This window comes from Mustela putorius, unplaced genomic scaffold (assembly GCF_011764305.1).
Source record: "Mustela putorius furo isolate JIRA1106 unplaced genomic scaffold, ASM1176430v1.1 tig00003853_pilon_pilon_pilon, whole genome shotgun sequence".
NCBI classification, from domain to species: Eukaryota; Metazoa; Chordata; class Mammalia; order Carnivora; family Mustelidae; genus Mustela; species Mustela putorius.
The window spans coordinates 72,424,655-72,496,743 of record NW_025422005.1 but is presented as its reverse complement, the minus strand read 5'-3'; the positions used below and the strand labels follow the sequence as shown (position 1 = coordinate 72,496,743).

Here is a 72,089-nt window from a genome sequence, read left to right as displayed (position 1 = left end):
AGAAAATTGAAACTTAATACCTTGTTCAAAGTCCACAGCTAATAGGTGTCAGAATGAAGCAGAAACCCTGTTCTGCTTCCCAAACAATATTTACAAGCCCTATGCTGTACTTTTGAGGACACATAATTTTCCCTGGTAAGGAGGCCAACTCATCATCTGTCAAGCCCTCTATCTGTGGAAGACTGTTAGAAATAAATGGTGAAAATTCCGGTGCAAAAACCAGAGTCTCACATATTTCTCATTAAAATATTCTTTTCCAATCCAGAAGACTAGATTTTTATAACTGGGGAGAATAAGCAGTCTCATCTGGGGAAACATATTACAGCCATTCCTTGGAGATATTTCAGGTTCAGTTCCAGATCACTGCAATAAAGTGAATATCCCAATAAATTCAAATGAATTTTTGGATTTCCCAAGGCATATGAAAGTTATGTGTATACTATATTACAGTCTGTTAAGTGTGCAATATAATGATGTCTGAAAAACCATGTACATACTTTAATTCAAAATATTGCTAAAAAATGCTAACCATCATCTGAGCTTTCAGTGAGTCATAATCTTTTTTGAGGTGGAAGGCCTTGCCTTGATGTCAATGGCTATTGATTGATCAGGGTGGTGGTTGCTGAAGGTTTGGGGTGATTGTGATAATTTCTTAAAATAAAACAACAAGGAATTTTGACACCTTGATCCATTCTTCCTTTCACGAATGATTTCTCTCTGGTATGCAATGCTGTTGGATAGCATTTTACCCACAATAAAGCATCTTTCAAAATTGGAGTCAGTTCTCTCAAAACCCCTCCTCTATTTTACCAACTAAGTTTATGTAATATTCTAAATCCTTTTTTGTCATTTCAACATTTTTACAATATGTTGACCAGTAGTTTCCATCTCAAGAAATCACTTTCTGTGCTTATCCATAAGAAGCAATGCTTAATCCACAAGACTGCAACAGTTCAGTCACATCTTCAGGCCCCACTTCTACTTCTGGTTCTCTTGCTGTTTCTACCACATCTGTAGTTACTTCCTCCACTTTGAGTCCCTCAAAGTCATCCATGAGAGTTGGAATCCACTTCTTCCAAATTCCTGTGAATGTTGATATTTTGACCACTTTTCATGAGTCGCAAATTTTTTTGTTTCTTTGTGTTTTTCATTTGTTTGTTTGTTTATTTTTTACTAAACTCTACATCCAAAATGGGGCTCGAACTCACAATCCTGAGATTATGTTCTATGTACTGAGCCAGCCAGGCATTCCACCAATGTTCTTAATGGCATCTAAAATGGTGAATCCATTCCAGAGGTTTTTAATTTACTTTGCCCAGATTCATCAGATGCTGGTATAGCCTTAAGATATATATTTCTTAAATAGTAATACTTGAAAGTCAAAATGATTTCTCAGTCCATGGGCTGCAGATATTGTGTTGGAAGGTATGAAAACAACATTAATTTCATTGTACATCTCCATCAGAGCTCTTGGGTAATCAAGTGCATTGTCAGTGAGCAGGAATATTTTGAAAGGAATGTTTTCTTCTGAGTAGTAGGTCCCAACAGTGGGCTTAAAACATTCAGTATATCATGCTGGAAACAGATGTGCCATCATTGGGCTATTGTTCCATTTATAGAGCACAGGAAAAGTAGATTTAGCATAATCCATAAGTGTCTTAGGATGTATAGAATGGTAAATGAGCGTAAACTCAAGTTAAAGTCACCAGCTGCATTAGTCCCCAACAAGAGAAGCAGCTGTCCTTTGAAGCTTTGAAGCCAGGCATTAACTTTACCTCTCTAGAGATGAAAAGCCCTAGGTGGCATATTCTAATAGAAGGCTGTTTTATCTACATTGAAAATCTGTTGTTTACTCTAGCTGCCTTCATTAATTATCTTACCTAGATCTTCCGGATAATTTGCTGCAGCTTTACATCCACACTTGCTGCTTCTTACAGTATAGAAAGAGCTTCTTACCTTAAACCTCATGAACCAACATTTACTAGTTTCCAGCTTTTCTTCTGCAGCTTCCTCACCTCTCTCCACCTTTACAGAATTGAAGAGAGTTAGGGCCTTGCTTTGTCTGGCTTAGGCTCTGGCTTAAGGGAGTGTTGTGGCTGGTTTGACCTTCTATCCAGACCACTAAAACTTTCTCCATATCAGCAATAAGGCTATTTTACTTTTTAACATTTGTGTGTCCTCTGGAGTAGCACTTTTAATTTCTTTCAAAAACTTTGCTTTTGCGTTCACAACTTTGCTAACTCTTAAGCACAGAGCCCGAGCTTTTGGGGTGCCTGGGTGGCTCAGTGGGTTATCTGCCTTTGGCTCAGATCATGATCCCAGGGTCCTGAGATTAAGCCTTGCATGGGTGGGGGGAGTCTCTCTGCTCAGCAGGGAGCCTGCTTCTTCCTCTCTCTCTGTCTGCCTCTCTGCCTACTTGTGATCTCTGTCAAATAAATAAATAAATACATCTTTAAAAAAAAAAAAAAGCCGTAGCTTTCAACCTATCTTGGGTTTTGACATGCCTTCTTCACTAAGTTTGATAATTTCTAGCTTTTGATTTAAAGTTAGAGACACGTGACTCTTCTTTTCACTTGAACACCCAGAGGCCCTTATAGGGTTCTTAACTAGACTAACCCAACTTTGGTTGTGTCTCAGGGAACAGGGAGGCCTGAGGAGGTGGAGAGAGATGGAGGAATGGTTAGGACAGTCAGTCTTTGGGGAGCCAGAACATGCAAAATATTTATTATGTTTACTGTCTTATATGAGCACAGTTCATGTTGCACCCCCCCATTACAATATTAACATCACAGTTCACTGATCACAGATGATAGTAACAAATACAATAGTAAGAACAAATTTTAAAGATTACAAGAATTACCAAAATGTGACAACAGAGACATGAAGTCAGCAAATGCTGTCAGGAAAATGGTGACAATAGACTTGCTCAATGCAGGGTTGCCATAAACCTTCAATCTGTAGAAAACACAATTATCTGGTAGTGCAATAAAACAAAGCATGATAAATAAGTTATGACTATATATACATGTCATACAGCCTTTAGACTTGTTCCCAGAATTTTTGCAGGGGATTTGCTTTGCGATAAGCTAGAAGATAAAAAAAAAAGTGCTTGCCCTTAAGAAATCTATAGTTCAGTGAAGGAGGTAGACCTATGAAGTTCTAGAATACAAGGTGATAAATGCGGCAATAAAAATCTGTGATAGCTGGCAGACAGAAGGAGCAAGTATTAGGTCCCCCAATAATGGGTCCGTGATTAAAGGAGCGAGAATGATACAAAGTGAAGGTCAAGCAAAGCTTTTTTTTTTTTTTTAATTTATTTTTTATTTATTTTCGGCATAACAGTATTCATTATTTTTTCACCACACCCAGTGCTCCATGCAATCCGTGCCCTCTATAATACCCACCACCTGGTACCCCAACCTCCCACCCACCCGCCAATTCAAACCCCTCAGATTGTTTTTTAGAGTCCATAGTCTCTCATGGTTCACCTCACCTTCCAATTTCCCCCAACTCCCTTCTCCTCTCTAACTCCCCATGACCTCCATGCTATTTGTTATACTCCACAAATAAGTGAAACCATATGATAATTGACTCTCTCTGCTTGACTGATTTCACTCAGCATAATCTCTTCCAGTCCCGTCCATGTTGCTACAAAAGTTGGGTATTCATCCTTTCTGATGGAGGCATAATACTCCATAGTGTATATGGACCACATCTTCCTTATCCATTCGTCCGTTGAAGGGCATCTTGGTTCTTTCCACAGTTTGGCGACTGTGGCCATTGTGCTACAAACATTGGGGTACATATGGCCCTTCTTTTCACTACATCTGTATCTTTGGGGTAAATACCCAGGAGTGCAATTGCAGGGTCATCAGGGAATTTCTATTTTTAATTTCTTGAGGAATCTCCACACTGTTCTCCAAAGAGGCTGCACCAACTTGCATTCCCACCAACAGTGTAAGAGGGTTCCCCTTTCTCCACATCCTCTCCAACACATGTTGTTCCCTGTCTTGTTAATTTTGGCCATTCTAACTGGTGTAAGGTGATATTTCACGCCAAGCATCAAGAATCAAACTGAACGTTCGGGGCCATGCCTCTTACAGGGAGGGTGACCGCTCTCTGCTTCACAGACGAGCTTTTAAGGGCAAAGGCCATGTGGTTGGGCCCGGCCACGCACAGGCGGCCAATGAAATTTTAACACACAGAAAAAACTGTATAGTCATGTTAGGTCACACATAAGTGACCAATTGAATTATAATTTACCCTAGTAGATATTTGCCTATCACCTTGGTCTGAATTGGCACCCAAAAGGTTCCCCAAGGGGTGGGGTCCATACTCCTTGGTAACTAGGGAGACAGTATGCGCCCCCCTACTGATCGGATGTCTCCACCTCATCTGACCCATCCTTGTACTTGGGCTTTGTTACCTGGGACTGGTTTCCGGGGACTTGTTTTTAAGTAAGTCCCCTGGGGGAAGAAGGGTAGGGACAGTTTAAGGGTTAAACAACAAGGTTATTGTTTAACCTGGGTAGAAGTGCTCTGGCTAAAATAGGTCCTTACACAAGGAATTCTGAGTCAGGGCTAAAGATGGATTTAGGGAGTCAATCTGAGTCTTAAAGAATGGATAGGATTTTAATGTTTTATTTTATCTTACTTTAATTTTACTAGTCTAATTTTTTTTGTTTTATTTTTAAATTTTATTTATTCTTTTTTTTTTTTTTTGACAAAGGAAGAACATGTACCAGAATTTTGTTTGCTCTTGTAGTCTGAATAACAATGCTTCTTTCTCTAATTGACTGATAGAGTAGTCTGGGTCATGACTGTCTTTAAGTGACCCCAAATTATTTTATAATTAGAATTTTTGTGCCCAAACAGGGATTGGTTATATTCATAGCTCTATTAAATGTCTGATTCTAAAATTGAAGTTTTAAAGTTTCAAATGTTTCTTATCTGGAGAAGATAAACTAGAGATGTTAATGGCAGAACCAGATCAGGAGAGTAATTTCCTACCTGTGGACTAAGCCCCTCGGGGACTGAAGTTTATTGAGATGGGTGTTCAACTCCATATACACATATGCATTCCTTTTTCAAGCCACAGATACCAGAGGTCTTTTCTTGTGTGGCTGGAATAAGACAAAGTAGTTGAGAACTCAAGGTTTTGGAGTTGTGTTGCCTGAATTCAAATCCCAGCTTTATCATTGAATGAGTGAACTTGGTTAAGCTACTTAATATTTCCGTGCCTCAATTTCCTCATTAGTAGTGAGGAGAATATTAAACTTGCCTCAAAGAATAGTTTTAATACTTAAATGAATTACAAACATATATGGGATGCTTAGAACACTGGCGGACACTGTAAGGACCTATTTAGAAACTGTCCCTGCTCCTCTTTCCCCAGGGGATTTACAGGTAACAAAGTCCAGATACAAAGGTGGGTCAGGCCAGGTGGAGACATCCGATCAGTGGGGGGATGCATACTGTCTCCCTGGTTACCAAGGAGTATGGGCCCTGCCCTTTGGGAGCCTTTTGGGCACCAATCCCAATCAAGGTGTAGTAGGCTGGTTCAAATGTCTACTAGGGTAAATTGTAACTCAATTGGTCATCTAGCATCACTGTGGAGTTTCCTGTGTGTGTTACAATCTCATTGGCCACCTGTGCGTGGCCAGGCCTGACCGCATTGCCTTTGCCCTTAAAAGCTAGTCTGTGAAACAGAGAAGGGTCGCCCTCTCTTGTAAGAGGTGTGGCCCCGAATGTTTGGTTAGATTCTTGATGCTTGGCGCGAAATAAAGCTTTGCTTGACCTTCGCTGTGTATCACTCTCGCTCCTTTAATCACGGACCCATTATTGGGGCATAACAGACACATGGTAACTACTCAGTAAATATCAGTTATTATATATGTGAGTTGGGAAGGCAGATTACTGACATTATTTTGACATTACAAGGAATTCTTTTTGGATTATTTCTGAAAAAGCCAGAGCTCACTTGTCTACAGTAGATGCTTGCTTATTCAAAGAAGCCTATCTCAGTGGATTCCCCATGTCCTTTGCTTCTCTTCCTACGCCCTTCCTTTCCTACTTGTTTTGTTTTCTTTGTCGGTTTGTTTTTTGGTCCATAGTTTACACATTGGTACCTCTAACCAGTATGTATTAACTAGGAGTGTTTTCACCTAATTAATAGTGGTGTCAGGGAGGAAGACCTGATTGCCCTTCTGGGTCCTTTTAGCTAGACTTAGACTCAAATTGATACAAGACGGGAGAAAATCAAATTTAATAGATGTACGTAGAGGGAATACACACAAACATGAAATTCCAAAGATGAAGCAATACGCAGCTTATATGAGCTAAGGAGAGGGGTATAGCTTAGGCAACGAGGATACGAAGGGGAGGAAGGCCATAGCAGGAAGGTGAAGGGAGATGGTTTGAGAAACTGAGGTCTCTCTATATACAGATGAAGCTCTTAGGTAAATGGGATTCTCTTGTTAATAGCTCTCCTCTCCAAAGTAAATTTAGGTAGTTGAGGGGGAGATGGAGAGCTTTTTCTGCATCTGCAGGGTTTTGATGACTTTTAACTCCAAATAATATTCATGCTAAAGTGCCCTATCTTGGTGCATCCTACCTTTGACCTCTACAGTTGCTTAACCAAATATGGATTTATTTTCTTTACAAGGCATTCCAAGCATGGTACAGTGGCTTAAAGATGACATCAAAGCCAAAGGCAATTTCTACATTTCTTTTCTACCAACCTTAGGTTGGTGGCTTTTTACTCATGATTGCAAGTGGCTACTACAGAAACAGGTCCTGTATCTGTGCTGTAATCAGAGGAATATGGTGGCCTCAACAATGTCTACTTTACTATCAAAAAAGCAAATACTTTACCAAAAGCCCTCAAGAGTTCAATTTCCACCCAATTTTTCTGTACTTCTAATTGTATACGCTATGGATCACCTAGATTAGCATCACCTAGGAATCTGTGCAGAATCACAGGCACTATCCTAGACCCACTGACTCAGAATCTGCATTTTAACAATGATTTTACAATTACATTTTACAAGATTTCCAGGTGATAAATATGCACATTAAATTTAAGGACTGGTGTTCATTATATTGACCATAGTTGGTGCATTTTTACTTTGTGGGTCTGACTTTGATGCAAATGCATTTTTATTAATCACCTCTCTGATAAGGTAAAATAGACTATGGTGGCATTCCTGGCACCCACATAATCCTTCATGCTTAATTTAGTTCCTTTACTAGAATTTACACTTTGCATTTCTTTGGTAGGCATGGCCTTGTTCTTGGTACGGAGTCAACTTGTACCACTGATGCCTTTGTAGGACTTTCTAAATATTCTTGTAAAACCTCCTTTGATGCTTCTCTTCTTTCTGGTTGATCCTTGCCACCCAAGGTAGGGATGATTAGAAGAGGAGGAATAGACCTCTTTCACTGAACCATTTGTGCAATTAATTATTTGTTGAGCTGCTTGTTTGTTTTCTTTCTGCATTTATGTGCTTCAAAGTAATCAAGTTCAAAGTTACTGAGCTCCTTATTCAGTGAAATATATTGTTCTGTGCACTGGGTTTTTCCTCTATTTAGCCTATTGCTATATACTTTGAGATATTTTATTAGGAAAGTTGTCAAAAAAAGGTTTGATTTTAATTTTCTTTTAGGCAAAGTGCCTTTCACACATGAAATCAATAAACTCTGTTCCCTTTCTTTTTAAAAGTAAATTTTCTTGGAACAGTGATTAAAGCAAATATACCTATAACTTCATAAAGTTATGACAACAGTATAATACAAAATGTTTTAAAATTTGCTCTTAGATTTAAAAAAATGCAGTTGATAAGTAATATGTTTTTTTATTAACATGCCAGTGACTCTTGGATATAGTTGCCTGGAGAACTGGATGAACAGAAACAGAATAGGATCAAAATTAACTATATCATTAAAGAGAAGACAAAGGCTAATTTAGGACTGACACAGTAGGAAAAAGCTGTGTATTAACCACAAAATATCAGGTATTTCAGCACCTCCGTATCACATTGCAGAAATGAAGAAAATATTATTCTATGGGAAATGTCCCTCATTCATATGATTTCAAAGAAGTTTTTTTTCAGTTTAGAACTCAAGAGTAGTATGAGATTTATAGGGGACTTAGAGTGACCAGAAAAATAAACATCGGTCCAAAAACCCAAGGAACTTCACAATGAGGTATCACTTCACACCTGTTGGTATAGGTATTATACAAACATAGACACACATGCACACACAGAAAATAACTGTTGGTAGGATGGAGAAATTGGAACCCTTCCTTGTGGATTGCTGTTGGAACAGTAAAATAATGCAGCTGCTATGGAAAACACTATGGTGACTCCTCAAAAATTAAGCTTAGAATTAGCATATCATCCAGCAATTTCATTACTGGGTATATACCCCAGAAAGTTAAAAGTAGGGTCTTGAACAGATAGAGGTACACTCATATTCATAGCAGTATTATTCATAATATCCAAAAGTAGAAGTAACCCAAGTGTCCATCAATGGATGATGAATGGATAAACAAAATGTAGAGTATGCATACAATAGAATAATATTATTCAATTTTAATGCTACAACATGGATGAACCTTGAACAAATTATGCCAAATGAAATAAGCCAGTAATCAAAGGAAAAATACTATATGAGCCCACTTATAAGAGGTACCTAGAATAGCCAAATTCAGAGACAGGAAATAGAATGGTGGTCTGGGGGCTAGGAGGAGCGGGGAAGAAGGAATTGTTGTTTAATGGTTATGGCGTTTTAGTTTTAGAATATGAAAAAGTGCTGAATGTGGATGGTAGTGATAGTTGCACAATATGTACAACTTAATGTGACAGTACAGTATACCTAGAAGTGGTTAAAATCATAACTTTTTATGTTGTGCATATTTTGGCACAATAAAAAATTAGGAACTTAAGAGGATGAAGGTTTAACATTTTTTCTTTTATCTCACATATTTAAGTTCATAAGCTTAGCACTTACCACAGTGTTCTTTCCTTTATTCAGCAATTTGACTGCAACTGGGGTTGCCAATAGTTCAACAAACATTAGCTGAGTCCCTATTGACTAGAAACCAGGCATGGTAGGCCTTAGCAATACATAAGAAATTAAATATAGTCCTTGGTTTTAATGAAGGCACAGATTATCATGTTAGATGTGGAGATCAATGATTACAATTTATATTGCAGTGCAATATGTTACAGAAATACATATGAGATTGTGGTTGAGAGTGCAGATTCTAGAATAAAACTGCCTGAATTTGAATGCTAGATTAGTCACTTGTTGCCAGTTGGAAATCTTAAACAAGTTGCTAAAACCATGCCTCACTTTCCTCATCTGTAAAATGAGTGTAATAACACTTTCTACCTCACGGGGTTATTGTGAGGCTTAAATGAGTTTATATTGTAAAGTGCTTAGAATAGTGCCTGGAACACGAATTCTTTTTAACTCTAACCAGCATCAGCATCATGGATAGGACGGAAGTAACAGTAGAATGTAAGACAGAAATTTTTTCTTTTTTCTTCACTGCTGGATCTCCAATGCCTAGGCGATTACCTGACACATAAACAGTGCTGAAGAAATGTTATTTTATGATGAGAAAAGTGAGGCTCAGAACAAATACAGAGAAGAGAGTTTGAGGCCTGTGGGGTAGGTGGCTTGAGAAAAAATCAAGAAGAAGTAGCACTTCAAAAAATTTGATGGTTGACTCTGTTTTCCTTGTAACAGTGGGGAGCAAACCTTCCTCATAGAAGGAACAAAACTGCAGTCATGTGGCTGAAACAGCATCGACCATCTGGGGAATAATGATAAGTTTGGTATTGTCAGATTGTAAAGGATTAGGTGGGGAATAGCCTGAGAGGAGGCTGGAAAAATAGAGCATTTTTTATTTAAATAATTATTTAGTCATTACTATTTGCCTGACGATGTGCAAGGTGTCAGGATTGAAATGGTGACCATGGCACTATGGTACCCCTCAAGAGCTCATGTGAGAGATCTAAATGCCATGCAACAAGAGTTAGACTTCATGGGGTTAACTATGGAGTCAATGAAGAACCCCAAAAAGATTTTAAGAAAAAATATGACTTGCTTAGAATGTAGTTATAGGTAGAACTCTAGGATCAGGTAGAGGATGGGCCAGGCAGGGGCTGGGGTGTCCTGCTCCTGGTGCTGCTTACATGGCCACTCATGATGAGGTTTTGCTCTGACCCAGATAAAAGAGTGTAATGCCCAAACTAAGGTGGTATCAGCAGGGAGAGAGAGGAGAGATACGGATTCTCTATGATTTGGTGACTGAGAGTGAAGAGACAGAAAACCAGATGACTCCCAGTTTTCTGGCTTGGCTATCTAGGTGGATAGTTGGGACTCCTGACTCCTGCTCATTTAAGGAAGAAGATAAAAAAGAATTTAGATTAGAGAGAGAGAGGCAGAGACAAAGTCAGTAATTCAATTTTGGACAAATTATGTTTGAGGTATCAAAGGCTTATCTAGATGGAAAAGACCTGTACAGCATATGTGCGCACACACACACACACACACACATTAATCTGTTGTGTGTATTTATGTGAGTTGGTACTTGGCAGGGTTATTGCTAGAAACAGAGATATGGAAGTAATATAGCACACATTTACTTACCCAGCAAATCTATTTATTAATGTCGTTCAATAAACCAAGCTCTGTGTTCAAAGCTTGCCAATGGATATGTGTAGCATCTGGGCTTGGGTTGAAAAATCTGAATATTAGGGTTAAATATAATGAGAATGGAGACCTATCTCTTAAAATCAAATCACTCCTATCCTACTGTATTAGTTTCCTCTTTCTGTTGTAACAAATTACCACAAATTTAGTGACTTAAAACCACACAGATTCATTGTCTTATGATTCTGGAGTTCCTAAATCCAAAATGGGTTTCACTGGGCTAAGCTGTCAGTAGAGCAGATTTCTTCTGGAAGCACTAGAGGAAAATCTGTTTCATGGCCTTTTCCAGCTTCTAGAGATGACCTGCATTCCTTGGCTCATGCATGGCCTCTTTCTCCATCTTCAAGGCCCAAAGTACAGCATCTTTAAGTTCCTCTTTCTATATGTCTCTGTTTCCATCATCACATCTTCTCTGCCTCTCCCACTGCCATATTTCCTTGATAAGGACTCCTGTGATTATACTGGGCCCATCTGGAAATCCAGGATAATCTCCCCATTTTAAGATTCTTAATTTAGTTACAACCGCAAAGTCCCTGTGCTGTGTTAGATAACACATTCACAGTTGTGGGGACATGGACATCTTTGGGAGGCCATTATTCTGTCTTCCACATTTTCTTTTATTTGTAGGGTTCAAGTTCATTTTGAGTTTATTCACCTTTAACCCACTGAGCCACCCAGGCGCCCCGTGAGTTTATTCACCTTTAGTATTTAGATGCCTCTCCCATTTGTTATGATGGCTGCTTATGTAGCTCTGCAGTCTATAACTAGTCCTTGTTCCCTTGACCTTGAGTAAGGTCATTAAATCTTTCTTCACCTCCCAGGCCAAAGAAATCTCTCTCCTCTGAACTCCTATAATGTTTCTATCTGTCTTGTTCATTTGCACTAATAATTTACTAGTATAAACTTTCCATTCCAACAAACAGAAATTTACCTCAAATTGGCTTAAAGAATTAAGTGGAAGTTATTGAGTCAGAGAATCCAAAAAAGGATTGAACATGTAATTATGGGAGGGCGAAGATGCAGTTAGGAGCAGCCAAAACCAGGGACTTAAAAATTATCTCTCCTTTCTTTGTTGCTACTTCTCTCAGAGTCACTTCCTTTCTCTCCTATGAAGGCTGACTTTGTCCATATGACAAGAACAGAGCCGAGAACAGGGAGTAAGTTGTATACTTTAAAGCTTCTCTTACCAGAATCACAAATCAAAATGGACCTACAGGAAGAAATGTTGCTTCATTTTCCTTTAAGAGTTGTGAAAAAGAAGAGAAAAGCAAGAAACAACTGATGGCTACCGGGGGGATGTGGATGGGGATATGGATTAAACAGGTGATGGGCATTAAAGAATACACTTGTTGTGAGCACCAGGTAATGTATGGAAGTGTTGAATCCCTGTATCAGGGGCGCCTGGGTGGCTCAGTGGATTAAGCCTCTGCCTTCAGCTCCGGTCATGGTCTCAGAGTCCTGGGATGGAGCCCCGCATCGGGCTCTCTGCTCTGCAGGGAGCCTGCTTCCTCCTCTCTCAGCCTGCCTCTCTGCCTACTTGTGATCTCTATCTGTCAAATAAATACATAAAATCTTTAAAAAAAAAAATGAATCCCTGCATCACATACCTGAAACTAATATAACACTGTATGTTAACTAACTGGAATTAAAATAACAACTTAAAAAATTAAATAAAAGAAAGAGTTGTGGAAAAGAAATACAATGCTTCAATTGCATGTTTAAGAACATCTTGTTTGTTCTAGAAGATGTTTTTGTTCTTTGTTCTAGTCTAAAGGGATATCCAAAATATTGGTCTTAACTCACTTAGTTCCTTAACTATCAACAAAAGTCCTTAACTCTAATTTCACAAGGAAGATAGAAGCTACTAGCATATACTCCCCCAAATGCTTTCTTTCCGTTACATCTACAAATATACCTTTATCTGGACTGTCCCTTTCCTCATAGCCCAGAAAACACTGATAATCACTGTTTGATCTCCATGTACCTGTGCTCTTTGTCTTCCAGTCTCCTCTAGAACCTCAACAAACCATCATTTCCCCTCTCTCTTCCTCTTTCTTCCTCTCTTTTGGTTTCCTTCTGATCTCTGCTCCCTCTCAGCAGCATTTGAAAGTGATACAAACCTTTCTTACCTTAAAAAAGAAAACTCAATAATTTGGACATACTGTTTTATGCAGTGAGCATTGAGTATTTAATCTTACTCCACCTCTCTATAATATTGGATGTTGTTGACCATTCAGTCTTTTTTGAAACTGCCTCTTTTCTTGGTCTACATGATGCATTCCTGAATATATGGACAAATCTCTGGCTGTTCCTTCTCAGTCTAGTTCACAATGCCTCTTTCGTTATCCCCTCTTCTCACTGAAATGTTGGCTTTTTTCAAGAGTTCTTTCTTGGCTCTCTTTTATTCCTCATCTCTAGGTTCCAGTGGGTGATCTCACTCACACACATGGCTTCAGTTATCCTTTGTACTCTGATGATGACCAACTACAGATCTAGCTCAGATTTCTCAACAGAAGTCCTAAATGCAAGAAACAATGGAATACTATTTTCAAAATATTGAAAGAAAAAAAATTAAACCTAATATCTTAAATTATTACTTAAATATTAGAGTGAAGTAAAAATAATGTCAGAAATACTAGGCCTTACATTACCTAGTAACACTCTAAAAACTCTCTTGAAGGAAATTTTCCAACAAGAAGCAAAACAAATAAAAAAGAATCAATAAAATACGGGTGATAAGGATTAAGGAGGGTGATTTTAATGAGCATTGGGTGTTGTATGTAAGTGATGAATCAAAAATTCTAGTCCTGAAACCAATATTATACTGTATGTTAACTAACTAGAATTTAAATAAAAACTTAAGGCATTAAAAAAAATAAGATATGGGAACGAAGGCTAATATATAATTCAGTTAAATTTCTTGCCTAAATAAACAAAGAATAACAACAACAAAACCCTGTCTATTTATAATTTAAACTCTAGAAAATATCAAGAGGCAGGTTGCTGTTGGAGTGCAGAGAAAGATGAAGACCTGCTAAGGCATTTCTGTTAAAAGTGAGAGGGATAAGGGGACTAAAGATATTGATAAGCTTTTGAATTCTATTACTATAGGAAACAAATAGATGAATAATAATTATGAATTGATCTTATTAAGTAGAGATAACCACCAGAAGGCTAAATGTATAATGTCTAATTTTCAAACCAGCTGAGCAAAATTCAGTCTATCTAATGGAAGTTAGGAAAGAAGGGAAACAAAAGAAAGAAAAAGGAAACTCATGAAATAGAAAATATAAAAGAAGATGGCAGAAATAATTTTTAACAGATAAACCTTGTGTGAATTCATTAAATTCACTCTTAGTAAGACAGGGACTCTCAACTTAGGTTTTGAAAAGATGCAGTAATATGCTGTCCACAGAGACACATTTTAAATGATAATGTTATAACAATTCCCAAACTACCTGTGTGTAAAAGAAAATGTAATAAAGGTGAGTATTTGCAACAGGTAATGAAAAAGACAAAAGCAGTTGACCCTGCAAGATTTTATTTTGCCTCTTTATAATTTTGCATACTAGCTCACTAGCTCAGATTGTGATCTCTGTCCTCACAGAATTCCTCCTGTCTCTCTCCAGTTTCCTCTCAATATATTCTACAACACAATCTCTTTTTTTTTTTCAAAGATTTTATTTATTTATTTTGGCAGAGAGAGAGAGATCACAAGTAGGCAGAGAGGCAGGCAGAGAGAGGGGGAAGCAGGTCCCCCACTGAATAAGAAGCCCAATGCAGGGCTGAATCCCAGGAACCCGAGACCATGACCCAAGCTGAAAGCAGAGGTTCAACCCACTGAGCCACCCAGGGGCTCCAGCACAGTCTCTTTAAATAAAACATGATCTTGTCTTGCCACAGCTATTTTACTATCATTCCCTGATTGCATACAGGAAAAGCACTAGATCTTTGTCATTTTATTTAAGGCCTTCCTTGATTTGTAGCTTAGTTACTTCCTCATTGTCTCCTTATTTCTCAGCCTCTTGCCCTCTCTTCTTTCTGCTTTGGGTATACAGAAACCTTTACATTTACCTAAAGGGAACAGTCTCTCATTTTTATGCCTTTGCCTATTTGGCTCTTTCTGACTGAAATTTCCTTCTTCTCTATTTGTCCTTTAAGACTTAGATGGGTGCCACCTCTTCTGTAATGCTTTCTCCTTTAGCTCCTGTATTTATTTTACTTCATATCACATCACATGAAAAATTACTTTGTCTCTCTCTCTGAGTAAACTGTAAGCCACTGGAAGAGCAGGGACCATGCAATCCCAGCCTCTAGCATGGTACTTGTTATACAGTATAAATTGTGCTCAATGAATAAATGAATCCAAGTCAGCAAATATATTCCAGGTGCTGGATGGTACTAGACTCAGACCAGTAGGTAAGGATAAAAAATTAGGAAATAGGTTCTGTGTATCAAGGTTACAATGAATGGTTTATTCAACTCAAAAAAGAGGATTGAGATAAATTACGTTCTGAAATATTAATTGTATGAATGTTCTAGGCATACTCTTTGGTTGCATGTGACAGAAAGCCAACTCAAATAAGTTAGTTATATATATTTATATATAAAAGAATATTAGGCACATTTCACATAGTGTTGCAAAGGTGAGGTTGCCCCTAAGAGCTCAGATTCATGGGGAAACTAGGAATATGAATGTAGCCAGGCTTTTGCCCATCTCTTGTTCTACTGGCATCATCACCCCAGAGAAACTTCCCCTTTCAGCAGGAAAAAATGGACAGAGACTAGTCCTGAGCCTCAGAATACATAGCTTTGGGTCAGAGAGACAATGATCTTCCCTAGTTCCAGTTCAAAGAAATGCTGGAGAAGGGCTCTGATAAGCTTGTTCTGAGTCAAGTGCTTATACTGGGTGAATCAACAACAGCAAGGATGGCAGGGGCAGACAGTAAAGATATGAGCAGTCTGGGGCAGTCTCAATCCTTGCCACTCAAACTCAGGTCCTGAAGTATCATCTGAAGGGTGTTAGAAATGAAGAATCTTGGGCCCTCAATCCACTGAACCATAATCTGCATTTTAGCTACGTCCCTAACTGATTAGTCAAATTTGAGAATCACAGGACCCATTAACTAGCAACAATTATTCTCTGTTTCTTCTGAGGCTGGGAAAATTAGTACCGGTTTTAAATTGTTGGAGGTATTTCAAGGAGATGTCTGTGAGATGATCCCACGTATTTGCACATAACATACAGTATTTTGAAAAGTTTTGGACTTTTCTTTTATGGGGCCAAATTTTATAGAGAAATATTATTCACTATTTTTCTCTGGGATAGTTTACCACATATGTGAAGAAATAGACATTTCAGCCTCCTTTGCTGTTCCATCATTTTAATAGCAAGCTTACCAACTGTTATCTTACATCCCATAGACTAATGACTGTCTCCTGAAAATAGTGATTTCTATACCAGTGACCTGTTTTCTCCTTGGGCCCCACTCCTGCTGTTTTCCCCAGATGGTCCTGGGGAAAGGTCCAGACTTTTGAGGGGATTCATTTGTATACAAATGAATGTAAACAAATGATGGTCCAGATGATTAAACATTATGGGCATTGACTATGGTGACTCCTAGAATGGTCCTATGGTGGTATGAACATTCTTCTGGACTTGTTTAACAGTGACCTATGTCAACCAGTCAACCTGTGTGAGACTCTGGGTCCTCAGTACTCAGGGCTTTGTCTAGTGATATAGAGGCTCCTTTTGGGAGGAATAAAAAGGAAGAATTCATTTGTACATCAAGCTAATAACAGTTCATTGAATTTACCAATCTTCTAGTGCATTCCAGATGAGGTCTAAAAAATGCTTTTTGAACAAAGAATTTTTTCTTTGATTGGGTAGAGCAAGAAACATTTCTAGGAATTGACCATTTTCTTTATCATTTCTGCATATCAGGATTGCGTCTTGGGTACTAGTCAAAATAAGCATCAATTAAAAGTTCCCAAATGATTAAAGACAATTCCTGAGGAACACTGACTTTTTACAGAGAGTTATTTATATCACTTATTGTCAGTGAATTTAATCAAAATATGATAGATTTTTTCCATTAGACCTATTTTTTTAGTTGATGATTTAAATAATTTTAGATGGCTTTTTTTTTCTTTTTCAAGCAGAGAACTGTTAAAACTGTAAAGTATCTAAAACCATTTTCAGGATTCTGATTCAAAGACTCATTAGGCTTTCTTACCAGCTAGCCCGTGGTGATAAGGATTTAGCACAATGCTAGGTCTCCCGATTTAAGAATTCTATCTAATTTTTTTTGAGAGAGAGAGAAAAAGAAGGTGCATAAGTTGGTGAGGAGTGGCAGAGGAAGAGGGAGAGAGAGTATTTTAAGCAAAGCTGCATCCCTAGCATGGAGTCCCACATGGGGCTTGATCTCTCAATCCTGAGATCATGAGCTGAGCAGAAACCAAGAATCTGATGCTTAACTGACTAAGGCACCTAGGTTCCCCAAAAAATATATCTATTAAGATAACTCTATTTAATAACTGTTTATGGAGTGGCAGGAGGGCTAATCAGGCTAGTTTTAAATGCAGACTTTTGAGGGGATTCATTTGTATACAAAGATAAATGGGATATTGAGAGTTTTTCTAGGTAACAAAATAAGCTTCTGAACTGTAGTAAATGAGCAATTTTGTATCTGCCTTCTCCAGTTTTCATGCCTTGTGCAATTGGCTATAAAGCCACCAAATGCTCTGTGCCACTTTAGGAAGACATTGTTCAAACCTGTGGAGGGGAAGCCAGTTCTGTAGGATGCATCCCAAATGATACTATTTTTATTATTTGTGTGCCATTGAATCTATGATTTATAGGACACTTCATGGAGAGTAAGAAGTGGAAGATAAAGGAACCATATTGCAACAGACAGACTGAAGAAATAGATACCATTGAGCTTGGTTGAATTATATATGTGACCTGAAATCACACTGACCTGGATTATGCCACCGGTACAGTAATTTTAAGTCATATGGTTTGTCTTATATTGAATCATTTCTCTTTCATTTTCTGAAGGCATGGTTGTATGATTTCCAAAGCAACATCTCTCCATTTGATTTATAATGAAACTAGAGTAGCCAAGAACCCTCTCCATTTGATCCAAATATTTACTGAAAGGCAACTGAATCATTTCTTGCTCAGGAAGTTAAGTCCCTGAGAGAACTTGGAACCAGTCTGACTTCAGATGAAGGATAATGCAGGAATAATAACTCATAAAGTGCAAAATTCAATACAGATTAAGGAACCAATGCATAATTAGTTTTGCTGGGAACTTTTTCAATCCAAATCAGATTCTGAAACTATCTGGGGAATGATTTCCTAAGGTCTGGAATGGAAAACACCCTGGTTGTCAGATGCTTTAGGTTGTGGTATAGGCAGTGCCAGCCAATCTGATATTCCTTGCTTTTATTTGTAGGGTATATTATAACCTTAATGATCTGTAATCGATCAGGAATAATGTCATTGAAACTTCCAGATAACTAAAGCCTAATTCATATAGCTCGAAAACTTAGTTTTAGCTATTTTCATGCCTGTCTTTCTAAAAGAGAATACATTGAGTAGGATGTGTTGAAGATAGTTTAGGTAATATAATTGGACCTGAGTGAGTGCATATGGCAAGAGTCTTTATGAATGTCCTCCAGTAGGCGCTAGGATAAGTCTTTATCAAAAGGGACAGATTTTATTGAGGTACACACATATTTTTACAGAGGGAAGTGACATATTTTCAGTTATTTTTAGTAAGCAATATCAAATAAATTCATATGGTAATCAGTAATGGGGCAAAGGAGTGGAGAAAACTCATTTCCTTGACATCTTCTCTGAATGGTTGGGCTTGCCTCTGTATGGCATCTTCTAGTTAATGTTAGAATTTGTTTAGCTGAAAACTTGAGATCATCATTCTCTAAATCAACCTTTGAAGTCTCCTCTGGAGACCAATACAATATTCTTGGAAGTTTGCTTATCTTCGTAGAGGTGTGTGGTGACCCAGGTATCTTTAACATGGCACGGTAGCCCCTGAAGGCGCTACTGAGATGTCCTTATGCGGCAGAGTTTTAAATTCTCCATTTTTCTCATTTCTGGTTCTGTTCTGTCTTCCTAGTGCTTATTCTTTGTTGTCATTTTGAATTTCTAAGATCACTCTTCTGGTTTTTTTTCCCTCAATGTTTTGGCTTTTGTACTGTGTAGATTTTTTTTATGTCTAAAATCTTTGCTCAGATTGTAAGTAATATTTATTATTAAAAATTGGAAAAAAATTATAAGGTTTAAAGAAGGAAATTTTAATCACCTTCTATTTTACAAATACATATACCCTTTTTTGTTAAACTATTAAGACTATACTATACTTTCAATTTTGTAAACATTTAAAAACTGGACATACTATAAGCATTCTACAAAAGATTATTTTGGGTTTTCTATTCTGTTTCATTGATCTATGTGTCTGTTTTTGTGACAGTACCATACTGTCTTGATGGCTACAGCTTTATATTAGAGCTTGAAGTCTAGGGTCATGATACTTCCAGCTTTGCTTTTCTTTTTCAGGATTGCTTTGGCTATTCAGGTTCCACACAAATTTTAGGATTATTTGTTCTAGCTCTGTGAAAGTTGCTGGTGGTATTTGGAATAAGGATGAAGATGAAGGAAGTAATGAGGTAACTAATATTGCCTTAGTGATTCCTCTGTGCCAGGTCCTGCTCTAACCACTCTATTTGCGTTTGTTCAATTAATCTTCTATCACCAATCCTGTGATAGGACTTATTATCTCCATTACAGATAAAGAAGCTATAGTAGGGAGGAGGAGTCAAGATGGCGGAGAAGTAGCAGGCTGAGACTACATCAGCTAGCAGGAGATCAGCTAGATAGCTTATCTAAAGATTGCAAACACCTGCAAATCCATCGGCAGATCGAAGAGAAGAAGAAGAGCAATTCTGGAAACAGAAAAACAACCACTTTCTGAAAGGTAGGACTGGCAGAGAAGTGAATCCAAAGCGACGGGAAGATAGACCCCGGGGGGAGGGGCCGGCTCCCAGCAAGCGACGGAGCAACAGAGCACAAAATCAGGACTTTTAAAAGTCTGTTCCACTGAGGGACATAGCTCCAGAGGCTAAATCGGGGCAAAGCCCATGCGGGGTCAGCGTGGCCTCAGGTCCCGCAGGGTCACAGAAGGATCGGGGGTATCTGAGTGTCGCAGAGCTTGCGGTATTGGAACGGGAAAGCTGGCTACAGAGACAGAGCTGACAGTAAGCTCGCAGCTCGGGGTTACCTTGAACCGGTCGCAGGCTCGGTGAGCTCAGCACGGCCGGAGGTCAGGCAGATGGGAGTAACTGGGCGCAGTTCTCTGAGGGCGCACTGAGGAGTGGGGCCCCGGGCTCTTGGCTCCTCCGGGCCGGAGACCAGGAGGCCGCCATTTGTATTCCCATCCTCCAGAACTCTATGGAAAGCGCTCAGGGAACAAAAGCTCCTGAAAGCAAACCCGATTGGATTACTCAGCCCCGCCCCTGGTAAGGGCGGTGCAAGTCTGCCTGGGGCAAAGACACTTGAGAATCACTACACCAGGTCCCTCCCCCAGAAGATCAACAAGAAATCCAGTCAAGACCAAGTTCACCTACCAAGGAGTGCGGTTTCAATACCAAGGAGAGCAGCAGAATTCCAGAGGAGGAGAAAGCAAAGCACGGAATTCATGGTTTTCTCCCTGTGATTTTCTTTTTATTTTTTTTTCCCTGTGATTTTTTTAGTCTTGCAGTTAATGTAATTTTTTTCTTTTTCATTTTTTTTTCTTCTACTAAAATATTTTTTAACTTTTACCCTTTTCTTTTTTAACGTTTTTTAACTACTTTATCTAATATATATATTTTCATTTTTATATTTTTCTTTATTCGTTTTCTTTTTTTAAATTCTTTTCTTTTTTTTTTCCTTTCTTTCTTTTTGAACCTCTTTTTATCCCCTTTCTCCCTCCGCACAATTTGGGATTTCTTCTGATTTGGTTAAAGCATATTGTCCTGGGGTTGTTGCCACCCTTTTAGTATTTTACTTGCTCCTTCATATATTCTTATCTGGACAAAATGACAAGGCGTAAAAATTCACCACAAAAAAAAGAATAAGAGGCAGTACCGAAGGCTAGGGCCCTAATCAATACAGACATTGGTAATATGTCAGATCTAGAGTTCAGAATGACAATTCTCAAGGTTCTAGGCGGGCTCGAAAAAGGCATGGAAGATATGAGAGAAACCCTCTCAGGAGATATAAAAGCCCTTTCTGGAGAAATAAAAGAACTAAAATCTAACCAAGTTGAAATCAAAAAAGCTATTAATGAGGTGCAATAAAAAATGGAGGCTCTCACTGCTAGGATAAATGAGGCAGAAGAAAGAATTAGTGATATAGAAGACCAAATGATAGAGAATAAAGAAGCTGAGCAAAAGAGGGACAAACAGCTACTGGACCACGAGGGGAGACTTCGAGAGATAAGTGACACCATAAGATGAAACAACATTAGAATAATTGGGATTCCAGAAGAAGAAGATAGAAAGAGGGGAGCAGAAGGTATACTGGAGAGAATTATTGGGGAGAATTTCCCCAATATGGCAAAGGGAACGAGCATCAAAATTCAGGAGGTTCAGAGAACGCCCCTCAAAATCAATAAGAATAGGCCCACACCCCGTCACCTAATAGTAAAATTTACAAGTCTCAGTGACAAAGAGAAAATCCTGAAAGCAGCCCGGGAAAAGAAGTCTGTAACATACAATGGTAAAAATATTAGATTGGCAGCTGACTTATCCACAGAGACCTGGCAGGCCAGAAAGAGCTGAAATGATATTTTCAGAGCACTAAACGAGAAAAACATGCAGCCAAGAATACTATATCCAGCTAGGCTATCATTGAAAATAGAAGGAGAGATTAAAAGCTTCCAGGACAAACAAAAACTGAAAGAATTTTCAAACACCAAACCAGCTCTACAGGAAATCTTGAAAGGGGTCCTCTAAGCAAAGAGAGAGCCTACAAGTGGTAGATCAGTAAGGGATAGAGACAATATATAGTAACAGTCACCTTACAGGCAATACAATGGCACTAAATTCATATCTCTCAATAGTTACCCTGAATGTTAATGGGCTAAATGCCCCAATCAAAAGACACAGGGTATCAGAATGGATAAAAAAACAAAACCCATCTATATGCTGCATCCAAGAAACTCATTTTAAGCCTGAAGACACCTCCAGATTTAAAGTGAGGGGGTGGAAAAGAATTTACCATGTTAATGGACATCAGAAGAAAGCAGGAGTGGCAATCCTTATATCAGATCAATTAGATTTTAAGCCAAAGACTATAATAAGAGATGAGGAAGGACACTATGTCATACTCAAAGGGTCTCTCCAACAAGAAGATCTAACAATCTTAAATATCTATGCCCCCAACATGGGAGCAGCCAACTATATAAACCAATTAATAACAAAATCAAAGAAACACATCAACAATAATACAATAATAGTAGGGGACTTTAACACTCCCCTCACTGAAATGGACAGATCATCCAAGCAAAAGATCAGCAAGGAAATAAAGGCCTTAAACGACACACTGGACCAGATGGACATCACAGATATATTCAGAACATTTCATCCCAAAGCAACAGAATACACATTCTTCTCTAGTGCACATGGAACATTCTCCAGAATAGATCACATCCTTGGTCCTAAATCAGAACTCAACCGGTATCAAAAGATTGGGATCATTCCCTGCATATTTTCAGACCACAATGCTCTGAAGCTAGAACTCACCACAAGAGGATGTTTGGAAAGAACCAAAATACATGGAGACTAAACAGCATCCTTCTAAAGAATGAATGGGTCAACTGGGAAATTAAAGAAGAATTGAAAAAAATCATGGAAACAAATGATAATGAAAATACAACGGTTCAGGGGCCCCTGGGTGGCTCAGTGGATTAAGCCGCTGCCTTCGGCTCGGGTCATGATCTCGGGGTCCTGGGATCGAGTTCCGCATCGGGCTCTCTGCTCAGCAGGGAGCCTGCTTCCCTCTCTCTCTCTGCCTGCCTCTCCGTCTACTTGTGATTTCTCTCTGTCAAATAAATAAATAAAATCTTTAAAAAAAAATACAACGGTTCAAAATCTGTGGGACACAACAAAGGCAGTCCTAAGAGGAAAATATATAGCGGTACAAGCCTTCCTCAAGAAACAAGAAAGGTCTCAGGTACACAACCTAACCCTACACCTAAAGGAGCTGGAGAAAGAACAAGAAAGAAACCCTAAGCCCAGCAGGAGAAGAGAAATCATAAAGATCGGAGCAGAAATCAGTGAAATAGACCAAAAAGACAATAGAGCAAATCAACGAAACTAGGAGCTGGTTCTTTGAAAGAATTAATAAAATTGATAAACCCCTGGCCCGACTTATCAAAAAGAAAAGAGAAAGGACCCAAATAAATAAAATCATGAATGAAAGAGGAGAGATCACAACTAACACCAAAGAAATACAAACTATTATAAGAACATACTATGAGCAACTCTACGCCAACAAATTTGACAATCTGGAAGATATGGATGCATTCCTAGAAACATATAAACTACCACAACTGAATCAGGAAGAAGTAGAAAGCCTGAACAGACCCATAACCAGTAAGGAGATTGAAATAGTCATTAAAAATCTCCAAACAAACAAAAGCCCAGGGCCAGACAGCTTTCCGGGGGAATTCTACCAAACAGTTAAAGAAGAACTAATTCCTATTCTCCTGAAACTGTTCCAAAAAATAGCAATGGAAGGAAAACTTCCAAACTCATTTTAGGAGGCCAGCATCACCTTGATCCCAAAACCAGACAAGGATCCCATCAAAAAAGAGAGCTATAGACCAATATCCTTGATGAACACAGATGCGAAAATTCTCACCAAAATACTAGCCAATAGGATTCAACAGTACATTAAAAGGATTATTCACCATGACCAAGTGGGATTTATTCCAGGGCTGCAAGGTTGGTTCAACATCCGCAAATCAGTCAATGTGATACAACACATCAATAAAAGAAAGAACAAGAACCATATGATACTCTCAATAGATGCTGAAAAAGCATTTGACAAAGTACAGCATCCCTTCCTGATCAAAACTCTTCAAAGTGTAGGGATAGAGGGCACATACCTCAATATCATCAAAGCCATCTATGAAAAACCCACCGCAAATATCGTTCTCAATGGAGAAAAACTGAAAGCTTTTCCGCTAAGGTCAGGAACGTGGCAGGGATGTCCATTATCACCACTGCTATTCAACATAGTACTAGAAGTCCTAGCCTCAGCAATCAGACAACAAAAGGAAATTAAAGGCATCCAAATCGGCAAAGAAGAAGTCAAATTATCACTCTTTGCAGATGATATGATACTATATGTGGAAAACCCAAAAGACTCCACTCCAAATCTGCTAGAACTTGTACAGGAATTCAGTAAAGTGTCAGGATATAAAATCAATGCACAGAAATCAATTGCATTTCTCTACACCAACAGCAAGACAGAAGAAAGAGAAATTAAGGAGTCAATCCCATTTACAATTGCACCCCAAACCATAAGATACCTGGGAATAAACCTAACCAAAGAGGCACAGAATCTATACTCAGAAAACTATAAAGTACTCATGAAAGAAATTGAGGAAGTCACAAAGAAATGGAAAAATGTTCCATGCTCCTGGATTGGAAGAATAAATATTGTGAAAAATGTCTATGCTACCTAAAGCAATCTACACATTTAATGCAATTCCTATCAAAGTACCATCCATCTTTTTCAAAGAAATGGGACAAATAATTCTAAAATTTATATGGAACCAGAAAAGACCTCGAATAGCCAAAGGGATATTGAAAAAGAAAGCCAAAGTTGGTGGCATCACAAGTCTGGACTTCAAGCTCTATTACAAAGCTGTCTTCATCAAGACAGCATGGTACTGGCACAAAAACAGACACATAGATCAATGGAACAGAATAGAAAGCCCAGAAATAGACCCTCAACTCTATGGTCAACTAATCTTCGACAAAGCAGGAAAGAATGTCCAATGGAAAAAAGACAGCCTCTTCAATAAATGGTGTTGGGAAAATTGGACAGCCACATGCAGAAAAATGAAATTGGACCATTTCCTTACACCACACACAAAAATAGACTCAAAATGGATGAAGGACCTCAATGTGAGAAAGGAATCCATCAAAATCCTTGAGGAGAACACAGGCAGCAACCTCTTCGACCTCAACCGCAGCAACATCTTCCTAGGAACATCGCCAAAGGCAAGGGAAGCAAGGGCAAAAATGAGCTATTGGGATTTCATCAAGATCAAAAGCTTTTGCACAGCAAAGGAAACAGTTAACAAAATCAAAAGACAACTGACAGAATGGGAGAAGATATTTGCAAACAACATATCAGATAAAGGACTAGTGTCCAAAATCTATAAAGAACTTAGCAAACTCAACACCCAAAGAACAAATAATCCAATCAAGAAATGGGCAGAGGACATGAACAGACATTTCTGCAAAGAAGACATCCAGATGGCCAACAGACACATGAAAAAGTACTCCATATCACTCGGCATCAGGGAAATACAAATCAAAACCACAATGAGATATCACCTCACACCAGTCAGAATGGCTAAAATCAACAAGTCAGGAAATGACAGATGCTGGCGAGGATGCGGAGAAAGGGGAACCCTCCAACACTGTTGGTGGGAATGCAAGCTGGTGCAGCCACTCTGGAAAACAGCATGGAGGTTCCTCAAAATGTTGACAATAGAACTGCCCTATGACCCAGCAATTGCACTACTGGGTATTTACCCTAAAGATACAAACGTAGTGATCCAAAGGGGCACGTGCACCCTAATGTTTAGAGCAGAAATGTCCACAATAGCCAAACTATGGAAAGAACCTAGATGTCCATCAACAGATGAATGGATAAGGAAGATGTGGTATATATACACAATGGAATACTATGCAGCCATCAAAAGAAATGAAATCTTGCCATTTGCGACAACATGGATGAAACTAGAGCGGATCATGCTTAGCGAAATAAGTCAAGCAGAAAAAGACAACTATCATATGATCTCCCTGATATGAGGAAGTGGTGATGCAACGTGGGGGCTTAAGTGGGTAGGAGAAGAATCAATGAAACAAGATGGGATTGGGAGGGAGACAAACCATAAGGGACTCTTAATCTTACAAAACAAACTGAGGGTTGCTGTGGGGAGAGGGGTTGGGAGAAGGGCAGGTGGGGTTATGGACATTGGGGAGAGTATGTGCTTTGGTGAGTGCTGATCCACAGACCTGTACCCCTGGGGATAAAAATACATGTTTATAAAAAATAAAAATTAAAAAAAAAAAGAATATTACCAAAAAAAAAGAAGCTATAGTACAGAGAAATAAGTAACATGCCTAATATTCCATAACTAGTGAGTGGTTATATACATATATTTAAATTGACATTCATTTTCTTATGTCAAAATATTTTATAAATCCCATTTAAAATGATTGAATACAATTTCACCACATGAATACATCATACTTTACTATTATTGTTAGACATTGAAATTGACTTTCAGTTTGGGTATCATTCAGGTAATGCTGCTATAAATATCTTTATTGGCACTTTTAGTTATTTCCTCATGACAGATACCTGGACATAAACTGATGTGTCAGGAGGTGAAGATATTTGTGACCTTTGATATTGCCAGTTGCTTTCTAGAAAGACAGTGCCCAGGTATAATTTATAATTCACAAGGTAGTATCTGAGAGGATACACCTCATTGCATTTTATAAATATTAACATTTAAAAACATATTGTTAGTTTTAAAAGTAAAAATAGTGTTCCATATATTTTTAATTTAGTAGTTTGGATTTTGTTGTTGCTGTTACCAGTCAGTGGGATTGCTCACAGCACTTAGAAAATTAGGTCTAGGGGCGCCTGGGTGGCTCAGTTGGTTGGACGACTGCCTTCGGCTCAGGTCATGATCCCGGAGTCCCGGGATCGAGTCCCGCATCGGGCTCCCAGCTCCACGGGGAGTCTGCTTCCCTCTCTGACCTTCTCCTCGCTCATGTTCTCTCTCACTGTCTCTCTCTCAAGTAAATAAATAAAATCTTTAAAAAAAAAAAAAAAAAAAAAAAAAAAAGAAAATTAGGTCTAGAACATACCCTTATTCCCAGTGTGGAAATTGAATGGATCAATCAATCCTGTACGGTAAGGTAGCAAATTTGAATGACACTCAATTCTAGAGTTAATAGCTGTGTTGAGAACAGTTTCTTGTAATAGTTCTATGAGCCTGCAGAGTTTTCCTCCTATTTCCTGGTTCCTGGATATAATATAAGTTTAGATAAGGAAGGTATACAGGACGTTGAATTAAAAATAAAATGTGTTTCCATATAGAGCCTTGGTTACATGATTAAAAAATTAGGTCTATAAGGGGAACATTTAAAAATTATTTTCTGAAAAAAAATGCATGAAAAACTGGTTAACATGAGATTTTAGTTATGTCAGACAAAATAGTTCCTTGTACTATTATTCTAGAAACGTTACTAATCATCTTGGGTCAGTTGGTTTAGTTCCACTGTCTGCAAACAGACCTGACTAATGTAAAGATGGATCTATGAAACAATAAGGATGATTCAAAATATCAGAACTGCCTGAGTTCAAAATGCTGACTTTGTCACTATCTGTGTGACCATACTCAATTTGTTGGACCACTCTGCCTCTGCGTCCTCATTTGTAAAATGTGGATAATAATATTACCAACCTCATAAACTTTCTGGGAAGACAATGCGATAACAGAGCAGAAGCTCTTAGAACAGTACCTGGCACATGGTAAATGTTTGCTCTTCTCATTATTACTACTAAATAACAATAAGTATTCTTGTTATTCTTATTATTGTGTGTTCTAATTATTTATTACTACTAAGGAAAGTCACTTGCCTCCTCTCTCTTCATCAAGCTAATGCTTTATGCATAACAATAGTATCATTGCCACTATGTTGCTGGGGCCAGTCTGCCAATGAATCAACCTGGAAGTTCTTGGCTATGGGGAAAAGAATATCTGAAAATATGAGGCTTGTATAGTGTTGATCCAGTTCACACAACTAAGTGTCTGTTTCAGGAGGGTAAAGGTAAACTGATTGAAGAGGCTGGTGTCCAGATTTCAAAACTAATTGTTTCAGGCAGCTTACCGAACTCCAAGCCTTAGTTGCCCATCTATATAACTAACTAACTTTCTTTCTTTCTTTCTTTCTTTCTTTCTTTCTTTCTTTCTTTCTTTCTTTCGAGAGAAAGAGAGAGAGTATTAGTAGTGTAGGAGTAGAGGGGCAGAGGAAAAGGGAGAGAGAGAATCTTAAGCATGCCCAGTACAGAGCCCCATATCACCATCCTGAGATCATGAACTGAGCCAAAATCAAGAGTCAGGTGTCTAGCTGACTAAACCACCTATAACCTTTCAATGTGACATTTTTTCCCTATAGAGTTCCCTGCTCTGGCTCTTTGATAATCGTATCTCCTCCAGGTTTGGCTTCACAGGCCTGATCTGTGTAGTCACAAATGGCCCTCTACTCAGAAATGTCCTGTGCTTGGTTTAATGCTTTGCTGTCATTGTCTTGAAATTCTCATTAATTTTGTCTTTGAGCTTGTGTTTTGTAAATGAAGCCATGCATTTAAGTAGAGGAAATACATGCACTATGAGCATGTACCATTCCTTGCAACCCGGTTTGCATAAAGCATTCATGATATCCCACAAACACAGAATTCTGAGTGGACCCACAATGCACTGGAGTTCAATGAGACTCAAAGTGAGTACCAGGTGAACATGTTATGTCTACAATCGAGTAGGTGTCTCCCTGACAGCTCTGAGAGGCTGAGCTTTCAGTTCAACCCAGAACTTTCTTTGAACAAGAAAAAAGGCAACGATAATCTAAGAAATACAAACAATGAAGAAATTGTATTTTTTTTTGTTTTTACTTCCCTTTGTTAGCTAACTACTTATGTTGAAAATGATGGTATAGAAGGAAAGGGAAAAATAGGGCCACCCATAGTTCCTTCTTTTTACAAGGAAGTTAAAGGTAAAGCACATGTAATAAGATGTGAAATTAAAAAAAACAAAACAAAACAAAACTCGAGTTGGTTTTGTGCACTGTTTTCACCATTCTGGCAAGAATAAAATACGCATGCATGTACAAGCTACAAAATAAAGATTGTGTGTGTTTTTCATACAAGCTAGGTATTCTTATGTTTGCATTTAGGACTCCCATTGTACATAGAAAGATGAATATTACAGTCATATAAGCACTTTAAGATTATAATTTATTTTTATTTAGAACAACTTTAAATAACTAAAACACCAGGACAAGCTGAGAAAGACTATGAAAGAAAGGAAAAAGCTTTTCATTTTGGTAGCTTTAATAACATTAGTTACTGCTGCTTGAACAAGGAGTCCTGCATTTTCATTTTGTGCTAGGTTCTCATAATTATGTAACTGGCCCTTTCTATGGGGCAAGGAGTCCAGAGGGCTAAGGAATTGTACCCTTCAAGTGGATGACCCTCTTCTCCACTTTTAGAACACACCACTCATCCACTCATTCCTGAAACCGGAAATTCCCTGATTAGTTAATGATCCTCCTTCCATGATCTATATGGCCCAGAACTGATTTGGGTACCAGGGTCAGTTCTCCCTAGAGTAGATTATGTCAGAAGTGTGTGCATTTCCAGGCTAGAGAAATGGGCAAAGGGCTGCTGTTGATATTGTACATGGGCTTGAAGGGGCCACACCCATGAACATGAGGTCCCTCATGGTGAGGATTGGAGGTGGGAAGAGTAGGAAAAAAAGGGTGCTCCATGGCCCATCTCTTCCTGACCTGCCATATTCCAGCATGACATTGGGGGGGGGCATCCAAGGATTTTATTTTATTTTTGTTTTTTCAAACCCCAACATGTGGCTTGAACTCATGATCATGCGATCAAGACCTGAGCTGACATCAAGAGTTGAACGCTTAACTGACTGAGCCACCCAAGCGACCCATAGAGGAGTCCAAAAATTTTAAATTTGAATCTGGCTTTCCAAGTCATAATGAAGGTATATTTGTGAAGAGAGGAGGTAAAAAAAAACAAAAAAAAACAAAACCATTTTGAATAGTTTGTTAGTCAGATTTATAATGTTTGCATATTTAGACATATTTTAGGTGGGTCCCTTGTTTGTACTTTTGTCCCCAGGCCTCTCAAATATTAGGGGAGGGCCAGGTTGTGAGTATGGAAAGCACTTAGTGCGTAGCACTTGGTAAAATCCGGTAAGTGATGGCTGTTATCAGTATCAGGTAACAGAGCAAATGATGATGGTGATAATGTAATACCTTTCTATTTTTGTGCTCAAAGCCCTGAAACCCTGCTCACAACTCCCTCTACCAACACCTCTTCCACACCCCCAAGTCAGTGGGATAATCATGGTCATGGTAGTATTCTGCTTTCCAACCCCCAGATACTGAATAAGGCTTCCTCTAAGTAGACTGGTTGTCTGGTTCCTTGAAGTATTGCTCTGGGTCTCATGGCTAAACCCTATGAGTAGGCTTAGCCTTAGTTCTGTTCCTGCTAGAATCATGCACAAGCTTGCTCTGCCCTCTATAGTATGCATTGTGCTATCCATTCTGCAGCTCATCACATATGTTTTGTTGTTGTTGTTGTTTTTCTAATGGATTTGGGATTACTTCTGATATTTAGGAAAAGATTTATCTCTACTAACAATTAAATAGGCTAAGAAGAACAATTTAACATGTTTCCCTTCTCACATTGGGTGCCCAGAAATGGGTTAAATAGATTTTTCTCAATTACAATAACTATGCACTGCTTAGGCTTCCTAATTCAATGAATTTCCTGCCCTCATTATTTAGTTCTTATTAAGATTGTCATCTTTGACCATTTTGGTGAAATTTTACTGTAAGCTTTCTTGAGCACTGTCTCACTGATTTGTCTTCTGTTTTAATGAACATTGTTAGACAGCACGTTCTTTGGAAAGACTTTGATATTTCCTTAAAAGTCTGAAACCATGTAGGATTATCTGGGAGCATGTAGAATTCATTGGGTTCACATGCAGGTAGCTAAAGTATAATTTTAAAAACATGGTGTTTATATTTTCTTTCTCATTCTTTTTCTGATGTTGCTGATTGGATTATCATCGAGTGAATGAAAAGAACTTGATTCCAGAGTCACTCCAGCTTCCATCTGGCAATAAATTTTGACCAACGGGAAAGATGCAGTAATATTTGGAGAAATGGAAGTTTGTTTAGGATCATTTTGTTTCTTTTCCTTCTCTTAGTTTTTAGCCAGACATTATGACATTAAATATCACTTCCTTTGGCAGACATCACATGTGGACTGGCTACCAAACTATAGGTTCTTAAAATAGATGCTTCCCCCAAAACAGCACCTACATATTGTGCATTGTTACTTGCCTGCTTGCTTGTTTATTGCCAGCTGGCTATAAACTCCTTAAGAGCAGAAACGATTACCTGATTTGTCCACTCATTGTATCTTTGGCATCTAACACAGTACTTGGGACACTGTGTAGATACTTAAAAATTTTTTTTGTTGAATGGATAAATGAATGCCTCTAGCACACAGACAATATGCTTAATGCAAAGCTAGGGGCTTTCAGGGCAGGTATGGTAACAAGATAAGTAGAAGTAGATGAGGGAATGGAAGGGGTTGTCAAGGGGATACTTGAAGTGACACACCATATCAGGGTGTACAGAAAAAAAGAGAATGGGCTGGGTAATAGAGGCTATCGAGTAATGAGAGGTCATCATAAAATTGCAAAGCCAGTTTAGTGGGTTAGGAAGTGAACAACTCAGAAGTTAAGACATTGTGGTCAGAATAGGTTTTTGGATTTTAAGATTTCATATATGAGGTTGTTCTATGCCATTATTAGTTCTGGATTGGGCCTTAGAAGTAATAGGAGATCAAGTCCTTCATCCTGTTCCCTGATAGGTGGGGATCCTGCTTCTCCCTCTTCCTCTCTTCCCCTGAGCCCCAGCTCATGTGCATGCACTCTCTCTCTCAAATAAATAAATAAAAATCTTTTTAAAAAAGAAATATTGACCAAACCATGTGGAATTGTCAATATTCTCTCATCTTTTTTCTCTCATTTTTTTACTTAGAAAAAGGCACTTTTGGGGCACCTGGGTGACTCAGTCATTAAGCATCTGCCTTTGGCTCAGGTCATGATCCCGGGGTCCTGGGATGGAGCCCCTTATTAGGCTCTCTGCTCAGCAGGAAGCCTGATGCTCCCTCTCATACACACCCCCATCTTGTGTTCCCTCTCTTGCTGTCTCTCTCTGTCAAATAAATAGATAAAATATTTAAAATTATATATATATGGGACACCTGGGTGGCTCAGTCGGTTAAGCATCTGCCTTCAGTTCAGGTCATGATCCCGGAGTCCTGGGATGGAATCCTGCATCCATCTCCTTGCTTGGCAGGGAGCCTGCAGTTCCCTCTGCTTGTGCTCTGTCTCTTTCTCTCTCTCAAATAAATCTTAAAGAAAAAAGTGTGTGTGTGTGTGTGTGTGTGTGTGTGTGTGTGTGTGTAGGCATGAATCAGTCCAATAGTTTGCTAAAGTTTAGTGGAGATGGGGTGAAGATCAAAGAATTTTCAGGCTAAGATATTGATGGATTCATTCATATCGTTTCTGATACTAGGCAGTATGATTTTAGCAGGCAAGGGGGAAACATTGTTACCCAGGTGCCTGTCTTAGGTGAAATTGGTAGATGACAGTGAAGAAAATAGATGGATGATGACATAGATCAGTGATAGATTAGGATGAAGACTTTCTCCAAAAACCCATGAAAAACAAACATGAGACCATAGGAGTAATGGACTAGTTTGGAAGTTGCAAAGGGGAGCTTAGAGAATACTGCTCCCCACCCAGCCCTGGTACTTGTGCATTGGGAGGAGTACTATCTTCTAGAGAAAAGGGAGTCTTCCAATAAGGGTTCAGGTTCAGTTGAGTAACAAAGGCATAGAGAAGATTCACAGGGGAAGCAGAGTAAAACTTTCCAATAAAGGAAAGTCCTAAGTTAATAATGTCTTAGATATATTCACCAGATTCACCCACTCACTTAAGTGGCTTAGGAGAAACTAAAAACAAAACAAAAAAAACTAAGGTGGTTGTGGGGTAGTAATGGCATAAGGCAAAATTTGGGGGGTTTTGTTGTTGTTTTTTGTTTTATTGCCACATATGACTCCAGATTCATTTTGCAACAAGCTTCCCTACATCCCAGAGGAAATAAAAATGTTTTTCTTTGCCATTCTCTGCTTTCTTATTTACATGCTGACATTTATCTTTTCTCTGAACTAACACTATACATCCCTGTGTAGTTCCTGGCCTTATCCCATGAGTTTGCCCAAATGGGACATTAAAATCTCAATGAGTGATTTAGACATTATCCAAGTGAAACCCATAGCAGCCAAGTTCTATGGGGCTGAGTTGAAGACATCAGGTCCATTTTTCCACATGGCTTAGGTGAGTGGCCCTCTGGTCATATGTGTGCCCTCTGGTCATATGTGTGTAACTTTCAGAAGAAGACTTTGATTTGACCTTCTGTCCATTTGGTTGGCCGAGTACCTGGATGTGTCCTTAATAAGCAATGCTGAAGTTTAGAACATCGTTGTTTTCCTAGCCTCAGAACTCTCTGCTGTTCAATTATTATAACAAACTTGCTATAATGAAAGTTTGAGTTAGAAAATGTTCTGAAGGACAGGCAATCCATTACTCCAAAATTTATCTTTGGAGCAAACTCAAGAGCTTGATTCCCCCCTGTATAATTGTCTTTCCTAAATAATGCTGGGACATCACTCCACTGTAACATCACAGTGATGTGGGATTACAGAGAAGAATGCTGTGATCTGCACTCTGTTAAACTTGCTATTGTGATTATGATATAGATGCCACTGAGGCTGCAGCCCTTAATATCACAGTTCCCTAATTTATTAAGAATCTATGGGTAAAACTTCACCTGGCTCCTCCTGAGCCTCTGATGTGTTTTCCACTGTAGACTCTGTTAATTTTGTTACTCTGTATATTTCCTTTGTTCTGCCTACTTGGAAGCTCAAAATAAAATGTGCGACTAGGATATAGCAATTGTACAGAACATTATATTGGGCACTGGATGTACTGAACCTTCCTTTTATTTTTAGTATATACTTATTTAATTTTTCTTAATTTTTTATTGTGTTTATTGAATGTATCTCTAAGGTACCTGAAATCCTATTTTGAAATAAGGAAGATCTACATAGAAATAAATTTGGGGCCTATGTAGAAAAATCTCCTATTGAAAATAGTTTATTTTCAATCAGAGAGCCACCCACATCTTGAACTCATTATGCTAATGAACTGAGAACCTGAACTGTCTTTTGCAGTAATACTTCTGGGAGGCCCTGCAGTTTGTGATCAGTCTCTGTGGGGACTGTCATACTGCTAAGTTTATTTGGCTCTTTTTTTCCATTTCTTCTCCTTCCCGTTTAATCTGTCACACATCTCCAACCTTTATTCAGTTCTTCACATGGTCCTCAAAGTACCTCTTTTGAAGCATAGTTCTGATTATATGCCTCTTAATTAAAAAAAAAAAATCAGATATCCTCAGATGTTCTTTATTACCTAGAGGAAAAAAAACCAAACTCTTACTCTTTTTTTTTTTTTTTTTTTCTACTCAGGACCTAGCATGGGCAGCTGAGGAACATTTGTTGAATGAACTGAATTGTACTCCATAAGAAAATGCATATGGGGCATTGGTAGAGCATTTAGCACAAAGTACACACACACAAAAACATTTATTTCTTAGTCACTTCTACTTCACATCTGGCTTGAACCTACATTTCCTACCTCATCTCCCACCACTGTGGCTTTAAGCATCACTGACTTGTAATTTCATGCACATAACATACATTTCTATGCCTAAGGAGACATCATCCTACTGTTTCTTTCTGCAATGCAATCTCTTCCTGAAATGGGTAATCCTTGCAAATTTAGAGAAGAGCCATTTTCCTGGTAATGTTGATACAAATAGCAAGTTGTGCCTTTTATATTTAGATAGTTGGACCTAGCACCTTTCACATGCAATTACATGTTCTTTTTTAATTGGCAAAGCTCCTTAAAATGAATTAAACATACTTTCATTTATTGATGCAAGCACCTCTTCTTTAAAAATCATTAATAGGGGTGCCTGGATGGCTCAGGTCATGATCCCAGGGTCCTGAGATTGAGCCCCACATGGGGGGGGGGTGGTCTCTGCTCACAGGGAGCCTACTTCCTCCTGTCTCTCTGCCTACTTGTGATCTCTGTCTGTCAAATAAATAAACAAAATCTTTTTAAAAAATCATTAATAAATGCCTGTGTGATTAAACTTCTGGATTTAAATGATAGTCTTTATACATATGTAGCCAGTTGTTTAGCATTTGATTTTATTATATCACCCTCTACGGGAAAGTTTAAAATACATTTTGGAGAATTTTATAATCAAAAGAAGGGTGGATGATTTATTCATCTCATGAAACTCAGCCCAAGGCTACTGACAGCTGCAATTCCCCTAGCCACTTCCACATTATTTTTAAAATGTGAAGGCCAGGAATGGTGCTATTGACATTGATATCAGGACAAGGAGGAGTAGGTATCTCTGGAGGAGTCGGTGGAGGAATAAACAAAGACACTCCCACAATATTAGAGATTTCTGACTTGAGATTAGACTTATCAACAGCCTGAACTGCAATGAAGAGATCCGTGCCATTTTCAAAAGGGATGTTTTCCGGTGTAAACACGAAGACTTCCTTAGAGTTGGCCTCCTTCGGGATAAGATCAGATGTGTTCACTTGAAGTGATTCAGTGAAATTGTCTCTGAGATCAAGAATACTTGCACTTATTTTAATGATATATTTGAGAGCTAAAAAGAAAAAAAATCGTGACTTGTAATTCTCAAGTGTTATAGAAGTTTTAAGTCTATAAGAAACTATATTACCATTCTATAAAGTTCTAGTGAATAAATGTAGTTGATGGTCCATATTTATAAGCATTAGTATTCTTTTTACATCCTTGTTTGTGTATCGCAACAGAGTGATAAATGTAAAACTGGATCAAGGGGTGCCTGGGTGGCTCAGTTGGTTAAGCATCTTTACCTGATTTTGGCTCAGGTTATGATTCAGGGTGGTGAGATTAAGCCCTGAAGAGCTTCCTGCTGGGCATGGAGCCTACTTAAGATTCTCCCTCTCCCTCTGCCCTTACTCCTTCACCTGTCTCCACTCTTCCCCATCACGTGCATGCTCGTGCTCTCTCGATAAATAAATAAATAAATAATTAAAACTGGGCAGGCATGAGCTAAAGTCTTGATCAGCATTTCTGTATATGCATCTGGCTGAGAGAGGAAGTCTTTAAACTATTGCTTATTGTTTATTATTTATAGAGAAGTTTGGGGTACAGTGCCTCTCAAATTTTCATGTACATAAAAAATACCCAGGGACCTTAAAAGACAGATTCTGGTTTTGTAGGTCTCATTGGGGACTGGAGTTCATTTCTAACAAGCATTTCTATGATGTCCATGCTGCCATCTGAAGACTATACCTCAAGACAAAAATCTAGTAGGACCCGAGTTTTCTCCCAAAGGTCAGTTCTGCTCCATAGAGATCTATGCTGTATTCCCAAGCCTTTCCAGAGTGATTGCTAAGAATGGGGTTTATTAAAAGACAGTTTGGTAAGATTTCAAAAAAATCTAAAGATTGCCTGTTACTGGTTGAAACCTCTTAAAAGATAAATGTGGGCCAGCTTTCCAGGTTCTAAACCTCTCCTATTTAAAAATCCTAACCTTTCATTTCATAGGACATTCACAATCCCTCTTGCTTCCTGTCTTCCCCATGCACCATAACATGTCTGTCTGCCTCACCTCCTTCTGCACCCCTATTGGCTGGAAAACTCCTTTACACGGTTCACACTGTTGGGCTGGCAGGAAGGGCTACTAAAGATGGCGAAAGTTCCCGCCACAAGACCTGAGCTCGGACAGGAGAACAAAGGCCCAAGCAGGAATCTGAGACCCCCGCCCCGGGCTCCTGTGGACCAATGGGATCCCGATGAGCAGGCGGGATATCCAAATAAGGGAAACTTCCAAAAGACCCCTGAGCTTCCTCCGAGACCCCTTAAAAGCCCCCTCCTCCCTGCCTTGGGGGCGACTTCCGCCACTCTGCTTTCCAGAGTGGCGGAACCTCGCCTGAGGGTGCCCACCTCCTCCCGGCGCAACTTTCCTGGCTCCCCTTCTCCTGAGCCCTGAAACTTCGCCGGAGAGCATTTTTAATAAATCTTGCCTTGCACCCACTTTGCCTGGTGTTGTGTTTATCTCGCCGGAAAAAACTTTACATTTGGTGCCGAGACCCGGGAAGGAGATTGAGCCCCCACACAGTGGGGAGGCTCTCTCCTTTCCCTGGCTGAACCGGACCTGCCTTTCCGAACGCCACTTCCGAAGCTGTGGTGAGTTTCCCCGATTCCGCGCCTCCTTCCGGAAAGCCCTGCCCTAATCGCGGCCGCGTCAGGGTGGACCCCGCCGGTCACCAGGTGACCTCCGTGACTCCGAGAGGCTGGGAGACGTCCTAACCTCTACGGCAGTCGACACAGTTTTTCCGCAACCCAGTGGTGGACGAGGGGACGCCTTCCTCCAGCCCTCGGGTTGCCCGGCAACGAATCGTGGGGACCTCCCAATCCAAATTCGACCCTAAAACATCCCGGGGGTGTTTTAGGCCTGCTGGCCAATCTTAAAACCCTGGAACTGGACCAGGACCTGCGAAAACGACGTTACTGTACTGTCGCTTGGCCACAATACCGATTAGACAATCAGTCCCAATGGCCTCTGGAAGGCACGTTTAACTATCAGACTTTCATGGACCTAAATAACCTCGGCAGGCACCAAGGCAGATGGGCCAAGGTCCCTTATGTCCAGCTTTCTGGACTCTGCACTCTCGCCCCTTCCTCTGCTCTCACTGATCCACCTCACAGGTCCTCTTGGCCCGCTCCCCTCCCCCTACCCTGCCACCCACTGCTCCCAAAGACTCGGACCTCTCCTCCCCGTCTCCTCTCTCTGAACCCCCGGACAGCTTCACCCATCCACTGACAAGAGGGCCTCTGGTTCCTCCTCCTCCTCCTCTTTACCGCGATCCTTCACCCCAAGGTCCCTTAAATTCAGGATTTCTGAACCAGCGCTCTCGTCTACCCCTCCTTCTCTCCCTGCCCACTCCTATCCGAACTCCTGACAAATTTATCCGCAGTAAACGGGAAACTCCAATCAAAGTTTACTGAAGGTCAAGTAGGCTCTTGTTATTTGTTAAAATCTGCTAGCAAAGAGATGACTAGAACTGCTGGTTACTTGTGTCTCAGAGTTTTAATGGGTCATTCTTAAGGTAGCATTCAAAGTCTTTGGTAACCGTTAACCGAATGGGATAAAATACCAGAGCGCTGGTCCCAGAACTAGGTTTACGCTTTTGAAATCTGTTGGTAAACACCTTTTGTGCTTAATTGAATTCTGTTGTAACAGCCGCAGGGCTACTGTTTGAGCTAGATCCTTTCGTACCTTTCGTAAAGAATGGAAGGGGAGACTGATCACCTCCCATTAGCCAGGGATACCCAAAGGAGAGGGTGTCCAATCTGTTTGAATCTGAAGAGTGCCTGACTGCGTGAATGTGTCTGTGTGGCTCCAGCAGCACTAGGGCTCGAAAGCCCCCCGCTGAGTTAGTCTGCCCCCCAAGGGAGGTTGCTGGAGTTGAGGAAGTTTGAGTTCATGCGCCCTTCTCTCTACAGGACCTTTCCCAAATTGAGAAACGTTTGGGCTCCTTTTCGGCCAGTTCTGATAACTACATTAAAGAATTCCAGTATCTGGCCCAAGCCTATGACCTCACCTGGCATGATTTACATGTGGTCCAGACCACCACCCTCACCATAGAGGAGAGGGAATGCATCCAGGCTGCTGCCCAGGAGCACGCGGATCAGGTCCAGCTCACTGATGCTGGAGCCCGGGCGGTCCCAGCTGTAGAACCAGGTTGGGATTATCAGGATGGCCAAGATGGCCACTGGCACCGCGACCGCATGGTCCAGTGTCTCATAGCCGGCATGAGGGCAGCCTCTAATAAGGCCGTTAATTACGACAAGATTAGGGATATTGTCCAGGCCCCTACGACAACCCCACCATGTTTCTTAACCAGTTGACCTAACCTTTAACCCAGTACACTCGCTTGGACCCTGCCTCTCCTGCGGGGGCCACGGTACTGGCTACTCATTTTATCTCTCAATCAGCACCGGATATACAGAGAAAGTTAAAGAAGGCTGAGGAGGACCCTCAGACCCCCATTTCTGACTTGGTGAAAATGGCATTTAAGGTCTTTAATTCCCGTGAGGAGGCGGCTGAGCTTAAACGACAAGCCATATTCCAGCAAAAGGTTCAGTTGCAGACCCAAGCCTTGGTAGCAGCCCTGCGGCCGGCCGGCTCTGGGAGCCAGCAGAGAGGGGAAACCAATCGCACCCCGCCGGGGGGCCTGTTTCAAATGCAGGGCCGAGGGACATTGGGCTCGCCAGTGCCCCAATCCAAAGCTGCCAACTCGGCCTTGCCCTCAACGCCATTTGATGGGCCACTGGAAATCCGACTGCCCTAACCTCGGGGTATCTTCGGCGCCTCAACGTGGGGGACCCCCCGAGACAGTAAGTCTGGCCTTTCAACTGCTTGGATTGGAGGACGACTGACGAAGCCCAGACTCAGCCACCCCTCTCACCCAGGCCGAGCCCAGGGTTATGCTCCAGGTAGCGGGTAAGTCCATCTCTTTTTTTGCTGGACACGGGGGCTACCTACTCTGTTCTGCCTTCCTACTCGGGACTTACTCGAACCTCACCAATTACTGTTATGGGGATCGATGGGACCTCCTCCAATCCTAGGGTGACCCTTCCCCTTACCTGTAGCCTGGATGGGTTTCCCTTCCCCCACTCGTTCCTATGATTCCTTCCTGCCTGGTCCCTCTACTGGGTAGGGACATTCTCCAGAAACTAAGGGCAACTATCTGCCTCTCCCCTTCCTCCCCTCTATCCACCTCAACCCGTCTCATCCTACACCTCTCCACTCCCTCGACCCCCACTCCAGATGACCTACCTACTGTAGACCCTCAGGTGTGGGACACCTCAGAACCCATCATTGCTTCCCACCTTACCCCGGTTAAAGTACAGCTTAAGGATAACTCTAAGTTTCCCTCAAGCTCAGTTGCCTATTTCCTTAGCCCACCGCCAGGGCCTGAAACTATCATAGAACGGCTTTAACGTCAGGGACTCCTGATCCCCATCATTTCCCCCTGTAACACCCCATCCTCCCAGTACGCAAGCCCTCAGGGGCTTATCGACTGGTACAAGACCTTAGGCTTATCAACGAGGTCGTGGTCCCCCTCCACCCAGTCGTTCCTAACCCTACTGTCTTGCATTCCCCCAAACACCTCTCACTTTACTGTACTGGAGCTAAAGGACGCTTTTTTCACCGTCCCCTTGCACCCTGATTCCTATTTTCTTTTTGCCTTCACCTGGGAGGATCCTGACACGCATGCTTCTGGACAATTAACTTGGACTGTTCTACCCCAGGGGTTCAGGGACAGCCCTCACATTTTCGGCCAGGCCTACAGACTTAACAGCAGTGCGTCCTTAAGGCCAGGACTCTACTACATATGTGGATGACCTCCTCCTCTGTAGCCCCTCCCTCTCGGTCTCCCAAGACGACACCTCCACCCTACTTAGCTTTCTGGGGGCCAAGGAATATCAAGTACCCCCCTCTAAGGCCCTCAACATGACCTTAGGGCAGCCCATCACGGTCTACTCTCCTGCTGACTCACAGAGCTCCTTAGCCACCGATCCCTGGCCCATCTGACTCCTCGTCTCCAGCTATTCCATCTGCTATTCCTAGAGAACCCGCATCTCTCTCTCTCTACCTCTCCCCGCTTAAACCCTGCAACTTTACTGCCTATACCCTTGCCAGATAAGGGGTGGATCTACATCCAGGACAGGATTGCCCTGCCAGGCAATCTGGTGCACACCTTGATTACTGACATCCACCAATCCCTCCATAGTGGCTCATAGGCTCTCCACTAATTTCTTCAGCCATTGTTCTATCATCCTTCCTTATCTAAGGTAATCGAAGTTGTCCACAGGGCTTGCAAAACCTGTTCTGCCGTGAATTCACAAGGAGGAATCCAGGGCCTAACCAACAGCTCCGAGGTCATCAGCCGGGGGAAGACTGACACCTGGACTTCACTCCCATGCCTCGCCATAAAATACATTCACAGGCTTGATCGAAGCATACCTCATGGCCTGGGAAACAGCGGACATAGTGGCTACAATACTCATCGAGCGCATCATCCTGAGGTTCGGATTGCCCCGGACCCTCCAGTCGGACAACAGACCTGCCTTCATCTCCAGTGTAACCCAACAGGTAGCTGAGAGCCTCAACCTGGAAACTTCACATCCCATACCACCCACAGTCATCGGTAAGGTAGAAAAGGCCAACAGGCTGCTCAAAGCCCAACTCACCAAATCTACCCTAGAAACCCATCTTTCCTGGCCTACACTTTTGCCTATGGCTCTCACCAGACTCCTGGCTACGCCCCCCGCAGGTCTTCAGGCTTAAGCCCATTTGAATTACTATACGGCCGGCCCTTTCTTAGAAATCACAGCCCTCCAGCCATTTCCCCGCCTCTTTTATCCTATCTACCTTACCTCACTCTATGTCTTAGGGATACCCCTCCCTATTGACTGGCCACTCCCCAACTTCAGGGCCACAAATAATACAGTCCATATGGGCCCCATCGGGGGAAACATACATATTATTAATGTGTCCTCCCTTACCACCGCAGCTGCCATATCACTAATTCCTCCCCCCTGTACTGTACTCCCTCGGGAATATTTCTCTTGTGCCCTCAGGGAATCTATCGCTGCCTGACCACTAATGACTCCCCTGGGCTGTATATTCATTCTACTATCTCCTTCTACCACCATCTACTCTGAATCCCAGCTGCTGTACATCCTATTTCCCCAACACCATGGAGGAAGGGCTGCCCACCTCCCATTCATAACAGGGGCAGGAATAGCCACAGGGGTGGCAACTTGAACAGCGGGGATAGGAACCTCCATAGACTTTTTTCTTACAAACTCTCCCAAGCCCTGAATGATGACACGGAACGGGTTGCTGACTCCCTCACAGCCCTACAGATGCAAGTCACCAGCCTGGCAGCCTTAGCTCTCTACAGAACCGACGGGCCTTAGACCTTCTGACCGCCGAAAAAGGGGGGACCTGCCTATTATTAAATGAAGAATGTTGTTACTTTGTTAACCAATCATATAGTTACCTCCAGGATCAAAGAACTCAGGGATCGGATCCAAGCACATGGCGAGACACATCCTCCTGGGGCCTGGACCCCTACAACTGGGTAACCTGGCTGCTCCCTCTGGCGGGACCTGTAAGCATAATCCTCCTCCTAATCTCAGTTGCTCCCTGTCTTTTCCGGTACTTGCAGGGTTGCCTACAAGAACTTGCCTGAGTATCTGTCAATCAACTCCTCCTCCAGCCCTACTCTCCCTGCCCACTTTCGACTACCCCCATGACGACGCCCCCTGTCAGCAGGAAGTAGCCAGAACCCAGTCGACGCCCCTGACAACATTATATTAAGCAAAAGGTCGGAATGTTGGGCTGGCAGGAAGGGCTACTAAAGATGGCGAAAGTTCCCGCCACAAGACCTGAGCTCGGACAGGAGAACAAAGGCCCAAGCAGGAATCTGAGACCCCCGCCCCGGGCTCCTGTGGACCAATGGGATCCCGATGAGCAGGTGGGATATCCAAATAAGGGAAACTTCCAAAAGACCCCTGAGCTTCCTCCGAGACCCCTTAAAAGCCCCCTCCTCCCTGCCTTGGGGGCGACTTCCGCCACTCTGCTTTCCAGAGTGGCGGAACCTCGCCCGAGGGTGCCCACCTCCTCCCGGCGCAACTTTCCTGGCTCCCCTTCTCCTGAGCCCTGAAACTTCGCCGGAGAGCATTTTTAATAAATCTTGCCTTGCACCCACTTTGCCTGGTGTTGTGTTTATCTCGCCGGAAAAAACTTTACACACACCACATTCCGCTTACCTCTTCCATGATCATAATCATCCCCAGGAGCTGTCCAAGTCAAATTAATAAATTTGTTCCCTTGGATTTTTGCCTTAAGATCAGTGATTTGACAAGGTGGAAAGCGGTCAGGTATGGGAGCCTGTGGGACACCAGAGGCCACAAATGAACCTCCTGAGGTTGTTCTGCTGAAACACACTTGGTTGCCGTCAAGTTCATTCTTACTAATTTCAGGTCTCGGTGGATTCCATTTTATTTCACCTGCAACACATTACATTACACTACATTACATTACATTATATTACAAGCAACTATATGACTATACTTCCCTTTGTTTTGTTGTCGGATTGCCCTCTTCCTACTCTCGCCTTTGCCTTCTTCCACACACAAAATTAATTTGGTGTAAGATCCCAAATCAGGTTGCATCAGAGGAAAAAAAGCAAAGAGAGAATCACAGTTTATTTTATCTTACAGATATTTTCTGGAATAACAATTCTCATAATTTATTTTCATGACATTTGTCGTGGAGTTGTTTCTCTTCCCATCTTTTTGCCCATCCTGATTTTACTCTTCCTAGATCAGTTTAAATCCTACCTCTATTTTAAGCCTTCTTAGACTGCCTCAAGAAATCTCTTTCACCTAGTTAATGTGGTTGGTTTTATTATTTTTCCTATTTACTTGGTAATTAATAATTTGGACCATCAAGAATTGCCCTGATTATTTCTTCCATGCATTTTCCCCCTCTATATCTATGTTTGTGTTTTATCATTCTTATTAGATGGCAGCTTCTCATAAACTTTTATGTTAGAGGTTCTAAAATTTTATGCTTTTCGAAGACTTCCGAGTTTCCATTGAATGCCTAGGAAATTAGTGCTTGTAGCAATTTCAATATTCTTCACATTCTTGCTGAAATGTTGTATAAAAATAATCCTGGAACTCAAAGAATACCCTGACCTGCTCAATCAGTAGGGTTCTCCAATTCTCATTTCAATAAAAATATTCCGTAATACCCTAACATGGCATTACACAGAATTTACTCTTTCCTAAAACCTACTTCTTTAACCCTTAAAATTTTTGTCTGTAAAGACAGATTGATCTTCATACCCATCCATCTGGTCTTGGGCAAAGATAAAGCAGATACTGTAGCAGGTTCAGAGTTAGTATTCAATTCACCAATAGAGAGCATCTCTCTTGGTATTCATCAAGGGATAGAGGAAAAAATATGGCTCTCCAATGCCAAGCCAAGTCCTATCACAGGCCAATAACCTCTCTAGCCTCTGTTTCTCAGTCTTTAAAGTGGCATAATTAGAAGAATGTAATGTTCTAATGTGAGCAAAACACTGAGCATGAGGCTAGATATAGCCATTAAACCAAAAAGCTCCTGCCTTTTCCCCCTAACTTGGAAAGAAGAACAAATGAAAATGAACTAAGCCGAAATATGTGAAATAGCTTTGGAAGCAATGTCTTTAAAGCATTGCTTTTTCTTGTGCTCACCTTTGCATGAAACACCACATGTCCTAAAATCCTCCTTTTACTGAGCACACTCCAAGTAAATAGGACAATGGGAAGCTTCTTGGAGGAGCTATTCCTACAATACACCAGGTGCTAAGAAAAAGAGATTGATGGAAAACAAGTCCTGGAACCCATCAGTACTAGTGTTGGTCCCAATTCCAGCTCTAATCCAGGGCAAGTGTTTATGACCAAGACTGTATAGGACTGTGTGTTTCTTGGAGCACAATTTCCCCACCTGCTTACTTGTGTGCTCAGTGTACTGGCTGATACTAGGTTCATCTACTATTCTCCCAGGTCTGAGCAAGAGAAAGGAGACAGTGGGGCTTGTGATACTGATGCATATAATAAGCTGTAAATTCCCTTATTCTATAGAAATGCCACTATCAGTGGAAAGAGCTTTATTATAAAATGTTTTAAAATTTATTAAAAATAATAGCAAACATTTAACACTTTTATTTACCAGCAACAGCTCATTAGATGTATTTCCTTGTTCATTCCTCATAACTACCTTACGAGGTAGTTACCATTGTTATTCCCATTTTATAACTGAGGAAAGTGAAGCACAAAGAGATTATCTAAAATACTTTGGTAGAGGGCTAGAATGTGAACCCAGGCAGTAGAAAGCTGCTTTCAATCTATTGGCTTTCATCTGAGGGTTACTTTGCCTCTAGAGGACAGTCGATGATGTTTGGAGACATTTTTGATTGCCATGACTGTGGGGGATGCCTCTGATACCTAGTGAGTAGAGGACAGGAATGCTAGTAAACATCCTACAATGCACAGGACAGCCCCCACAACAAAGAATTATGTGGCCCAAAATGTCACAAATGTAGTGTTGGCCCAAAATATAGTGTTCAGCCTGAAAAACCCTGATATCCAATCACACCATTCTCCCCACAGGCTTATTGGTTTTCTCCTGATCCCAAGCCTTTTTATTCAAGCCAGGTGTGTGATTACAGATTACTTACCATTCTCAATCCAGCCAGGCATGTGCATGGCTCCATTCTGCTGAGGTCTCACCCTCTGTCCAGCTGCATTTATTCCTCCCAGAGCCCTCACTTTCACACTGTATCTACCATTTGTATCATAAGCCGTAAAATACCTCGAATAGATACCATCGTCCTTAGTAGCATCGGCACCTTGAAAGGAAAATGAAGAAATTGATGAATATCTGAAAGGCGGATGCACATTTGTATATTTCCAACTCACATGTGGGTTAAAAATGTTCAAAGCAAAGATAACCTTGCACTATCTCCAAGAGAGTTTAGGATTTGATTCCGTTAAAGATGAAATCTACTTTTTCTCTTAGGCACACATGCATATGCGTGTATATGTCTCTGTGTGTGTTTAGCTTCATATGTATATATTTTATCTTCCTGAATTGTTGTCTTTCTTTCTGAAATCAGAGGTCATGCCATGTGTCTGCTACATCCAACATAGGTCAAGGTAACTATTCATTAAGTATCTGTCGAACTGAGTTGAATTGTTGCACATTACTATGAAGAAAAAAGTTATATGATTATCTTTTTTAAAAAAAACTTATGGCTTCTCACCAGGGTAGATTTGGGTAGGAAATCCATTTATAGAATTTGTTCTAATAAGGTTACTTGCATCATAGTAAGCAGTCATGTGCTTCTATAAAGAAATGTAGAATTCTCTTTCTCTCACTCCCTGATTTCTTTAAAAAATAATGGGCAGGATTTTCATTTTGGGGGCAAACTAATGCAGAGTCTGCATAGATATAGCAGGCACATATAACTGCACATGAATTTATCTCTGCCGCTTTCTAAATGTGAAAGCCTCAATTTCTTCATCTGTAATGTAGGGTTAATAATATCTCAAAAGTGTGGTAAAGATAAAAATGAAGATACTATAACATAAAATAGCTATTAATTTTTCTCCTTCCCTTTTGGGGAGTGTGGAATATCCTCTGACAACTCCCTAGAGTATCTAAGTGTATTAAACTTGAGCCACTAATGTGTTTGGTCTTTGCAGAAGCTAAAGGTAAGCCCTTCTTCATGCTGTCCAACATTTTAAAATACAGGAATTGTGGGGAAGCAGAGAACTCTCCCAACCAGACCCCCAGTGGCGGACTCTCTGATTCTAACTGTCCGCACCAGATCATGCCCTCCTTCTGTTCCTTGATTGCTTTTTGGAAAAGAAAGAAGTGTTTTCCAATCTTTGGAATGGTTACCTGCTCCATTGTCCAGTAATTCAAGGTTAACTGTTTTACCATTCACTGATTCTATTATAGCTGTGACAGTAGCCCTGAGGATTGGCGAGGATCCTTGATGAATCTTTGCATAAACGGCCATAGGGCTAGGAAATTTGCCTTGGTCTTTGCTCATTTTAGAGGTCACTGTAATTGGAGGCAGAGTAGCACTTGAAGCACGGGAGGTTACAGTCAGAGTCAGGGTTTGTGAGCTTGCTTTCAGACTGTAACTCCAAGTACCAACCTGACCAAAACAAATGGAGATATTTCCAATTAATAACTGTAGGTGACACAGACCTGACTTTAATGCTACCTATAGGAGAGCTTATCTGGTATAAGCATGTTACAAAAGCATATTTAAGAAGATCTTTGATATTTTGTCAACCAACGGAAATTCTGGTACATTTGGGTTAACTACATGGTTCTTACTGTCAAGAAAATCCTAGTTGGGGAAAATGAGGTCAGAAAGCTGTGTCCTTATTTCCTTGGTTTCTAAAAAGCAGTATCAAATCAATGGGTCCATGAGGTGATATTTTTCCGAAGTTTCAAGGACCATTTTGCATCTTGGCTTCTATGTAATTTGAAACTTCTCCCTTTAGTACTTGTAGAAAATATCATCAATTTCCTTTCCCTTGATTTGCTGTCATACTAATGAGATAGAGAACTGGATAGAGAATTTTCCTTGTTCTCTCTTTCATTCAATACTAACTCTCCTTTTAGCAACCACCCACATTGAAAAAGCTATTTTGTAAAAACTTCAATTTATCTTGTCAAATTGTGGGAAGGATAAAACCCTAGTCCATACCTTTGCAGTGCCTGGGATCTGGAGGTAGGCCATTCTAGTGCTTGTGTCCACTACCAAGCCATCTTGTTTCTTTCCACTAGGATCACTGAGAAGGATTTGGGGAGGCTGTGTTGTCCAAGTGATGAGAAATAACGTGTCCTTTCCCACAGTGCTGTCCACAAGCACTGTGCCATTCATCCACTGATTGTTCTGGAGGGTTAAGCCTCTACTCTCAAGCTGTTAAGAAAGAAAAACAGCTCTTTACATTCTGGAGAATATAGCCCCCATCGCACAGTCTCTTCCATTCTGCCTCCAATTCCCAGTTGCCCCATTAAAAGCCTTCTGTGATGCCTGAGTCCTTGGTTTAGTATTTAGGTCTTAATCATTATCCAGTTCTAAATTACCTTTCCTCCAGCCTTAGCTTCCACAATGTTTATTCCTACACCCAAACCAGACCACTTCCCAAATGACACTCATGAATCCCTGACTCTGACTTTATCATACTCTCTGCTTTTCCTGGAAGTCTATACATTCAACTCCATTTATCTAAGCCTTACCAATCCTTCAAAACTCGGTTCAAATGGCACTTTCTCTCTGAAATTTTCTCTAAAGTCCATCTCACTTACTGACTGAGAATTCTCTCTCCCTCCTGTGAGTTCTCACACAATCTTGTTTCTGTCACTCCTTTGATACTCTCCCAGTGTTTTCCTTTATACCTACTTGTGTTTATATCTCATCCTGTTTACTAGACTATAAACTTAACTCTTTAGGGGCCTGACTGGGACTTTTTGCAAATAACCAATGCTGGATCAAGTAGCCCCTGTGAAGATAAATGAAAATAAGTCAAGGGCCAAGGCTGATTTGTTGTTTGGAGAAGAATGAAGAAGTGGCTAGAACAGAGACTGAGGTGGGGAAGGGTTAACAGGACTTTTACAGAGAATGTGACCTTGAGGACTGTCTCCTAGATAATTATCTCCTGTCCTTAAACTAATATCTAAGAGAAGATAGGGAGGCTGGGTCATAGAGTCAGATTTCTGATTTCATAGGTAGATTTGATCTTGGATGTGGAAGAAGTAAAGGGCTCTTACACTCATATACGGAAGGGCTCCTAAATCTGATTCTTAAGGCAGGTGGGGAAATGAGTTCTGCTCATTTCTCTCTCTCTCTCACTGTTAGGCCTCTTAAATACAAAAGTAATAGGCAGAAACTGCCTGACCGTGAACTTGTCCTTCATCAGTTTAATCACTTTTTTCAGACACATTCCTCCAATTTCCAGATGGGACTCTTGAGTTCAGTTTTCTAAATCTGAGCTAGGATAACACAAATGAGTATAATCGCTATCTTCTTTGATTGAATAAATGCTACCCTGGTAGATCAGAAAACCTATTGTTTCAAAATCTGTCAATTTTTGGCTTTAACATGACATTGTTTTTTTACTTTCATCCAAACTCTCACAATAAAATTATCACAATAAAAATAATAATTCACATAGATGTGAGTTCTGATTATTTACTCTCTAGCTTAAAAATTCATATGAGTAGCTTTTGAAACTCAAGAAGAACATTTAAAATATATTTGTTTTTTTCTTAATGTATAGTCCCAAAATTTTTGAAAGAAAATTTGGTTTTCTTGACATTTTAGAACCAGATGGGCCCATGGTTCTGGTTCATATCTGGCTGAGAAACTGAGGCCCAGAAAGGGGAAGTTCTTAACCTACAGTTCGAGAGTTAATGGCAGGCCCAGGACCAGAATCCAGGTGTCTTGACAGACATCATGGGCTTTTCACAGAGCAAAACACTTTTCACCCATAAGGAAATCCTGGCAAATATCAGAGATTTGAGGTAATGGAAAAATAGAGCACATAATCCACGAACACTGACTTGTCCCAGAAAATTTGTGTTAAGTTGATCTACTGTGAAGAAAATTTTGAGCCAATTATACTGCTATGGGTGCTTGTTAACAGATGTTAAAAAAAAGAATTTTTGGACCTATTATATTGTATGTTGCTGGTTTCTGTGGAGAAGTCAATATTGTTTCCAAACAAGTAAACACTAATTGCTTTGCTTTAAAAAAGTAGTGTTACATTTTAGGAATAATGTCCAATATCAGGGTAAAACATCTATTTTTAGTTTTACCTTACTACTAGACAAATGGAGCACTTAAAAATTTTAACCATTAGGGGCACCTGGGTGGCTCAGTGGTTTAAGCCTCTTCCTTCGGCTCAGGTCCTGATCTCAGGGTCCTGGGATCGAGCCCCGCATTGGGTTCTCTGCTCGGCGGGGAGCCTGCTTCCCCCTCTTTCTCTGCCTGCCTCTCTGCCTACTTGTGATCTCTCTCTATCAAATAGAAAGATAAAAATCTTTAAAAAAAATTTTAACCATTAAACTCTCCATTTTGGTTATAATTATTTAGAAACATGAAAAACCAGAGAGTAAAAATTCTGACCTGGATAGCACGCTGGGAGGCAGCTCCATTTCCAGATGAAAGGGCCCCAAAAGCATCAATGAGACCATTGTTCTGAGCCTGATCTGAAGCATATGTCTGTAAACCTCCTAAAACACATTTATATTATCAGAAGTTGTTTTCTAGAAAGCAAGTATTTGCACCATTTTAGCTACTGTTAAGATAGCAGAATACATGACATAAATATTCTATTGCAGTTTTAAAAATATTAATCAATCACCATCAACCAGGCATCCAGATTAATTCAGAAGTCGATACTAAATTTTTAATCCTATAGCTTCAGCAACATCTCAGTTGCCCAGCTAGGTCAATTATCTGCAAAGCAGCCATGAATCTCTGATAGGTCAAAACTAGTAACATAAAATTTCATGTTTTAAAGGTCATATGCTTCATATAAGAGAATTCATTAAGCCTTATTCCAAGCCTATTGGTTTATTCTTATTTTAGACATAATCTTAACAAGCTTGACTTTTGGGTTTTCTCCTAAATCATAAAACATATATATGTTAACAACAGCAAGAAATAACAGCTGTAAGGGACAGTTATAGAAAGTATAATATAGAGTAAAAAATAGATTATACACCAGGTCTTGGGCTGTTTAGAGCACGGGTAACTAAGACAGTTGATGTGAAAACACTTTTAAACCATTAATGCCATCCAAGGGTTTAGGTACTTTGGTAATGCTCTTGGGGCCCCACCCAGATACCCTTACTGAGGCAATAGAATCTTTCCCCTGCTGCTCTAAGTGTTAGCTGCTAATGGAATATAACTGTTCCTTTTTCCAGAAAATTGCCTTACCAAAAGAGGTTATGCTTGCTGGAGAAGTAACATGCTCCCTCACCTCCATCTTGCCTTGATTGTCCACGGCTGATGACTGACGGACACAGTGGTATAAAAGGTCAGCCCTTTGCCTCAAGAGTGTACCAAATGTGTGATGCAATTCCAGATTGAGAGCTCTCTGTAGTGTTAGGCTTCAGCTAGACTCTATGTCCACTTCTGTGCTTGTGTCCTTCCCCTGTCCTATCCTACTGCCCTTCTCCTGTTCTCCTGAGAGCTCTCCCTCTATAAATCACATGCACCCAAATCCTTGTCTCAGGCTCTGCTGCTAGGAAACCCAGCCTAAGACATGTGGTATTAGGAATAAGCAGTCCATCATTTCGGCTCCCTCAGGAGACAACTCGGCATAATAATTGATATCTATAATGCTGGCCCTAAGTTAAAAAAATACTGTGCCTATTTACTCTGCTAAGGAAGCCAGGCACATATGGAATCTTTTTAAACCATCTGTGTGTGAGATTAGAAACTCAATATATTAATATTTTAAGGGGAAAATGCATTGTTTTCTACATTGTCAGAGTGACCTTCTGTGCACTCAGTGGGTTCTTTGCTTTTCCCCTGCTACTCCTTATTAAAGTCTCAATTTAGAGGTCACCTTTCTGGACCTTCTCCTTTCCTTAAAAAATTCTGACCTGGATAGCACGCTGGGAGGCTGCATTAAGGTCAAAGGCTTTCCATTCTAGTGTGCCTTCTATAGTTAATAGAGTACTTGTATCATGGCATTATATAATTAGTGGCTTATCATCTGTTCCCCCTGGGTCTGTAGGCCAGCTGCCAGTTGGAAAAGAGTGGTTCCTGGCTAATATATTATGTTCTTTGCAGTCCTTACTTACAAAGTGTCTGGGAAAAGAGACCTGAGTCCTAACTAGAGCGCTGTGCTGATCCCATCTTCCTCCAGACTGCCATAATCCTAGAACTGAGGCCTTAAAAGAAATGGGGAGAGTCAATTCTAATGGTCATTTGGAGGAAAAGGCAGGTAGTTGGTTAATAAGATTCCCCCTCTCTATATATAGCCCACCCTTCCCCTTCTCCCTTGTTCACTGGAGCTCACAGTACAGTGGAAGAGACAACTCAGCAATTCAGTGGGACACAGCAGCAGCAGACCGTCCTTCACCTGTCATTTTAGACAGCTCCTCTAGTTCTTTTGCAGCAGAGGGCCCCAGCGCGACTGTGTGGATGACAGCTCCACTTTGTTTCACCTCGTTGAAGCACGAGCTTATAGTGTTATCCTCTCCATCGGTCAGCAGCACGATTTCAGATCCATCTGTTGAGAATTTCTTCCTAATAACCTAAGAACATAATGCAGTGTATGAGTTATCAGTGTGGCCAAGGTATTTGGGAGAACAGCATTTAGCGGGAATGAGAAGAGAAATTCCAGAGGGATTGAACAAAAGTGCCTGAGAATTGTCAAATAGCTCTCTCTCGAAGTGATAAAATTTTAAATCAGCAACACTAATGGAATCTGACAACAGTCTTTTCTTTTGGTTACCCTACTGCAAAGCGGGCTCTGTAAAAAAATGTCAGGGTAGTTATAGAGATTCATAGCACTGGGGAAGCCGCAAAGGAGGTTTTTAGTTTCCTTCATATGATCTCTCCTTGACAGGCTTCTGGAGGTTCCCAGATGCTTTCAGAAACCACCCTCACTGAATAGGATAATATATGGGAGATATTAGACACAGGGTAGAGTTAGCTTGCATGATATTCACCATCTGACTATACCAGCTGTTTATGGTTGGCATTAGTTCTGACTGGTAAGTACCCAGGTCACAGGAATTATTAAAATTTTTAATATTCCCTCTGATTAAAATAAATAATTTTATTCTATTAACCCCAGCTCCTAATGATCTTATGACATCAATGTTTCAACCATTCCTGATTAACATGGATTATAGTTTTTTACATTGTGTAGAAAACACAGATTTTTTTTTTTTTACCAGTGTTGGATAAGATGTTGATAGAAGGAAAATTAGATTTAAAAAATAGTGTTACTCATTTCAGAAGAGGAATGCAAGAGTCCACTTTTCCCCTAAAAAGAGTAGAAGGAGAGACCTAGTAGGGAAAACTAGCAATCAAGCCTGAATAACCTCTCTTCCCTGGACCAGACGCAGAAAGGGAAAGCACCTTCAGTAGGTTGAAAGAAAAGCTAAGAGCAGAGAGTACTTCTGCTGCACTGTTTGAACTCTGAGGGGCTGCCACACAAGGGAAGAGAGCAGAACTGTGCCTGCTGCTACATGATAGAGCCTAAAGCCCAGGATCCTCTCAACCATGGCCGTGGCCTTGATCTGAACAAACTGAGAGGCCAGAGAAAGGCCTTAATTTGGATTCCTTTGTCCTACTCTCTATCACTGCTATGTGCTGTGGAAAATGTGTGTAAGTTCCCACATATCCCACAGAGAAGACAGAAGTCAGCCGGAAAGAGAAGAGGTCATCTCACCAGACAGGCTGAGGGGTGTTCAGTCTCCTTAGGAGCTGGATGGAGGACAAAGTGGTGCTTAGGGCTGTGCTTCAATAGTGGGATCCAGGGTGTGGCTGAGTCAGCAAAGATGACTGGGCCTGAATCAAGCCCAGAGAACAAAGTCCAATGGGCACCTCAGCAGACAGGGGAGCCCAACACAGACCTGACAAGGGCCCTGCTGCAGGAACCAATGGGGAACTTGGGACACTGTAGGACCCAAGGCTCTTTACCTCATCACACGCAAGCTCCTCCCATCCCATATCTGGACTCCATTGGGCAGGGGGAGCATCTAAATTCCAGTTGTATCCTTCACACTCTCTCTCACCCATCTAAGTGGAAAATGCAGAGCCAGAAGTTCTCTCTTCACCACCAGGCCATCTGGCATTACTCATCTCCCCTAAGATTTTGCACAGCAGGAGTTTAATATTACATATCAGCGATTTCACTGTCCATTCACCTCCCTCATTTGCTTCTTTAATCAAAGCTTGGGTGAGTGGCAGAGGCGAGAGAATCCAGATGCCCACAGGCCTCTGGACAAGGGTTCTGCTGCTGACTGTGCATACAGTGGAAACCACTTTTAGGGAACTGAACTTAAAGGTGGAATAAAAGGTCCCGGGGACAGACTGAATTTGAGGAAATGTTGTCTGTTGTCCACATACAATAGTGTGAGCTGGAAACTAAATGTTCCTGCTGCTGCTTGGGAATCTAGAACAGCCCCGGGGCGGGTTGTTCCCCCTATTCGACAGACAGCTGACCTGCCCAAGATGTCACAGGGATTTTGAGACCTTAATCAGCCAGCTTCTTTCAGCCTCTTATTCTTTGTTTCATGGGGCTAAAGATCTTCTAAATAACTATGGAATATTAGATTATGTGTTTGGAGCAAAGAGGTATCAGGTGCTATCAAATAATTCAATATTATTGAGACCCTTCTGTATAAAAGATACTGCGCAGCAGCCTCAGAGGTCAAGAGGTAAGTCTTATCCCTAATGAAATTTTGCTTGAGTGAAGCACGTGATTAGAAAATCAGACAGAAGGGGCGCCAGGGTGGCTCAGTGGGTTAAGCCGCTGCCTTCGGCTCAGGTCATGATCTCAGGGTCCTTGGATTGAGTCCCACAGGGAGCCTGCTTCTCTTCCTCTCTCTCTGCCTGCCTCTCTGTCTACTTGTGATCTCTGTCAAATAAATAAATAAAATCTTAAAAAAATAAAATAAAATAAAACAATGTTTAAAAAAAAAAAAGAAAAGAAAGAAAAAGAAAATCAGACAGGAGAGCCTAGAAGTCAGAAGAAACTTTTTTGTTAAAGTTCACAGGATTTAGAAAGAGTGATTCTGTACAACTGAAAGAATCAGGAAAGATGTCCAGAAGTAGGTCATGTCTGCGATGGATTCTTGAAGAATGACTGTGATTTGAGGGACAGAAGAGGAAGGGGAAAATATTCTAAGGGGGGAGTCTGGCAAAGGTGTGGAAGCGCTGAAGGACAAGTGATCCAAGTTGCTGAGATACAGGACACCTGGAAGAGCGTTCCTGGTATGGGACCTTAGAAAGGTAGGTAGGTGGTGCTCTATTATGAAAGAATTTAAATATTGGAGAAAATTTGACTTAATTTTGTTGAAAACAGACTTAAGTTTAGGAAACAGAAATTGTAAACATTGACAAATGACAGGGCAACTCGTCTTACAGCAAATGCTGATCGAAGCCCGGAGCAGATGGATGTTCCTCCTGCAGCCACTGCCGGTAACCTTTTGGTGAGGGCATCCCTTTCTGCAGCACTGTTTATCTGTACAAGTTCACTTTGTACATGGGCAGCACTGTCAAATGTCACCATCCCAGCCCAGGAGCCTTGCTCAACTATTTGCAGAAGGAAAAGTTTGCCGGCTTGATTCAGTCGGTTAAGGCGGTCACCATTCTAAATGGAAAAGTAAAAGAAAAGCAGTCAGGTTGGGTTTAGATGAGCAGACTAATAACAAAACAGGGCAGAGGAAATTTGAAAATGACTGCCCTAACATCGAGTAAATGACAATAAGCCTATTCAGGGGCCTTGATATTAAATTAAATTTCCATATTAAATTTCTCCTTTATAATTAGTAACATCTGGGTAGAATTTTAGGGCCTTTGTTTAAATAGCCCTAAAAGATCAAGCTAGATTAGGCAGTAGTTAGATCATTACTGCTTTAGTAAGAGTTCTATAGATGGACATACTGTCAGTGAAACATTAAAAAATGTCAAGGCTATATACTTCAGCAGATCTTGCTCACAAATTAAAAGCTAATTTTATTTGGCAAATGAGACTCTTGCTGTTGAATCCCTGTTGAATAGAGTTGAGGTGGGTGTTTCTAATGGTAATGTTATTGCTGTAACTGTTCTGACCCTAAGGGTTGTGTTTATTCCCAGCCTGTTACAAACTGTGGTCCAGATCATATCATACACAAATATTGAGAGCAGCACCCTGAACACCAAGACCAGTTAACGTACCGTCATGCTTCCAGACTTATCGAGAACTAAACACACAATTCTTTGTCCAATCTGCAGCAGTGAGAATGTGGGTGCGGGTGGCTGGGTCGTCATAGGAGTGGTTTTCTGAAAGTCCTCAGAATCACGTATCACTTCCCATGTGCTTCGGAGATTGCATTTTTGGTTTTGTGGGTTTGGGGCCTCTTTATTGTGGTTTTTTTCTGTACAGAATTCAACCACCTGAAATTGTCGATAAAATTATAGAGATAAACCGTAGAGAGGATATTTAAATCCCTTGCCCTCCTTCCTAGTCTGCCTGGCTAATCCATAAACTTGGCTTAATCCCGCAATCACTACAGGGCACTGCTGGGGAAATTCACAGTCATAATTCAGACTTCCTGTCTCATACCACATCTTCAACCTTATTGGACCCTTGGTACAACTCAGCAATCTATTTATCTGCTCTTGGCTTCCTTCCTACTTCTCAAACTGCCATTTCAAGCATCACCACGGTCTTCAAACCACCTACTTCTTAACATTTCTCTGCTGGTAACATCTTATCTCTCCATCCTTTTACTTCCCACTCCCTCTTCCCACTCACTGACCAACACCCTGCATTCCAGCTCTTTCCACTAAGACGTCCCACCAGCTCCTCAACCTTCATGTGTTCGCATTTGAACTTACCACCTTTCCTTTAACTCTGCTCCTCCTCCTGTCCACCCAGTCACCTCCATCAGGAAATCCTATCTTCCTCCTTCTACAAAATAACCAAGATCCATCTATTTCACTGCTTCTCTAGTTCATCATCTTTTTCCTTCTCCATTGGAATCTCCATTCAAAGCCTTATGGTCCCTGCCTCGGACTATTTTGGTCTCCTATCTAACTTTTCCATCTTGTTTGCCCTCCGACTGGCCCACTCCACAGTTTCCAGAAACAGCTTCTTTCTTACTTCTGTGCTCAAGACCCTTTGGCAGCTCCTTATTTCTCACACACTATTTCTGGACGATTTGCATAGCAAGCAGCAATCTCCATGATTCAGACTTTGCTTCACTCTCCATCCTCACTCTGGCTGAGCATTCCAAGTCTCTAATTTCCCCTACTGTAATCCATAAGTTCTCAAACTCGCCCTTGCTCATGGTTTCCCCCTTTGTCAAGGAATTCCTCTTCCTCTGTCTTCTGCATCGTGAACTTTACCCTCACGGTTCAGCCAAAAGGTCATTTTCAAAATGTTTTCTTATTTCCTACTCCCCCCCAAAGAATTTTCACTCAGCCCTGTGGCTTCACAGTACCCTAGAGATACTTCAGTAAGACCTCTTTAACATTGTTAGTACACTTATTGGGCTACAAACCCATCTATAGTAGAAAATTGTCTCATTAAATTTTGCTTCCTCAAAACTTGGCTTAGTGTCTGACATAATAAAAGCTCAATATAAGTTTGTTGTTTTTTGAGTAACCTAAAATCTACATATCAGGTTTTTTTTTTTTTTAAATCTACAAAAGGGCAATAGTTATTATGCAAGAATTACATGAGAACATAGGGAATAGGGTCCATACTAACACAGCCAATAAATGACAGTTTCCTCCCCTATCTTTAAGATATGTATCTCTAGTATTTGAGGGATTAAAAAAGGAGCCACAGTACCCAAAGCATGTGTAATTTCATTCCTCCTCTCAGATTGTTATTCATGGTATTATCGTCCAATTAAAAATCCTAAATATCCAAGATTCTAGTAACTTAGAAAGTAATCATTATCTGTGAAACACTTATTTTCCTCCTCATTGGCATTTCCCAGGTCATTTTGGTTGTGTTTCCATAATATCATAAGGCTCTATTTTAGCAGGGGATCAGAAAAACATATGTAAACTATAGGAAGAGGTTCCCAAACCTGATTGTACAACAAATTTAACTTTGTGGTTAATTTAAAACACAAAGCCACAAAATCTGGGCCCCCTTTTGAAAGTTTCTTTCTTTTTATTTTTCTATATTATACTTTTTTAAAAAAGATTATTTATTTATTTACTTGTCAGAGAGAGAGAGAGAGCAAGCACAAGCCAGGGAAGGGCAGGCAGAGGGAGAAGCAAGCTCCCCACTGAGCAAGGAGCCCAACACAGGATTCAACCCTAGGATCCTGGGATCATGACCTGAGCTGAAGGCACACAATCGACTGGGCCACACAGGCACCCCCTCTTACAAATTTCCGAGTAAGTCTAGAAATGGATTGCAAAGCCAGACCAAAGGATGGGCCTTTTGAAGCATGGTAAATCACATTTTTAAAACTTAGACCACCAGTAACTCTGATAAGTTACTTCATCCTCTATTTCAAAAGGAAAACAATTTTATATACGAGGCTGAAAGATAAGGGACTCCCCACAAAGTCTCTCCACTGACTTTAGTCAGTGGTAACTGATACATTTAGGTTTAGTTTGTTCAGATTTGCCAAAATGTTTATTTAGCACTAATAAGGATAATTTGTCAAGTTTATTTTATCACCTGTTTATCATTAAAAAAAATTAGGAAGTATTTTAAAACTACTTAAGCCTATTAAATCTATGACCAACTCCTTACAAATGCCTTCACCAATGCTCTTAAAAAGATAAAAAATTACAGTTAACAACCAAAAGCAAATATGCAGGCTGAAAAGATCTCTGCAAGTCAGATTTAAGGCTATTAATCGTGTCCTTATTAAGAAATAAAAAGAAGTGTCTGATCCTTTTGGGTAAATTTCTTATTTAACTAATAATTTTTGTGCTTGTCTGCCTTTAAGGATATTTGAAGTAATTCTAAGCACTGAAACTCCAAGCTTTTGGGGCACCTGGGTGGCTCAGTCGGTTAAGCTGTTGCCTTCAGCTCAGGTCATCATTCCAGGATCCTGGGATCCAGTTCCACCTCGGGCTCCCTGCTCAGCAGAGAGCCTGCTTCTCTCTTTCCCTCTGCCTGGTGCTCTACTTACTTGTGCTATTTCTCTGTCAAATAAATAAATAAAATCTTAAAACAAAACAAAACAAAACAAAAAAACTCCAAGCTTCTGGGAGGGAGATAATGGAGCCGCAGGAATTGACCTAAGGAAAGGAGAGGAGGAAGATATGACTTTATCCCTGATTTTGTACTTCCAGCTTGTCCCACAGAGAATCAGCTGCTCACTGGTGATTTCTTAAAGTAAGATCCTTCCTTGCAGCAATCAGGAATAAGAACCTCTCTAAATTCGTAAGTGCCAAGAAAGCAAAAGAACAGGGTACTTACAGAATTAATACTTGGAGAAAACATTATGGAAGCCTTCTCAGTCTGGAATTTATTAGGTATGAACTCACACCCTTCTTTGTACAGCCCTGTTGCTTGGTCGATTTTACATGGTTTCCAGGCACAGCTGCCTCCCTGACAGTGTTCAGCTTGATATTTACCAGCAATCCTTGCCGAACATCTGAAAACATATTAAAGTTAGAAGTTTAGGTGCTATAATCATTTCAGAGGGTTAGACTCTGTGGTCAGGTTGTTCTGATGTCTACCACTTCCTCTTATAATTCAGTGAACAAATACATCACCTTAAATAGCAAAATTATGAAATTCGCATCAGTGGTCATTTTTGTTTGCCAGACGGTGAAGGGTTCCCCAAACAGTATCAGAATTTGTTTCTCTGCAGCAGAAAAGCTAAATCTGGCTTATGATCACCATCAGGTAATGAGGATCCACATCCTTAGCCACGTCCTCATCTAGAACCCTCTTTTTTAGGTCATAAATCAGAAGCTCTCTTTTGTTTCCCTTGAAAGCTTGTGAACATTTCCTGGTTTTCTTTTCTAGTTAGTTTATGTCATGCAATTTTTACATAGTTCTTGTATGTTCATAGGTATTTTAGATTTTTCCTTATATGCTTATGAGTTTGCGGCTATTATAAATGGATTGTCTTTACCCAATATTTTATTTTTTGAGTATATGAACACTAAAGGAAGTTGGTAAAATAGCAAGAATATTAAGAAGAAAAGAAAAAATCATGTCCCACCATAAGAAATAAGCTACTGTTAACATGTTGAAGTATTTTCTTCTCTATAAATCAGCATAACATTGTACATATAACTTTGCTTCCTGCTTTAAAAAACTTGGTATATTAGTATATTTAAGATTTTAATATATCATTATAATTCATAGTATTCTTTTAAAATGTGATTTTAATAGCTATATGTTTTGATACTATAATACGAATCTAGTCTTAATTTACTTAATATGCTTCCCCCAATTTGTCAGTACTAAAAGTAAAACTTCAATGAATAAATAAAAATTCACATAAAGTTTTGACACTGTTTCCAAGTTTGCTGCAGGATTGATTCCTGGAGTAGAAGTTTGAACATTTTAAAATCTGTTGATACAACCCATTCTATGATTTCCCTTAAAATAGATTTTTTAAAAAGAAATTTATTTATTTATTTATTTATTTGACAGAAATAGAGAGAGAGAGCACAAGCAGGGGGGAGCAGCAGGCAGAGGAAGAGGGAGAAGCAGGCTACTTGTTCAGCAGAGAGCCTGACTCATGATTTTATCTCAGGACCCTGGGATCATAACCTGACCTGAAGGCAGATGCCTAACTGACTGAGCTACCCAGGTGCCCATTAAAATGGATTTTGAAACACGGAATTACAGAATCAAAAAATAAGAAAAAATTCACAGATTTTATGTGTCAACAAATTGCTTTATCGGAAAGCTGCACCGATTCATGCCTCTTACAGCTCTCTGTGGGACTGCTCATCCCACTGAGAGTAATAATAAACAATTCTCATCTTTGTCAAATTTGTGCTAGTAAGTCTAAATATTTATTGTATGTTTATCAGCCATTTTTATTTCTTCTTTTGTGAATTATTTTTTCTTTTCCAGTATCCATTTTTCTATGAGAAAAATGGAATGTTATGAGAATGCTATGAGAATGTTACTGTTTTCCTTATGGTTTTCGAAAGTTCATTTTTAGTTATAATACTAAGCTTTTAAAAGCCTGATTTCTTAATTTTTCGAAATACTTTGTTCTGTTTTTACCTTTTTATTTAGTTTATGTTTGATTTGTATACAGTAACCATTTTAATTCTTAGGTTGCCAAATTTGTTATTCTTTTAGTTATGAATTTTTCTAACTCTTGAATGCATAGAAAGACCTTCACCACAAAAGAGTTAATATTCATCTAGCTTTTCCTACTCTCTCACTATATGTTGACTCTATCCAATTGGAGAAGGGTCTATTAATTTTTCCCCCACATACTTAAAAATTGTCCTGATCTCTTAAGAAATTCTGCCTTTCCTCATAGCTTTGTAATTCTAGCTGTATTAAATAATAAATTATTATATATGTGTCTACCAGTCCATACTGTTTTAATTAATGTAGCATTAGTATATACTTAAATTCAATAAGTAGAATTTCCCTTTGTTATTACTATTATTCTTTTTTTAAAAATTTTGTTAGCATCTTAAATAGTTTCATAAAACCTCTATATTAATTTGGGTTGAATTTACATCTTCCATGAATTGAAAGTCTCCCAGTTTATCTTGATATTCTTTTAAACCCTTTAGAAGGATTTTGTTGTTTTCTTCATATTGATTTTCACATTGCCTAGAGTTTCCCCTACTTTAAAAATTATTTTATTTTATTTATCTATTAAGTTTTTTTTTAAATTTTATTTATTTGACAGAGAGAGAGAGATCACAAGCAGGCAGAGAGAGAGAGGAGGAAGCAGGCTTCCCACCGAACAGAGAGCCCGATGTGGGGCTTGATCCCAGGACCCTGGGATCATGACCTGAGCTGAAGACAGAGGCTTAACCCACTGAGCCACCCAGGTGCCCCTATCTATTAAGTTTTTATTTTAATTACGTGGTGCTTATCATGACAAGTGCACTCCTTAGTCCCCATTACCTATTTCACTCATTCCCCTACCCCCACTTCCTCCCTGGTAACCGTGAGTTTGTTCAGTTAGTTAGGAGTCTTTCTTGGTTTATCTCTCACTCTTTTTTTCCCTTTGCACATGTGTTTATTTCTTAAATTCTACATATGAGTGAAATCATATAACATTTGTCTTTCTCTGTCTTTTTAAAATTTATTCTATCTTATTTATTTTTTTGTCTTTCTCTGTTTTATTTCACTTAGCATTATACTGCATTCATATGGTTGCAAATGACAATATTTCATTTTTTATGACTGAATAGTAGTATTCCATTATATGTATATGTGTGTGTTGTGTGTATATATATGTATACATATATATTCCATTTTTATATATAGTATTAACAGCATATTGTATATATAATGGAATATATTATTCCATCATTCCATTCCATATAACAGAATTTGAATGGAATATATATATTATATACATGAGTGGAATATATGATATTATATATATCACATCTTCTTTACCCATTCATCTAAAAAGTCAACCAGGTGCCCCGCCTGTCAGATTTTAGTATTCTGAATTATGCTAGCTCTTCAAAGTAGATTAGGAATTTCCCTGTCTTTCCTGTTTGTGCTAAAGAAGTTTATATTCACTGAAACCAATCTCACTCATAAAATAAGGCAGCCAAGAGTACTTTACAAATATTCAGTTTGCTTTCTATTGACACCACAGAAAGTTTAATTTAAATTGGGATGGGGGCACCTGGGTGGCTCAGTTGGGTAAGTGTCTGCCTTTGTCTCAGGTCATGAGCCTAGAGTCCTAGGACTGAGTCCTGCACTGGGCTCCCTGATCCTCAAGGAGTCTGCTTTTCCCTCTCCTTTTGCCCCTCCTCCCTCCTCATGCTCTACCTTTCTCTCCCAAAAAAAAAAAAAAAAAAAAAAAAAAAAAATTAAATTGGGATAAATTCTGTTTTGTTTTAATATTTTAATATTTGGATTGTCATTCTTTTAAGTTCTACTGTCCCTCCCAGGCCCAATCATACTAATGAAGTCTGCATAGATATCATTCTGCCCTGAAGGCACTGAAGAATGCATGAGATTTGTTTATGTCCCTGATTCTGATGCAGGAAGATGGAGACACTAAACATAGCACCTGTGGATTTCTTATAGTTACACACACACACACACACACACACACACACACAGAAGCAAATAATTTATAGCTACACAGTAGAGAATTCAACTATTTGAAGCACTTACAATGTGTACAAAATCGGTAGTTTTTTGGGAAGCTGAAAAAGAAGACACTAAGAATGAGAGATCAAAATAAGATGAAAAAAACCTGATACTTTTAATGTCATCAATTCCTGAAAAAATTGTTTTTAATTTAAAATAGTTTGGGAGAAGTTAAATCAAAATATACATACCTTACTGCTTCTCTTTTTCCATTGAGTAAGTAGAATTTCTGGTTATTATTGTACTCATCAAATACCCCCCATCGTAGATGAGCCCATTCATGGACAAAGACTCTTCCTGTAAGAAATATTTGAAACACCCAATTACAATAAGAAGGGCAAGATTATCTTCTCGTGCTGGGAGAAAATAATTTTTCCAAACATCATTATACTTTGCTATATTAATTTTTTAAAATTAAATGTTTGATTTTCTTAGGAAAAAATCAAATAACAACTGCACATTCTTAAAAATGTAACTCCTTATTTTGGCTCCTCCAATGTTAATTAGACACTGGTAAGTGCCAGGCAGTTGCTCATACAAAGATGAAACAACTGCCTTGTCCTCATGCAGATCATGCTCCAGCAGATGATGCAGATGACCAGATAACTAAATCCCAAGTTGCATAAGTGTCATGATGGAAGTCAGCGTGGGCTGCTGTGGAGCCAGAGGTAGTCACGAGGCAGCCTGGGCAGCATCACCAGTGTGTCCTTCTCCCTCATGGCTCATTCTGGCTAACTGTCAAGGCCTGCCTACTATACTTCTTGCCTTTTTGCTTTGACCTAGTCTCATATTTCTAGTCTTACCGCCACCTACTCCTGAATCACTGCAGTAGACACCCACCTCGCCTCCATGTCGCTAGTCTTTGGTGACTGTCCTATGGTGCTCAAGTTAAATCCCATTTCTCAACATGGCATACAAGGTTCCTGATGATCCAGGCCCTGCTCTTCTCTATAGCCATTATTTCTTGCTGTTCTTAACCCAGTTCCAAGCACAGTGAATTCCTAAACTCCCTTTTACTTTCTAGGGTTACACCATGCTCTTGCCCATCTCTGGTTCTTTTCACATATTTTTCCTCTGGCTCAGAACACACACTCTCTCTCTTTCTCCATCTGGATAACTCCTACTTTTCTTTCAGAATCAGGCTCATAGTCACCTAGAAGCCTTCTCAGACACCCTCAGACTAGTCCAGATACTCCTTCTTTGTGCTTTCATTAACATTCCATTATGCTGCTTACATGCTAGTGTCTCCCCTAGACACTTGTTTTCATAAGAACAGACACCTTGATTTCTTCACTGTCTTGCCTTGGAAATAGTGCCTAGAACTAAATAGGCACTCAGTATTTGTTAAATTTGCATGAATCTTAGTGACTTATATTCAGCTCAGTTTTTCTGGAATGTAAATTCCTAGGTATGCTGAATTTGGAAGGCTAAATGAGAGGGCACATGCTAAGAAAGACCTTGTAGATCACACTGGAGATTTAAACTATTCTATCAGTGCTGGGGAATAACTCATGGCTTCTTAAAGGAAAGGGTAGGTTTTATGGGAGCAGGCATAAGTCACAGTACAGAAAGGAAAGATTATAAAGGAATGGCATTATATGTGGTGACTATGGTGGCTAAGGTGGGCTCAGGAGTGGGAGGGGGCAGTTAGGTAAATCTATTCAACACACATTGAGCCATATGTTGGGAGATCGAGTGTTGTAAAAGAACAACAAAGAAGTACATTTGTTTGACTCCTCTTTCTGATAAGGTCTGTCGGTGTTCTAGGGTATTTGGGGGTGGGGTATGGAGGTGCTAGCACTCTTTTGTTTGTTTTCTCTGCCTTGCCCATTTAAATGAAGAAAATCAAACTGGTTCTAACCTTTTCAAGATAGTGAAGAAACCTACTACTAGTTATCAGTTAACCTAATTATCTAAAAGGAATCATATTTCATTATACTTGGGAAGTACATAATATGTATACTCCATTGCTTGTTTCTTTTAATATTTCCTCCAAAGTTTGCTCTAAATAGCTGATATGGGAATGGTAGTTTATTTTGTGAAGAAAAATTGGATCTTTTCTTTAGTCATGGGTTTTTGAGATATTCTGTCTGGTACTCAAACTGTGGTCCATGGCCTCACAGTATCAGCATTATCTGGGAACTTATTAAAAATGTGGATTCTTGGGGCACCTAGGTGGCTCAGTGGGTTAAGTCACTGCCTCCGGCTCAGGTCATGATCCCAGGATCCTGGGATCAAGTCCCGCATTGGGCTCTCTGCTCAGCAGGGAGCCTGCTTCCTCCTCTCTCTCTCTGCCTGCCTCTCTGCCTACTTGTGATCTCTCTCTGTCAAATAAATAAATTCTTTTAAAAAATTATAAAAATGTGGATTCTTGAGTCTGGTCCCACACCTATTCAACAGCATCTGCATTTTAAGCCATTTCTGAAGTGAAATCACAGAAGAGTCTGAGCGCACTGTGCATCTCTGCCATCTGGTGGCTACTACCTGAGTTGCAGGCAGGAGGTTTAATTTGTTCAGGTGTTCACCCCCCACCGCAGGATCCATAGAAACCTAATATACATATAAAACTATCTTACAGTTATTATCTTATACTAATATTACCAGATAACAGTCTCTAAAAATTAAAAATACTGCATTTACACATGTATGCTAAATACGAAGAAGTTAAACTTTAACTGAGAAATGCATTATTCTTATTCCCTATTTTAAGTGAAAGTTATAATAGTTTATTTTGCTTATATATGCTCACTCAGATCATGTTGATTGTTTATCTACTTTGAACATAAAATTATTAAATTGTGAGAAATATAGCAGAATATTTTATTTCTACCCCTACCTTGTGGTCCATATATATCCAACTTTTTCCCTGCTAGGAAGTCTGGAGTGAAATTAATCCTTTCACCCTTTTCTCCACAGTTTCCCATCTGCTCCGTGTAGGGTTCATCGTCACCTGGAGTATTCGGTTCAGCAACTAGAACATCAGCCTGAAATTTAAGGAAAAGTCATTATCACAAAATATTAATGTAAGAAAGACATTAGGTATCAAAGCCAGTGGTCAAGAAAGAATTCTTGAGACCTCTTTGTTGCAAAAATGTGGTCTTATTAAAGCACAGGGACAGGGCGCCTGGGTGGCTCAGTGGGTTAAGCAGCTGCCTTCGGCTCAGGTCATGATCTCAGGGTCCTGGGATCGAGTCCCACATGGGGCTCTCTGCTCAGCAGGGAGCCTGCTTCTTCCTCTCTCTCTCTCTCTGCCTGCCTCTCCAACTACTTGTGATCTCTCTCTGTCAAATAAACAAATAAAATCTTTAAAAAAAAAAAAAAAAAAAGCACAGGGACAGAACCTGTGGGCAGAACAAGCTGCACTGGAATCATGAGGAGTGGCTCCTTATAAACTTTCAAGTTGGAAAGGGGTTAGGGATCCCTAACCCCTTTCCAACTTGAAAGTTTATAGTGTAAGACTCCCCAGTATTTTGGAAACAAGGTTTCCAGGATCCTGAGGGGGCTAGCTATTGTTAGGAAAGGTCATATCTTCCCATTTAGTAAAACCTAGTCATAAGACCTTTCAAATGTATATCAGTAGGTCATATGCTTGGGGGATGTATCCCAAGTATCGTGGGAGGGTAGAGATAAGGAAGTTTCCAAAGGAATTCTTACATGTTAAAGTAGACTATGGGTTCCAGGAAGTTGGGCTAAGGTTCCATTTGCCACTAGCAAAGTATCAACAAAGACAGTTCAGTCCCTAGAGGAATGTCATTCTGCCTGTTTTAAGGACTTGCGCATGGGCTGTAGGTAGTAAGGAAACTTAGTAAGTTTTCTTCTACTTTTGTTTCCCACATCGATATCAGCAAATAAATGACTTCATTCACACAGGAGGATTTTGGAACAGTTTCATTTGATTCTAGAATATTTTGATGAAATAAATCTGAATCAGAGAAGGAAATTGAACTTGAAAAAAAGAACTTGAGATTCTCACATTTTTGTAGGTCTCGAGTTTTGGTCTCACATACTCAGGCTTTGTCTTCCATTTTTCAGGAATCAAAATGGCAACACTTTTGAAGTAAAATCTTTTTTCTGTAGCTTCAAACAAATATGGAGATGCCTGGGTCACCATGTCCTGGGAAAAAGAAAACATATGTAACCAGCACAATTATGACAGAAAATAGGCAAAGCTGCCAATCATTCAAATTTACACCTGTATTTCACATCTCCAAAGACTAGCTATTTATCAGGCTAGGAAGGGGAAATGTGGAATTGCCTCTTATGAATAATAATAGTTAACCTTTTCTGAGCACTTACCATATGCTGTGTCACGCTGTAATGGTTGACGGAGCAGACCCCAGAGGCAGACACTAATTCTAGCTCCACCACTTACATTAGCACATCATCCAGTTTTCTCAAGCCCTCCTGAACCTCAGTTTCTCCAGGTATAGAGTGGAAAATATTCTACTGACTAGCTTATAAAGTTGTGAGGGTCAAAGGAAGTCAGGAAAGCACTTCAGACCATGTTTACTCAGCACAAGTGCTTATGAAATGTTAGCTATTGGTTTCATTTCATTTGCTCTTGGGAGTATCAATAAACCTTTCAGGGAGAGACTGACAATTAGAGAGTATAGGGCTCAAAGTCATGCACCAAGTAGTACTGGGAGAGAAACCCAAATTAAAATGAATACAGCTGCTCACGTCGCTGTAATAAATTGGGGGTTAACTAAATGTTATGAGAATATTTATTTTTAGTATAGTACCAAGTGTTCAATATAAGGAAGTGGCATAATTAATTTATCTTCAAGTTACACCTAACTTTATTTCTCTGAAATGAAAGAGCCATAGTGTTAAATTTTAAATGCCTCTGCAGACTCCCCGAGTTGCTTCATGACAAGAGAGTAGAGAGGGTATTATAGGAGATTCATTATACCAGGGGGCATTGGGTCTACTGGGACCAAAACCCACTGAAAAGCACAAAAGCAAGTATAGATAGAAGAAAAAAGAGGGCTGAGGACTGAGCCTCAGGGCCCCAGCACTAGAGGTGAGGTGAGGAGGAGCCAGCAAAGGAGACTCAAGGAGCAGCAGGTGCATGGGGAGGAAGTCAAAAGGCACTGGATGAGAGTGTTTCAGGAAGGAGAGAGGCCTTGTCAGTGTTTCATGCTCCTGGGCAATCAAGTGTGGTGAGGACTAAGAACTGAGCAATGGATCTAGCAACCTGAGCGATCCGTTTTAGTGGAAGAGAGATGATAGCTCCATATGAGTGAGTTCAAAAGAATAGGAGCTGAGGAAGCAGAGGCAGTGAATACAACAGATCAAGAAGTTTTCCCATGAATTAAAGAGGAATGCAGAAATGAAGAAGTAGCTGAAGGAGGACTTCAGGGTAAGGGGTTTTGTTTTGTTTGTTTTTTTAAAATGGAAACAATTATACGTGTACACTATGGAAAAAACAACAACAACAACGACAAAAAACAACCCAGGTAACGTAAGGGAAAACAGACTTGCTGGAGCAATGTCCTTGCAGGAGCAGACCAAAGTGACTAGCCCCCAGTGCCCAGTGGGGCTGGCCTTAGAGGCAGGAACAGTTCATCATTACATGGGGAAGCAGCGCTTAAGCATGGATACAGGAGGACTCTTGCCCTGCCACTTCCTAACAGGATAAACTTGGGGAATTTATCTCAAAGAGCCTGTTTCCCTCCTTTCAGATAGTGATAATAATTATGGCTGCCTGGATATTATTTAAAAAGTTCTTATAATGATTTGCATTGCCTCCTTCTCCCAAAGACAGATGTTTAACAATCCACTAGGAGAATTTAACATTGTATCATTTTTAGAAATAAAAACACGGAGGGGGACCTGAGCGGCTCAGTGGGTGAAAGCCTCTGCTCAGGTCATGGTCCTAGGGTCCTGGGATTGAGCCCTGCATCGGGGCCCCTGCTCAGTGGGGAGCCTGCTTCTCCTTCTCCCTCTGCCTGCCTCTCTGCCTACTTGTGATCTCTGTCAAATAAAACCTTAAAAAAAAAAAAAAAAAAGTAGACTAACCATTTAAAAAAAAAAAAAAGAAAGAAAGAAACAAAAACATCGAGTCAAGATCACCAAAAAGTTGAAAAGTCGGTATAAAACTTCCAACCTTAGGTTGTTATATCACAATTTGACTTGTGAAATCTGAATTGTCAGTATCTCCCGGAAGAATAAGCAGCATGAAATGCTCTTATCTTCCATGTTTTAATGGAACCATTAATAAGGGATCTTTGCTTCGGCATCTGTTCCAGGTTTTGAGATGACCTCACATCCAAATAGACATCTAAACTTTTGAGGTTTGGAGAAAGTTGAGGATGACAGCTTTTGAGGAAGGGCTGATAATTCCTTACGGAAAAGGGTATCATATCGTTCATCAGTAGGTTCCTGGTGCCAGCATAATGTAAATGCTCTGTAAATATTTGTCGAATGAAAGAACAGACTGAATGAATGAAATAAGTGGTTATGATGAGTGGTACACTGTCCAGGAGTGCGAAGTCAGGAGATACCTGGGCTCCCATGCATCGAGGAGACCCCAAACTACTCCGATTGTGTGTGTGTGTGTGTGTCAGAGAGCGGGAGAGAGAGAGAGAGAAGGGGGAAGAGAGAGAGGACACACAGAGAGTGAGTCCCTGGCTCTCATTCCCTCATCTGGTAGATGTGCTCCCATTGCTTCTCTAACGCTGGGTAGAGTGTTGGCGCGGTGGCTAGAACAGCTGCAGCGCCATCTGCCGGCCTTGTAAGTGGAAAAAAGTTGGGGACTGTCCTGGGGAAGCCGGTATTTAAGAGCTGCAGCTTCTGTCCCTCTGAGGGCAGGAGGGAGAAAATCCCCTCAGAAAGCAGAGTCAGGAATGGCCAGGAAAGGCGGCAAAGCCCACAGTGAGCTCCCTCACCTCTGAGGATCTGGAACATCAAATAGGGGAAACTACTTTTATTAGCTACTCAGGGACACTGAGCACACTTAGTGCCCTTCCCAGTGTTCCTTTTATAGAGAAGATATGGAAACGAACTTACAGGCAGCACATTCAGGACTTCAACCATAAAGTTGAACTGAAGTGAGAAGTGCATTTTTTCAGGAGGAAAACCCCCAGAGATATTAGGTGAAAGCACTTTGAAAGCTCTAAGGCACCATATAAATACAAATGACCTCTGTATTCAAGGTAAATCATCTGTATCCTCCTTCTGGCAGTTTCTGAGCCCTTCTCACTGTCCAGCCAGAGACAGAAACATCACTGGCCACGTTTTTCTTCCATACTTTGTCTGTTGCTCCAAGTGACTACTTCATTTTTGAAGTAGTCATTTCTAAATTTAGAGGTAATCAAAAACTTACCCAAGGTTTCTGATATTGAGAGATTTCAAAAGGTGTGAATTTCTTTCACCAATGGTGGTAAACCTGATAGTCTTCTAGTTCAATAGGTAAACTCTCTGCCCCCATGAACTGCTGCATTTCTCCAACCCTAAAATGCTCTTGGTGATAAAATGGTTCTCTCCAAACTCATCTGCTGCTGCTGAGAGCAAAGAACCTTTGAGGGTGAACTTTGGAGCCCTTGCTCTACTAACTTCTGAGCTCACACTCAAGAACTTTGCCCAGAAACAAGCTTCAGACCCTTTGGCTTGGTTAAGAGGGAGGAACTCCTGATCTAGAAGAATTAAAAGTGGTACTGGTAATTGATGGCTATGCCTACCATTTACTGGGCTCTCATTACATACTAGGCACTATGCATATGTTTTTGAAGTTTTTTTTTTTTTTTAATTTTGAGATAAATTTAGGCTTATAGAAGATATACAAAAATTGTACAGAGTTCCCATATACACTTCACTCTGCTTCCCTTATATTCATGCATTGTTATGTTGAATCCTCACAAAGTCCTATGAGGAAGGTACTTATTATTATTCCCATTTTACAGACTAACACTTCTACTCACTATACAATACTGCTTCTGGATGTGTGCTACAGCCTTTTATAAGGCATTTCCTTTTTATTCTTAGCTGTTTGCTGTTGCACACGACCTCCCTAATCCCTCTACCTTACGGGCGGTCAGATGCCTCTGCTGGAACACAGAGTCTTTCTCCCTAGTTTTTCCTTCTCCCATATGAGAAGTAGTAAGTGAAGTGAGGCTGCCTAGCAGCCCTGAGAGGGTTGCTTTGCATTAGGGCTGGTAAAATGCACAGTTTCCTCTCATTGGAAGGATTGGGATCGTTCTAAAATCAGAAATTTGCTTCCTAGGCTCCTATATTAGGATAACAGACAAGGGGGTTACAATTGGGACTGTAAAAGGAGAATATGATATAACAATAGTGAAATTAAGCAAAGGAATTAACTTCCCCATATCTCACAATATCTGTCAATGCTGGCCCTACCTTAGTGTGAAGCTAAATAGTTTTCAATGATATCGTCTATAACCTGTCATTTATCAAGCTCCCACAATGTATCAAACTCTGAGTTATGTGACTGCATTTATAATTTCATCTGTCACAAGAATCCTAGTAGTTTAGTGTTATTATTTTCATTTTATACCTGAAGAAACAGGCTGAGATATGAAAATAATTTGCTAATGTCACACAATTGGAGTTAGAGAACTCACGTTTGCTCTATCACAAGATTACACTTGATTTTTTTTAAAGCATGGATAATTACCATTTCGAATTTACCTTGATTGATTGATTAATTGATTGATTTTTTTAAAAGATTTTATTTATTTAATTTGACAGAAAGAGACAGAGAGAGGAAACACAAGCAGGGGGAGTGGGAGAGGGAGAAGCAGGCTCCCTGCTGAGCTGGCAGCCCAATGCAAGGCTTGATCCCAGGACCCTGGGATTATGACCTGAGCCAAAGGCACAGGCTTAAGGGTCTGAGCCACCCAGGCACCCCTGAACTTACCTTTATATTTTGAATGAGTGTTTCATCTTCTGGCACATTAGGGTCAATTGCAATGACAATGCCTTCATAGCCATTATTATTGAGCTGAATGAGTGAATTGCTCAGGGCCCCTTCAAGGAGATGAAAGACCAAGATGAAAACAGAACTCTTAAATGACCTCATTGCTGTACATTGCACTTTGATTTCTGTCTTTGGAGAATGATGCTTTTAGAGGTCTTCTTTATCTCTCTCTCTCTCTCTCTATATATATAGACATGAATATATAGACACACATTTTTTCCAAGCTATCAGAGGTTGTTTATCAGTCTTTAGCCCTTTGACCCAAAATTCTTTCATTATTGCATTTGTTTCCTCCATAGGGAAATAAATCTTGGTCTCAAATTCTGTGTACTTTCAAATGTTTCATTTTGAAAGGATTATTAGCCTTGCCTTCACCTGTGCCAGATGCTGGGAATGAGGGTGGGGAGCCCACATCCGGTTTCCTGGAGGGACTCACAGGTGACAAGC

The 72,089-nt window shown here is 40.2% G+C and overlaps 1 protein-coding gene across 1 annotated transcript; it reads right to left on the bottom strand.

The window, feature by feature from the left end:
- Nucleotides 1–35,186: 35,186 nt before the first annotated feature.
- Nucleotides 35,187–71,825, bottom strand: CLCA1 (chloride channel accessory 1). The gene is made up of 14 exons (XM_045064810.1): nt 71,583–71,825; nt 66,678–66,818; nt 65,541–65,688; nt 62,896–63,001; nt 58,850–59,027; nt 55,630–55,848; nt 54,836–55,063; nt 51,818–51,992; nt 49,849–49,955; nt 47,425–47,640; nt 46,602–46,863; nt 45,376–45,546; nt 42,917–43,156; nt 35,187–35,684 (listed from the first exon to the last, which is right to left on the bottom strand). Exons 1-14 carry the CDS (start codon nt 71,742–71,744, stop codon nt 35,302–35,304), a joined length of 2,736 nt encoding a protein of 911 aa, XP_044920745.1. The 5' UTR covers nt 71,745–71,825; the 3' UTR covers nt 35,187–35,301.
- Between the last annotated feature and the right edge of the window lie 264 nt (nt 71,826–72,089).

Bases quoted from the DNA above. Each gene is read 5' to 3' on its own strand.
- CLCA1 (XM_045064810.1), bottom strand. From the start codon at position 71,744: ATGAGGTCATTTAAGAGTTCTGTTTTCATCTTGGTCTTTCATCTCCTT. The intron at 66,819-71,582 runs GTAAGTTCAGGG...TCTTTTTCCCAG, and splicing joins CACTCATTCAAAATATAAAG to GACATGGTGACCCAGGCATC. The intron at 46,864-47,424 runs GTATGGACTAGG...TGTTTTGGTCAG, and splicing joins AGATCCCAGGCACTGCAAAG to GTTGGTACTTGGAGTTACAG.